The sequence below is a fragment of the Ranitomeya imitator genome, chromosome 1 (assembly GCF_032444005.1).
Source record: "Ranitomeya imitator isolate aRanImi1 chromosome 1, aRanImi1.pri, whole genome shotgun sequence".
NCBI lineage: Eukaryota > Metazoa > Chordata > Amphibia > Anura > Dendrobatidae > Ranitomeya > Ranitomeya imitator.
The window spans coordinates 665,356,603-665,424,871 of record NC_091282.1 but is presented as its reverse complement, the minus strand read 5'-3'; the positions used below and the strand labels follow the sequence as shown (position 1 = coordinate 665,424,871).

The following is a 68,269-nucleotide window of genomic DNA, read 5'->3' as shown; positions in this document are numbered from 1 at the left end:
CATCAGGCAAAGACTAAAAGAAATTCTGAAGAATCACATATTTGCTTGCAATTTGTTACCATCTTTTCAGTTAGCCATTAAAAGGTATCAACCACTGAGGACTCTCAATTCTAAACATTTTTCTACTGGCTAATACGGTACCAAGATATATATCTTTCATACTATGGGCATTTTGATAACGCGATGAATACAAATAAGGCTGGTTTCACATTTGCGTTTTTTGCTGCTGCGTTTTAGCGCAAAAAATTGCATGCGTTTTTTGTCCTATACTTAACATTAAAAACGCATGCGTTTTTTTGCATGCATTTTGCCGCGTTTTGCCGCCGCATGCGTCTTTTCTATGCATGCGTTGTGTTGCAGAAATGCAACATGTAGTAATTTCTAGCGGCGTTTTTTTGCGGCAAAAAAAGTATTGCTGTCTATGTAAACGCATGCATTTTTAAGCACATGCGTTTGGTTGCATTAAAAACGCATGCATTTTTATAGAAAAAAAAACAGAAAACACACTGATATGCCACCCCCCACCATAAAGGTGATAAAGGGATCCTAACCCTAAAGGGATCCTAACCCTAAAGGGATCCTAACCCTACCCCTAACCCTAACCCTAGGGATCCTAACCCTAACCCTAGGGATCCTAAGCCTAAAGGGATCCTAACCCTAAAGGGATCCTAACCCTAAACCTAAATGGATCCTAACCCTAACCCAAAAGGTTAGGGTTAGGATCTCTTTAGGGGTAGGGTTAGGGGTAGGGTTAGGATCCCTAGGGTTAGGGATATGGGTTCGGATCCCTAGGGTTAGGGGTAGGGTTAGGATTCCTTTAGGGTTAGGATCCATAGGGATCCAACCCCTAACCCTAACCCTAGCTATTTCTGTTTATAGTGGGTTTTTTACTTGATTTTGATGATTGGCAGCTGTCACACACTTCTCAGCATGCATTTCAAAAACGCAAACGCTGGCAAAAATGCATGTAAACGCGTCAAAACGCCGCATTTTTTTTTCACATGCAAAAACGCATGCGTCAAAAAAACGCAGCGTTTGCACGCGTTTACATGCGTTTTTTTCACCACATGCGTTTGCGTTTAAAACGCTGCGTTTTTAAACGCAAATGTGAAACCAGCCTTAGTGAAGCCTCTGCATTCTACAGGCTATCATTTTTTTTTACCACTAGAGGGTGACAGAGGCTTGAAAAGAAATAGTGAGCGCACCAATAATCCAAGATCGCTTCATACATTGGACACCAGTTCTGAATCACAATTTTATTTTGCTTTACAGAGTGTTGCGCTATGAATACAATTGCTATTATTTTTCAGCATTGAACATGGAGAATATTATCGAACCTGTTAACATCAGTTTTCTGGTGCAACCATATTGAATATAATTCCATTATGCTTAACTCTAAATTAACCCCTTCACCCCCGGAGCTTTTTCCGCTTTTTCATTTTCGTTTTTTGCTCCCCTCCTTCCCAGAGCCATAACTTTTTTGTTTTTCCGTCAATATGGCCATGTGAGGGCTTATTTTTTGCGGGACGAGTTGTACTTTTGAACGATACCATTGATTTTACCATGCCATGTAACAGAAAACGGGAAAAAAATTCCAAGTGTGATGAAATTGCAAAAAAAGTGCAATCTCACACTTGTTTTTTGTTTGGCTTTTTTGCTAGATTCACTAAATGCTAAAACTAACCTGCCATTATGATTCTCCAGGTCATTACGAGTTCATAGACACCAAACATGTCTAGGTTATTTTTTATCTAAGTGGTGAAAAAAAATTCCAAATTTTGCTAAAAAAAAAAAAAAAAAAAAAAAAGCGTGATTTTCAGATACCCGTAGCGTCTCCAATTTTCGTGATCTGGGGTCAGGTGAGGGCTTATTTTTTGCGTGCCGAGCTGTCGTTTTTAATGATACCATTTTGGTGTAGATACGTTCTTTTGATCGCCCGTTATTGCATTTTAATGCAATGTCGCGGCGACCAAAAAAACGTAATTGTGGCGTTTTGATTTTTTTTCTCGCTACGTCATTTAGCGGTCAGGTTAATCCTTTGTTTTTATTGATAGATCGGGCGATTCTGAACGCGGCGATACCAAATATGTGTATGTTTGATTTTTTTTTTTAATTGTTTTATTTTGATTGGGGCGAAAGGGTGGTGATTTGAACTTTTATATATTTTTTATTTTTTTTATATTTTTAATCACTTTTTTTTTTAATTTTGGCATGCTTCAATAGCCTCCATAGGAGGCTAGAAGCATGCATAACTCGATCGGCTCTGCTACATAGAGGTGAAGTACAGATCACCTCTATGTAGCAGAAATGCAGGGTTGCTTTGAACGCCGACCACAGGGTGGCGCTCAAAGCAATCGGCCATCAACAACCATAGAGGTCTCAAGGAGACCTCTGGTTGTTATGATGATGCACTGCTGACCCCCGATCATGTGACGGGGGTCCGCAGTGCGAGCACTTCCGGCCGCGCGGCCGGGAGCGCTAGTTAAATGCCGCTGTCAGCGCTTGACGGCGGCATTTAACTAGTTAATGGGCGCGGGCGGATCACGATTCCGCTCGCGCTCATTGCGCGCACATATCAGCTGTACAAAACAGCTGACATGTCGCGGCTCACCGCCGGAGCCCACCTCAAAGCAGGGGATCTGCCAGCTGACGTACTATTCCGTCAGCTGGCAGAAAGGGGTTAATCAAATGACCTCAACCAGATTGCTGCTTTATAACAAACCAAATGTGATAAGGCCCTTTAATCTTCCCATTTACAAGGGTATTCCCCATCTTCATTTATTAAATGAATGTCTATACAACACAGCCATAGAAGATTAGATTCATCTATCAATCTGCTCAGCTCCTACTACTCTCTAATAATGCTGGAGATTAGACACCATATTTTACATTTATTCCACTTGTTGGGTCCCTGATCTTTAAAGGAACATCTACACGGCACTAAAAAGCTAAGGTTTGGAGATCAGAGCGAGCCCATAGCCATATTGAGTGCACACTTGCGCTAACAATGTTAGCGCGTCTCTGGGCTCTTCCAGTGTAAGTGCGCAAATGTAGGAACAGCTATTTAGCCCGTGTCAGAATAAGAGCGATGTCAATCAAGTTCAGAGATAGTGCTGGATATGCAGATTGGATGGTGCATCAGGATATTGGACTCACCAAGAGTGCCAACTACACCACTAAATTGTATGTTACTGCCCTGATTATTATAGAGGCTCTGCCTCTGTTTAAGTACTGTATTTTCTGGCGTATAAGACTACTTTTTAACCCCTGAAAATCTTCTCAAAAGTCGGGTGTCGTCTTATACGCCAGGTGTCGTCTTATAGGGCAGGTGCAGTGTAATCGGTCGCCGCATATTGTGGGGGGAGCGACCCCAATGACGAGGTGAGGAGGCGCCTCACCAGGAAGGTGTAAGTGAAGCAGAGGCAGAGAAGGAGATAATAGGATACAAGGGCGAGCCAGATGAGTGAAAGAGGAGTGTTTTTCTAGGCACAGCACCGCTCTCTCTCTCTTATTTGCATACCCCTGGCATCCCAGACGCTGACAGTTTGCTTCACTTACACCTTCCTAGTGAGGCGCTCCCTCACCTCGTCATCGGGACCACTCCCCCCCACTATATACATCGACCGCAGATTGCTCCGCACCCACCCTATAAGACAACACCCGGCATATAAGACAACCCCCGACTTTTGAGAAGATTTTATATTTTAACTGGAAAAGTTGGGGGTCGTCTTATACGCCCAGTCGTCTTATACACCGGAAAATACGGGTAGTCCAGAACTTTTATATTCTTAAGATTGGTCATCAATAACTGATCGTTGGGGGTCAATGCAGGTTGGATATGCTCAGTTGCAGATCTACACAGCAAAGCTGTCAACGGTATAGTGGCCACGACAAGGTACTGCTCAACCGCCCCCTAATTAAAATCAATAGGAGCTGGAAGTGCAGTACCTGACCGATGACACTATACAGGTGACCGAGCTGTTTGGTTCCCCTCTGCAACTGATCACATCCGACCGCCACCAGATATTGATTACGTATCCTAAAAATCAATATAAAAGTCCTGGATAACCCCTTTAAGTGAGTGTACTGATGCGTTATTACCTTTTTATGTTGATGATCTGTACATAACCGATACGGTATACAATATGGTGCCAAATAATACACTACCTGGATGACATCACCATGAGATTTCTAAAAATCTGCCCGGACTCCGTAAGTAAATGTTTAAGGACACAGGTCTATTGCTGTTATCACGGCGTAGAAAGCAGGGTTCAGATCACTGTGTCACTCCACACTGTATCACTCCATAATACACAAATGGAGAACAACATAAAAGCCACATAAAGGTGGAGATTGACTTTTGCGGATTTTTGACACTAAGCCAAGTTATGGTGAAAATCAGTCTACGTCATTTACACAACTTCAGATGTCTCCAAGTCATCTGTAGCCATTAAGTCATTTAGCTGTAGATTGCCGATAACCACCACCTACATTATCACTGGGGTAATTGAGTGATTGCATGAGAAAAATAGGTGTATTTCTGCATTGTACGCCCCTTAGCTTGGTATACCCGTCACATATACAGCATTAGCTTAGTAAACCTGACAAGACCTGTCAGTGTCTGCTACACATATGTCTCCCTTGTATGCGTTATATCCTTGGCTGGACATTTCTTGGAGGTGTCTGGGGAGCATCTGGCATGAAAATTGGAAAAAGCTTTTTTATTTTTTACTAATATTGTCCATATTTCGGTGGGATGTAAAGATCTGAAATATTTGGCTTCGGGAACATGTCTTAACATCCCTACTTGTTTACATGTGGATGGTGTTTTATTACATTTAATGACCATTTTGTCATCTTAGTACGTCCTTGCTAGATACAGTTCCAGACATAAACACATCGGTGATAAATTAGCGATATGATTGTAAAAAAGTAGATCAGATGTGTACAACTGGCTTAAAGGCAATCTGTCAGCAGTTTTTTTGCTATGTAATCCAAGAGCTGCATGATGTAGGGGCAGTTATCGTGATCCCAGTAATCTACCACTTACTGGGCTGTCTGTTGCTGTTTCAATAAGATAAGTATTTTATACGCAGGAGATTATCATTACAGGACTATGTGTCTCGTGCCTCCTAGTCCAGCGGCTCTGAGTAGCCCCGACCCCACCACTGATTGGTAGCTTCCTGCAACATAGAGTATATGTATACTCAGAAGGCTGCCAATCAGGGGTGTGGGTGGGGCTATCCACAGCTCAACATTTAGAGCACAGCTAGATCTGCAGAAAAGAAAACAGATTGTATCAAAATGACAGCAAGCAGTCCAGTAAGTGACACATCCCTGTAATTAGGGTCTCAGCCCCACCATCATACTGCTCTCACACTACATAGAAGAATCTGGCTTGTTGTTACACAATCACACGAGCAGTCTCTTAGCTTTGTGGTTACGCTACTGTGCTGAGGTGCAAAGCTGGGCAGTCATACGGCTATACAGTGGCACAGAGCTTGCGGCTTCCACCCATTTACAGAACTATATACTTCTACATATTCATTTTTATGTAGGTGCGTGTATTTCTATACATTTTTCTTACTTTCAACTCTGAAAAAAACTCTTACTGTTTCACTTATTCATTCTCGTCTGGACTATTGTAACTCTCTACTAATTGGCCTCCTTCTTACCAAACTTTCCCCGCTCCAATCTGTCCTGAATGCTGCTGCCAGGATTATATTCCTCACCAACCGTTACACCGATGCCTCTACCTTGTGCCAGTCATTACACTGGCTACCCATCCACTCCAGAATCCAGTACAAAACTACTACCCTCATCCACAAAGCACTCCATGGCTCAGCACCACCCTACATCTCCTCTCTGGTCTCAGTCTACCACCCTACCGGTGCTCTCCATTCTGCTAATGACCTCAGGTTAGCATCCTCAATAATCAGAACCTTCCACTCCCGTCTCCAAGACATTACACGTGCTGCGCCGATTCTTTGGAATGCACTACCCAGGTTAATACGATTAATCCCCAATCCCCACAGTTTTAAGCGTGCCCTAAAAACGCATTTGTTCACATTTGTTCAGATTGGCCTACCGCCTCAATGCATTTACCTGACTATCCCTGGGTGGCCCATTAAAAAAAAACAAACAAACAAACCTTAAACCATAATCAGGTTCCTCGCAACATGTTCTCATACACTTTATGCAGTTAATAGCCTCTGTGTCTGTACTGTTACATACTTAGGCAGTTAACTGGTTCATGCAGCTTTACATGAACACCCGAGCCTTACACTATGGCTGGTCCGAATAACTAAAGCAATTGTTACCATCCACCTCTCGTGTCTCCCCTTTTTGCTCATAGTGTGTAAGCTTGCGAGCAGGGCCCTCATTCCTCTTGATATGTTTTGAACTGTGATTTCTGTTATGCTGTAATGTCTATTGTCTATACAAGTCTCCTCTATAATTTGTAAAGCGCTGCGGAATATGTTGGCGTTATATAAATAAAATTATTATTATTATTAACTGTCATTCTCAGCTCAGGAGAGTGGACGGCCCGTCCGAGGATTGCAACGCGATCCTCGGGCATAGGGCAGTCTAACTGAATCGGTGACATCTGCCAGGAGGGGTGGGCAGGATTATGAGCGGGGGAAGAGGTGGATATTCTTTTACCATTTACATATGCTTGATTTCCTGGCACGCAACAATAAATTTGCTTACAGAAACACAATGGGGCCACGTAGAGAAAATTAAAGTTACATATCTTTAAAGGGCTGCCCAAGCCCGATTTAAGGATACTATTAGGATACTACACAAAAATCACCTAACAGATTCCCTTTAAGCGTTGTCAAAGAAAAAGGTGAAGAGGATTTAGGAGGAAAAAAGGGACACGCAGGTTTAAGAATATTAGCAAGTATTTGAATAAAATCGTTAGGACCCATAGATAATTATTATTAATTAAAATATATCAATTGTAAAACACATGATTAAGTATGGAATCATCCCGACACACTTATGATTGAGACCTCATGTTGCTGTTTCTCAGAGTACATGTTCACTAGATCCAAAATGACAAGGTAATCATATGGGTAATCCTGTGAATAATGTGTACTTATGCTTTTTAGATGACAGCAATACATTTTTATGTCTCATTGCATAGACCAAGGCTTTATAGGAATATCCTTTAGCATGCTTTCACATTATGTTCCTGAACCTGTTCAGTGGCCCCATCAGGGCATACGTCTGAACCCCCTGCAAAACAGAATTCTGAGGTATGCGGCAAGGGAGTTATACGAGTGACTTTAATGGTGTTGGCAGAGCAAACGTGAGCTCTGCTGTGCATCATTTTTGAGTGTGTACACCTACTGGAGGTGGACACTCGGACATAGTAGACTGCTTCTGGGTGTTCGCCTCCAGTAGGCGTATATGCCCAAAAATGATGCACAATAGAGCGCCAGTTCGCTCTGCTGGCACCATTATAGTCTGTGGCCTAGGTCTGAATCCCATTTTACGGGGGGTTCGGGCATAAGTCTCGACAGAGCCACCAAACAAGTGCTGGAACGTAATGTGGAAGCACCCTTAGTAATGAATGATACGGCTTTGAGATATTGTTTAAAGGTATTAAACAAAGTTCCTTCTTCAAGGCATACAAAGGATCAAGTTCCCAATCAGGTGCTGCACCATACTGTCTAATTTTAGATTCTAGTACCAGCCAGAATATATGAAAACGGTGATTTCACAAGTACTTTATGTAAATTGCGTGCCTGTCGAGCGGTCATTTTAGGATTATCCCGTACCATTTCACGGATCCTTTCATTCAGAGTCAGATACATCTAATTCTCTTCCAGCATTATTCTCAAGACATCTCAGTGTGCTCCAAATTGAGTAAATATAGAAACAAATCATTTGGAGTTTTGCCCTCTGACCTAGAATAGTAAGTTTGAGATAGAAACAATATATTGCCAGGAAATGGTTTCCCAAAAAGCATGTGTGTTAACATTCTTGCCTTTCTGATAAATCCACAAGTTTAAGAAACTGATTTCAGTCTCATTGGCAGAATAAGTCAAGTAAAGTAAACGTTGTAACAGTTTGCCAAAACCATTGTAACTGTTTTAAGGTGCCTGCCAACACCATGAATACATCATATATAAATCCATGAAAATATATTTTTTTTTAAAAAAGAAAGCCACCAGCTCCCAATATTATAGGTGGGGGCACACATAAGATGGGGTGCAAATTGCACCCATCACGGTGCCTACTACCTTGAAAAAATATTTGCCCTCAAAGTAGTACAAATCCAACTGTTAAATAATAAATTCATTTTGGTTTGCATGTTCCCATCTGTACATATCCAATAATTATTAGTAGGGTCTAGTAGTCCTTTATCATTAGGGATATAAGTGTATAACGACTCCACATCAAGTCCTACCAAAAATATTTTTTCTAGAATGTGTAAATCATGTAATTTGACTTGTGCATAGCCTGTATTCAGGAGAAGAGAGTAAAACATGTTATCCATATCGTCTAGATTTATACCAGTAAAGTGGCCAACCTTTTCTTTGGGGCCAAAAACAATAGGCCATACCTGGTGGTGACTGTCTGTTTGTGAAGCTTAGGCAGCACATAAATGGTGAACATTTCAGGTTGCTGCACTTGAAGGAACTGGTGCTCATTGTAGTTAAAAAGGCCCTTATTGTATGCAAATAATAATATTTTATTCATCTTGACATCGATCTCTAAGGAATGGATGTTTCTCCAGTTGACAATACATGTCCAGATACAGCTGTCTTAAAATTTCATTGAGATCATATCCCTTCAATATTATTACCAAATTGCTCTCCTTATCACTTGATTTAATCACTAAGGCAGGGTTCACATTGCGTTAATGGCAATGCGCTGACGGCATCCATTACATAGCAGCACACTAACGCTATGTAACGGATGCATTAGCGCACCCATTGACTGCAATTATGCAGCGCATCGCTAACGCATGTCATTATTGGCAAGCGTTAGCGATGTGCCGTCATTCTGTGACAGATCCTCGGATGCAGTCTGCAGCATTTCAGGGTCCGTCACCGCTGCGCTAGCGCAATCGCATAGCGCGATCTTCTTCGGCACTTGCGTTAACGTAGTCCGTTTAACACATGCATTCAACATACTGCACTAACGCAATATGAACCCTGCCTAAGTTTTCTGCATCTTGTAGCTCTCTGAAGGCTATCTGCTCATCCATGAGACAGGTTGTCTCTTAGATAAATCATAGACGTGTAAATCTTGGAAAATACCCTCAACAAAAACCCTCACATATTCATATGAGTAGAGATGGGGCATAGTCATATTTTTAGGTTTATTGTCTATAATTAGTGGTCTAATGGAGTGGTAATTTAAAAAACAAACTGAAAAAACATTACTAACCTGAAGATATGGGGTTAATCTGCAAATTAATAGCTTTATTAAAGGGAACCTGTCACCCCCAAAATCAAAGATGAGCTAAGCCCACCAGCACCAGGGGCTTATCTATAGCATTCTGGAATGCTGTAGATAAGCCCCCGATGTATCCTGGAAGATGAGCAAAAGAGGTTAGATTACACTCACCTGGGGGGGTGGTCCGATCCGATGGGCATCGCGGTCCGGGTCCTCCCATCTTCTTACGATGACGTCCTCTTCCTGTCTTTACGCCGCAGCTCCTGCGCAGGCATACTTTGTCTGCCCTTGTGGGGGCAGAGCCAAGTACTGCAGTGCGCAGGCGCCGGGAAAGGTCAGAGAGGCCCGGCGCCTGCGCACTGCAGTACTTTGCTCTGCCCTCAACAGAGCAGACAAAGTACGCCTGCGCCGGAGCCGCAGCGCGAAGACCAGATGAGGACGTCATCGTAAGAAGATGGGAGGCACAGACCCGACCACGACGCGCATCGGATGGGACCGCCCCTGGGTGAGTATAATATAACCTTTTTTTCTCATCTTTCAGGATACATCGGGGGCTTATCTACAGCATTCCAGGATGCTGTAGATAAGCCCCTGAAGCTGGTGGGCTTGGCTCATCTTCGATTTTGGGGGTGACAGGTTCCCTTTAACCTGCCTGGCTACTGCACTTAGCCGAACACTGTGGGGAGCAAATGACCTTTATTACCCTCGGCAGCTTTCCGGTTTCAGTCATGGTGGCAGCGTCGGCCATTGCACGGACTGACTCTGGCTCTGCATTGGGGCTGGCTGTGAGTCAGGGCCGATGGTGGTTACAGCAGCCGTTCTGTATTTTGACAGCAATGACTGAATCAGCAGCGCCACGCCATGACCGAAACCAAAACAGTAAATTTTCTCTCCCCACTGTTTGGGTAAGTGCCGCAGGTTAGTAACACAATTAACCTGCAGATTAACCCTGCAGGTTTATAGTGTTTTCTTTTTTTTCCTGGTGTCAGTTTCTCTAAATTAGTGATGAGCGAACATGCTGGGATAAGGTGTTATCTGACAATGCTTGTGTACTAACCGACTTTCTTTGGTGTGCTTGAAAAATATGTCCGAGTCCCCGCGGCTGCATGTCTCGCTGCTGTTCAACAGCGGCAATCCCTACATGTGTTGCGGCTGTTGAACAGCCTTGGGACATGCAGCGGCGGGGACTCAAACAGAGAATTCGAGAACGCCAAAGACACTATATTAGCACCCGTGCATGCTCAAATAACACCTTATGCCAGCAGGTTCATGCAACACCAATATTTCTCCTTAAATAGTAGCTAGATTCACACTACTGTCAGGCCACAGCATCTCACCTTACTGTTTAAAGTCTCTCTTTCTGTCTCAGGCCACTGGTGGTGGAAAGGCAAGCAGCCTGGTGCGGTGAAATACTGCATGTCTCCCAGAGCTCCACAATTTAGATAAGTGCCTTCCTCCAATTCTGAAGTTTATAACAGGTAGTCTTTAGGGAGCAGTCCGCTATTTTCCGAGTCCCTTTACACTTACTGTTCCTCACAACAGGCTTTACTCTTGCGGCAGCCTGGAGCAGGTCCCGTGACCGCTTCTCTCATTCGCAGACTTTACCTGGCTACCATCTACTTCTTCTGACCACAAAGCTCTGTAGTGCCCTCACTATATACTGACATCTTAGATGGGTTGTTTGATGGCATCTGTCCATATGCCCTACCAGGGTGTATGGTCATAATAGATGGCACTTCCATGGAAGTCCCTATATATAGGGATGGACAAGAATAGATACGTCTAATGGTCCATGTATTATGGGGATTAATTCTATTGGATATCTGCCATGTAATACTACATTTCCCTGCCGAAGTATTTTGCCATTTAAGGCTTTTAAAAACAGCTGATTCCTGGGGGGTTAAAAGGTGTCAGTGGAAAACACTGATAGGTGAATAAACCTTTATGCAGAAATTCTAAGACAGAAGCCTGACAAAACCAACAAAAGGGAAGCCTCAATGTATTTTTTCCACATACAATAAAACCGAATGGCACATAGATAGAAAAATGGACACATGGAACACAAATTTCTCTCTTGTTCAATCCCCATTGCAAGTTAGATTTATTAGCAAAATTTACTAGCTTTTTTGGAGATTTCAACACAACCAACATATCAAGTGTTTTCTTGAAATTCAACACAAAATGCCATATTTGTTGACTAATGCAGACTTATTCAACCCCCTACAATACACTCACTCATAAGAACAAAGATTTGCAAATCAGATGTCTCCTGTGTGATGGAACTAATCAATTGCATCAGGCACGCTTGAAATAAAGCACATCAAACACCTGAACTGGCTGCGGGTCTGTTGACTTTGATGTTTGTTTGCATGTAAGAAAGATGGTGAAGACTGGAAAGTTGCCCAAAAAGTTAACAGATGATTGCCTTCCGCAAACTTGGGAAAGGAAACAAAAAGGTAGTAAAGGCAATGAATGCTCCTAAAGGTAAATAGGTAAATTTGTAAGCATACCTCATAAGTTCAAAGTTACAAGAACAGTGACTAGAATACTTGGATGTACAGTACAGACCAAAAGTTTGGACACACCTTCTCATTTTAAGGTTTTTCTGTATTTTAATGACTATGGAAATTGTACATTCACACTGAAGGCATCAAAACTATGAATTTACACATGTGGAATTACATACTTAACAAAAAAGTGTGAAACAACTGAAATTATGTCTTATATTCTAGGTTCTTCAAAGTAGCCACCTTTTGCTTTGATGACTGCTTTGCACACTCTTGACATTCTCTTGATGAGCTTCAAGGGGTAGTCACTAGAAATGGTTTTCACTTCACAGGTGTGCCCTGTCAGGTTAATAAGTGGGATTTCTTGCCTTATAAATGGTGTTGGGACCATCAGTTGTGTTGTGCAGAAGTCTGGTGGATACACAGCTGATAGTCCTTCTGAATGGACTGTTAGCTGCTTTTTTCTTGCCATAATACAAATTCTAAGTGAAGAAAAATGAGTGGCCATCATTACTTTAAGAAATGATGGTCAGTCAGTCTGAAAATTTGGGAAAACTTTTAAAGTGTCCCCAAGTGCAGTGGCAAAAACCATCAAGTGCTACAAAGAAATTGGCTCACATGAGGACCACCCCAGGAAAGGAAGACCAAGAGTCACCTCTGCTTCTGAGGATGTTTCTCTGAGTCACCAGCCTCAGAAATCGCAGGTTAACAGCAGCTCAGATTAGAGACCAGATCAATGCCACACAGTTCTAGCGGCAGACACATCTCTACAACAACTGTTAAGAGGAGACTTTGTGCAGCAGGCCTTCATGGTAAAATAGCTGCTAGGAAACCACTGCTAAGGACAGGCAACAAGCAGAAGAGACTTGTTTGAGCTAAAGAACATAAGGAATGGACATTAGACCAGTGGAAATCTGTGCTTTGGTCTGATGAGTCCAGATTTGAGATCTTTGGTTCCAACCACCGTGTCTTTGTACGACTCAGAAAAGGTGAACGGATGGACTCTACATGCCTGGTTCCCACCATGAAGCATGAAGGAAGAGGTGTGGTGGTGTGGGGATGCTTTGCTGGTGACACTGTTGGGGATTTATTCAAAGTTGAAGGCATACTGAACCAGCATGGCTACCACAGCATCTTGCAGCTGCATGCTATTCCATCCGGTTTGCGTTTAGTTGGACCATCATTTATTTTTCAACAGGACAATTACCCCAAACACACCTCCAGACTGTGTAAGGGCTATTTGACCAAGAAGGAGAGTGATGTGGTGCTACGCCAGATGACCTGGCCTCCACAGTCACCAGACCTGAACCCAATCGAGATGGTTTGGGGTGAGCTGGACCGCAGAGTGAAGGCAAAAGGGCCAACAAGTGCTAAGCATCTCTTGGAACTCCTTCAAGATTGTTGGAAGACCATTCCCGGTGACTACCTCTTGAAGCTCATCAAGAGAATGCCAAGAGTATGTAAAGCAGTCATCAAAGCAAAAAGTGGCTACTTTGAAGAACCTAGAATATAAGACATAATTTCAGTTGTTTCACACTTTTTTGTTAAGTATATAATTCCACATGTGTTAATTCATAGTTTTGATGCCTTCAGTGTGAATTTACAATTTTTATAGTCATGAAAATACAGAAAAATCTTTAAATGAGGTGTCCAAACTTTTGGTCTGTACTGTAAGTCAACATATAGTCATCGTACTAAATACAGGCAATCCAATATATACCACCACACCAGCTCAGTGAAAAATAAGTCACTGAAAAAGAATTATGAGAATCCAGGCAATGTCTTTATAACAATATACAGGTTTCCGTCCATAAGTGGGTATGAGGCCACCCTGGTACTCTAACAATAAACATACACATAATTGAAATGGTCCAGCATATGAATAAGTAGTTGAGGTATTACCTTTAGTAGATTTAGCTGTGGCAAGAGACAGAGACCATCAAAATGCCCCTCCACCCCGACGCACGTTTTGTTCCTGCTCTGATGCACGTTTTGTTCCTGTTTCTTCAAAGGGCGTAACAGGGTGGGGAGACATCACTGGCTTAAAAACAGAGGCCAGCCATTGGGAAGAGACTACGGCATAATGGGTATTGATGGCGCATGACATTCGAGCCGCGCCGCACATCACAATTACTTCTTGTCTGCGCACAGATGGAACGCAGAGGTTCCGGTCATGCCCCAAAAATACACCTTCATGTACTTTTATTTTCACTTACTAAGCCCCTTTCGCATTTTATGTATTTCACTTATGGTTCAGATATTCCGATATATCGGGTGACCTTGTGTTGTTCAATTTTTTACACTCATTTAAATACATCAACAAAAGAAACATAACATACAGTTTGGACATTCATGTTTTCTTTCTTCAGTGACTTATTTTTTCATTGAGCTGGTGTGGTGGTACTACTTGGAAGTGGAAGAAAGAGGAAGCCTTGAGTGACTGCAAAAGACCTGCAGCCAGATTTGGTGGCAGCCGGCATGGAGGTTTCATACTTTGCACGGTAATGTGTTTACAAAACACTAAAGGTCTCCATGCTGGAACTCCAAGATACACACCTTTATTGACTAAAAAATACAAATAAAGACAGCTCTAATATGTCCAAAATCAAACAAATAAACCACAAACGTTTTGGGATTCTGTTCTGTGGAGTTTTGAAACAAAGCTAAAACATTTGGGACTATGGATCAGCAGTATGTCTGGAGAAGAATGAGGCATAAGCTGAAAAAGAACACAGGGCGGTGGCCCTGGTGATCTCTCCAGGGAAGAATGGTGGTGATCTGGTGATGTCTAGAGTGAATCAGGTCGTGGCTTGCTGATGTCTACTGTGAAGCATGGTGGATGCCTGATGGTGTCTACAGTGAAGCATGTTGGTGACTTGGTGATGTCTACAGTGAAGCATGGTGGTGGCCAGGTGATGTGTACAGTGAAACATTGTGTTGGCCTGGTGAGGTCTACAGTGAAACATGGAGGTGGCCTGGTGATGTGTACAGTGAAGCTACGTGCTAGCTTGGTGATGTCTACAGTGAAGCATGGGGGTGGACTGGTGATGTATACAGTGGTGCATGGTGGTGGCTAAGTGAATTCTACAGTGAAGCATAAAGGCGGTTCCGTGATGCCTACAGTGAAGCATGCCAATGGGTTGATTATAGCTACAGTGAGACATAGCGGTGGCTTGGTGATGCCTACACAGAAGTATGGAGGTGGCTCAGTGATGCCTATACTGAAGCATGGTAGTGGCTCATTGATTCTCTGGGCCTTCTTTGCTTCCTCTGGCACTGGAAATCTGCACCATGTGGAGGTTAAGAAGGCTCCAACCATTTTAGGAAGTCCGAGGAGAAAATGTCACGCTGTCTGCCAACAACCTGAAGCTTTGGCGTTATTGGACCTTCCAACAATACAATGATTCCAGTCATATCTTACAGTCCAACAAAATCCTAGAAAATTCTGGAGTGGCCATGGTAGTGCCCTGACTTGCACCCCATAAAAAAACTTTTTTGTGGTATTTAAAGCAAGCAAACCCAAGAACATGGCCATTATCCATGAGGAATGGACTAAGATTTCTCATGAACTCTGCCAGAAGCTAGTGCCTGGCTATGTATCATAAAAGCAAGAGGGGCTCTAGTCCTGAAGGGGGTGAAAAATTTGGAGACTGCAATAGTCAGTAAGTATCATTTTGGGCGAATTTGGAGAAACCACTTGCTACCTTTATTGTGGTGACCTATATTTATTGTTCTTGTTTTAATGGCTAATTGCAAAACAGCAGAAAGTATGTAAATTTTGCTAATAAAGAAAATTTACAATGGGGGTTGTATCATTTTGAGCGTAATTTTATAGGAAGAAAAAAATGAAACAGTGTCTCAAACATGAAGAACGGCATCCGTGATGTATCTGATCTTGCAACCTTTAAGAGTTAACCTCGCTGCTCAAAGCCGTGTGCAAAGTGCTTTACACTCCCATCTCTGCCCCTCCCAATGCTGAATTAATACTTGAGCTGAGCTGCCGTGCAGTCAGTCTGCATTTGACCACAGCATCAGCATCAACATGCCCAAGTGCCCCAAGTGTCAGAAAGAGGTGTACTTCGGTAAGTATGGCGCCACTCTAAAGAAACTAAAGAAGAAAAGTCAACTTTTATATTAACCGGTAACTTTTGCTCAGTGCAAGGAAACAGGCTGTTTTGGAAATTTTTGAAATAGTCACTTCTTCCAATATTTTCTCTTTAACCTACTTTATTACAGCGCTCGTGAAACCTTAAAATTTACGCCTCCAGTGACTGTTGGAAGCCGAGCTATGGGGAAGGTGCGGTGCATGTGTAGGTCAGATATCAAGCCGAGGTGGTTATTGAAAAGCGAATTTAATGTTACAGAATAAATAACATACTGTAACCATCTTTGAGGACATTTATTCTTTTTTTTTTTTTTTAACTTAAATGCACGTATTTAGGGCAAAAAAAAATTAATTTTTGCAATTGTGTTTAATTAACATTTACTGTTTATTTCCTCTTTCAACTTTCACGTCATGGAGCTGAGAGGAGCTCAAAAAAAGACTGATAAAAGAGTTACAAACGCTCTCTTTAGTGCCAACTCACTGGCTGTTTCTTAGTTAACTTTTTCAAGCCAGCAATAGACCGTGAAACTCAAAGGCTATAGAAGGCAAAAATAATTAAATCCAGTTGAAATATATATATATATATATATATATATATATATATATATATATATATATATATATATATATATTTAGCCAACAATATATGCATTAAAGTAAGAAAAAAAAAAAAGAAAATAGTCCCCAAAGTTTAACCAAGGAGTTTAAAATTATAAGAATAGAAATTAGCAAACTTTTTCTATGATCACAGCTCGAACCCAATCAAGTGAATAAATTTTGAGCTGCAATACCAGGCTCAGCCACTAGGAGAGGGGGGCGCTATTTCTAAAAAAAAAAATCCTAATTTTATACTTTAACCTAATGGTAGGGTTAGGCATGTTAGTGTATGTGTGATGTGCACAGTATTAAGCAGTTCTCTAGCTCTCTAAAGCTGCTATATTGCTACATGATTCTGTAAATGGGAGATGAGAATGAGAATGCAGAAGGTTTACCTGTAGTGCTACGACATCCCACAAGTCAGTCCGGTACTACTGTATGGACATTGTGGTTGCTGCTTTGATATATGCACTGCAATTGATACTGTTATACTATATATACAATATGGCCAGTGCTATTGTATATCTACTACACTGTATGTAATCCAATGTAGCGCCTCAATAAGGTATTATTGTATGGACATTATGTCTCGTAATGCCATACACGTTCCACAACGGATACTGTTTTACTATATGTACAATATGGTCAGTGCTATTATATAAGTATTTCATCTGATACAGTATAATGCCTCAATCTGATATTATTGTGGCTGGTAGTTTTATACATGCACCACTATTGATACTGTTATACTGTATCTGCAGTATGCAGGGCACTAATGTATATGTACTTCATCTAATACAGTGCAATCTGTAACTATTATATGGACATTGTGGCTGGTACTATCCAGTTACACTACTAAAGATACTGTTATACTGTATCTGCAATATGGCGCGTACTATTGTATAAGTACTGTATCTAATACAGTATAGTGCCTCAGTCTGGTACAATTGTATGCACATTATGTCTGATCCTATCATAGATCTACCACAATTGATGCTGTTATACTATATATGCAATATGGTCGGTATTATTGTATATGTATTTCATCTAATACAGTATAGTGCCTCAACCTGGTATGACTGTATACACATTGTGGCCCGTGCTATCATATATGCACAAGAATTGAAACTGTTATGCAATATATGAAATATGGTGGTTACTATTATATATGTACTATATCTAATACAGTATAGTGTCTCAATCTGGTATTACTGGATGCACATTATGGCCGGTACTATCACAAATGCATAACAAATGATACTATGGCTGGTACTATTATATGGACGTTAAAGCAGTACTATCATATATGCCCCACAATTGATACTGTTATACAGTATGGCCGGTACTATTGTATGGACATTATGGGCAGTAGTATTATACAGTATATGCACCTCAATTGATACTGTTATACTGTACATATAGTATGGCCGGTACTATTGTATGGATGTTATGGGCGGTACTATTATATGCCCCACAATTGATAATGTTACACTGTACATATAGTATGGCCGGTACTATTGTATGGAAGTTATTGGCGTTACTATCATATATGCCCCACAATTGATGCTGTTATACTGTACATATAGTATGGCTGGTACTATTGTTATGGTTGTTATGGGTGGTACTAGAATATATGCCCCGCAATTGATGCTGTTATACTGTATATAGAGTATGGCTGGTACTATTGTATGGATGTTATGGGCGGTACTATTATATATGCACCACAATTGATAATGTTACACTGTACATATAATATGGCCGGTACTATTGTGTGGAAGTTATGGGCGGTACTATCATATATGCCCCACAATTGATGCTGTTATACTGTATATATAGTATGGCTGGTACTATTCTATGGTTGTTCTGGGCAGTACTAGAACATATGCCCCACAATTGATGCTGTTATACTGTATATAGAGTATGGCCGGCACTATTGTATGGTCACTGTAACTCTAGGTCTTATACTATATGAATTGTTCCAAATGTCAATCACAGGTCTGCGGCTGACAAGCTCAGCTCCCGTATGTCTGTAAAAATGTCTCTTTGGAATTGACTTCCCATGCCATCCCTCTGATTTTCATGTCAATTACAATTTTTATAGAAATCCAGAGAATTAGACATGTCATTCCGCTGTTATTTTAGCCTGTGTTATCGTTTCCTCTGCTTCTCATTCCTGTGCCTTCTGGATATTATATTCATTGCTTGTTAACTAATCATCTCGACGAGGTATTTCGCAAGTTCAAAGGACGTTTCTCAAACCTCACCCTGTATGAGTTGTGTGCATACTTGTATGACACTAGGAAAACGAGCAGAGGACTGAGGAGATTCGGACATAGATCATCTGGGAAGGTGGAAAATTCCACCTGCATAATAAAGAGAATGTGCCATACTGATCAATTCTGAATTAGGTGTTTTGTTTTTTGTTTTTTTAAGTCACGTAAGGACACTTGTACCATATTTCTCCTTTTCTTAGTTTCTGACTTGAGTATTCGCGCTCAATATTTTTAAAAATAACATATATATCAGCTCCTGTCTGAGCGCTGTATGAACACTGATGTCAGCTCCTGTCTGAGCGCTGTCTGAGCACTTGTGAACTCCTGTCTGAGCACTTATGTCATCTCCTGTCTGAGCACTGTCTGAGCACTTATGTCTACTCCTGTCTGAGCACTTATGTCAGCTCCTGTGTGAGCATTTATGTCTGCTCCTGTCTGAGCACTTATGTCAGCTCCTGTCTGAGCACTTATGTCATCTCCTGTCTGAGCACTGTCTGAGCACTTATGTCTATTCCTGTCTGAGCACTTATGTCAGCTCCTGTCTGAGCACTTATGTCATCTCCTGTCTGAGCACTGTCTGAGCACTTATGTCTATTCCTGTCTGAGCACTTATGTCAGCTCCTGTCTGAGCACTTATGTCTACTCCTGTCTGAGCATTTATGTCAGCTCCTGTCTGAGCATTTATGTCAGCTCCTTTCTGACTACTGGCTGAGCACTTATGTCAGCTCCTGCCTGAGCGCTGCCTGAGCACTTATGTCAGCTCCTGTCTGAGCACTTATGTCATCTCCTGTCTGAGCACTTATGTCTACTCCTGTCTGAGCACTTATGTCAGCTCCTGTCTGAGCGCTGTCTGAGCATTTGTCAGCTCCTTTCTGACCATTGGCTGAGCACTTATGTCAGCTCCTGCCTGAGCGCTGCCTGAGCACTTATGTCTGCTCCTGTCTGAGCACTGTCTGAGCACTTATGTCAGCTCCTGTCTGAGCACTTATGTTATCTCCTGTCTGAGCACTGTGTGAGCACTTATGTCTATGCCTGTCTCAGCATTTATGTCTGCTCCTGTCTGAGCACTTATGTCATCTCCTGTCTGAGCACTGTCTGAGCACTTATGTCTACTTCTGTCTGAGCACTTATGTCAGCTCCTGTCTGAGCATTTATGTCAGCTCCTTTCTGACTACTGGCTGAGCACTTATGTCAGCTCCTGCCTGAGCGCTGCCTGAGCACTTATGTCTGCTCCTGTCTGAGCACTGTCTGAGCACTTATGTCAGCTCCTGTCTGAGCACTTATGTCATCTCCTGTCTGAGCACTGTGTGAGCACTTATGTCTATGCCTGTCTCAGCATTTATGTCTGCTCCTGTCTGAGCACTTATGTCAGCTCCTGTCTGAGCACTTATGTCAGCTCCTGTCTGAGCACTTATGTCATCTCCTGTCTGAGCACTGTCTGAGCACTTATGTCTACTCCTGTATGAGCACTTATGTCAGCTCCTGTCTGAGCATTTATGTCCGCTCCTTTCTGACTACTGGCTGAGCACTTATGTCAGCTCCTGCCTGAGCGCTGCCTGAGCACTTATGTCTGCTCCTGTCTGAGCACTGTCTGAGCACTTATGTCAGCTCCTGTCTGAGCACTTATGTCATCTCCTGTCTGAGCACTTATGTCTACTCCTGTCTGAGCACTTATGTCAGCTCCTGTCTGAGCGCTGTCTGAGCATTTGTCAGCTCCTTTCTGACCACTGGCTGAGCACTTATGTCAGCTCCTGCCTGAGCGCTGCCTGAGCACTTATGTCTGCTCCTGTCTGAGCACTGTCTGAGCACTTATGTCAGCTCCTGTCTGAGCACTTATGTCATCTCCTGTCTGAGCACTGTGTGAGCACTTATGTCTATGCCTGTCTCAGCATTTATGTCTGCTCCTGTCTGAGCACTTATGTCAGCTCCTGTCTGAGCACTTATGTCATCTCCTGTCTGAGCACTTATGTCTACTCCTGTCTGAGCACTTATGTCAGCTCCTGTCTGAGCACTTATGTCATCTCCTGTCTGAGCACTGTCTGAGCACTTATGTCTACTCCTGTCTGAGCACTTATGTCAGCTCCTGTCTGAGCGCTGTCTGAGCACTTATGTCAGTGAGTTAGGGTATCCCCAAATCCCAACCAAAAACATATAAGAAAGGGGTTTTCCAGGGCAACATTATTTTCTCTAAATCATTTTATATCCTAATGTTATATTTTTTGGTCATATCTGTTCTCACTACAGACATCTTCTGGTGACATTACACACAACGCATACATGGTTGATACAATGCACGTAAACCGTGAGAAAGAGCAATTCTAACGGCCCATGAACATGACGTGATTCACGGTAACACAACTATGGGAGGGGCAAAAATCATGTGCATGATGTACAGCACATGTTCAGGCACATCTCCGGAAGAGGGGAACGAATTATCACATGACCCATAGCGTGAACAGATTGTATACCATAAAAGAACTCGTACAAAGTAGACTAATGTTGACCAAACCCAACGATGTCAGCAGGTTCGGCCGAATGGGGGTCCTCGACTCATCTGTTGGTGAAGATAAGGATCCGGGGTGTCCAATTTCAGACTGTCGATGCTTTTATTCTGTAACAGATAAGCAGCCACCATAAGAATCCAACAGTGACTCTCATAGTGAACACGGGCGCTCCTGTACACAGGAGCTGGCAGAAGTAGGTGCTGGACAAACAGCAATCTAGAGTGCATGAGGACCTTCAGACCAAAATAATAGGTCTGGACAACCTGTTTAACTGTACATCTTACATTATGTAATTGGAAATAATATCTACATTGATCCTGATTGTTTCCCCTTCTGGCCCATGTGATCTAGAGATGCCCTCTGTCAATGTCTTGGAGTGTAGGCAGTAGCCAAATGAACCAATGGGCTTCTATGGCCTTGTTGTATTACCTGAGGGAGCCTGAAGGTCATATTTTGTCTGTTGAGGCCGTATCAATGACACACGATGATAGAAATGAGGTTTACACCCACCACACCCATCACCCAATCCCTTCAATCACGGCTGTAATGCACAAAAGGTGCTATAAAATTCACCTTTGGGTTCCTTCACACAGACTTTTTTTGTCTGGAGATATATTTTAAAAATCCTATTGGAAGGCCTATATGAAAAATGTATGACAAAAAATAATAAACACCGCTGGGGAAATGATACAAAAGAGGTGCTGTTTTCTTCAAAATGTTGTGTAAAATAGGTCTTAGGCTTATGTCATGTTACTGTAATACTTTTTGGATTAGTATTAGGTTAGGGCCATACACTGGAATTGTGGCTGATCCCAGATGCCTCCCTGCCAGTCACATCTAAGGATTGTGAATGTGTTAGGCAGAAATGCATCAGAATTAAGGCCCCCATTAGACTAATATGTCAGCTGAACCCCTCCTCACCTCTCCTAAGATATCGCCAGGTTTGGCTGAAACTCTAATGTGTATGAAGGCGCCGGCCCAATGGTGGTCGGGAGAGATGTGTATCATGCTTGTCTGATTTCAGACTGCTGGTCGCATTGTTCTCCTGAAGATGAGCTGCTGGTCTCGACCCAGTTGGCGGCTTTCTCATAGAAAACACAGAGGCTCTCAGTCGAGCATGCGCTCCTCTGTTTGGGAAAGCCGGTTGTCAGCCAAACAATCAGCTGAAGCATCATTCAGATGACAGCCATCTAATGTGTATGGCCGGCTTTATATTTATCCCAACTGTTGGGTAGAGGGGGCAATAACTATTGCTGGTTGTATGGAAATGGTGCAACATTGTCTAGACCAAACATTACTGGCACCTGGCATGGTTTTACAGACCCAACGTTCTAGAAAACTAAATATATAGGACTGTATTATAGAATTAGCATGTTCTTGTGAGTTGTATGAAGCATATTTAGGCTGTTACGTAGACCGGGAAGTCTTTATTCATAAATAGATGTGGTATTGAAATCCTTGACTCTTCATCATCCCAGAACACAGTTTGCTTCTTTTCATTTACAGTGAGTGCAACATCCCAATCATCTCTGATCTTGTAGAGTTGATCTTTCCTGATTACAGCCTCCTTCGCTTGTTCTTGCGAAAGCATTAGCCAAGGTTATGATGGAACATGTGGAAGACGTTAGATGGACCTTGGGTTCAATTGAGAGTTTTGCAAAATCATTTTTCATATCCAGGCAATTAACTTTCGGAGCCGGATGGATCACTCCGGAGACAAGTACAATTGGCTTTTATTAACCTCGTCAGAAGGGCCTTAGAATTTTGAGGTCCTGAAACTATTTTGCATTTCCCTTGGCAAGTTAAGTCTTAGGATTTGTTGACCTGATGTTGGTACAACAGTCAATATCTAGTTACTAAAAGATGTGCTTGCTCCATACATGCAATTTTCAGCACCTGCAGACTTGGCTGAGGTCTCTCCATGGGGTTTTTATGCTTTTTTTCATAGTTGGTCTCAGAGGTAGCAAAATCTCCTTTATAATACAGTAGAACCCCTGTCCTTTGCCATTCTAGATAAAAAAATAATAGAAATAACATGGCAATGTGTCCTGACCACACATCTCCATTTACATATGAGCTCTAATTATAATGCAGACGTCCCAATGGGACAGCTCTTACCACACACCGTTTATAATCTAACCTAGAGCAGAACATATAATATAGTCATGTAGAACCATGAAAAACTTTTTAGATAGGATCCAAACAAAGCTCCTTAAACTAAGACCCCCACCGCTCTGAAGTGCGCAGTTCCTGCATGAGTTGGGTGTACAGAGCAGTGTCTGAGACAGTAGGAAGTCTGTCTGTCTGGACTCATAAATGAGGATCCATTTCAGTTTCATTGACTTGCACCTTTTTTGTCCACCGGCGCTGGTGAGAACCTCAAAAAACGCTAAAAAAAACCTACCATGAACAACAAAGTGAATTTCCCATATAAGTGAATTGGAAGATTTTGAAATTGCTTTTGAAGAGGATTTTGGTGCAAATCAAAAACACCTTCAAAAACTCTGTGTGAACACTGCCTAAGGATATGTTCAACACAGACTTTGTTCTGAGTTTTTGGAGCACAAACTGAGCAGAGGACTCTCCAAATCCTCCTCAAAATGTGGAGCTTCCACTCCAAAAACTGTAAAAAGACTATAAACATATCATTGGGCTAAATGCACACAGGGTGGAAAATACGTTGTGGATTTTACCACAAAACTGCAGCTATGTGCTTGTTCAGACAATTATTATATATTATATAGACATATGGTGCCTGAGTAAAAATCGTAAAAGCATAAGTTCATGTGGGGATTCCCTAGCAACCAGGCAACCCCCACATGTACTTATGCTGGCTAACAGATATAAATCATCCAGCTGCAGAAAACTAAATCTCCAAGCACTAAAAAATACTCGGAGGACCCCTGGGCGTGCTCAAGAAATCTCGAGTAACGAGTATATTCACTCATCACTAGTAACCAGTGGCGTATCTAGGGGGGGGCAGCCGGGGCATTTGCCCCGGGCGCAGCCGGCAGGGGGGCGCAGTCGGGCCGCCTAATTCGGCGGTCCGCAGTGTCTCCCCCGGTGGCTGCATTCTGCTGCCCCCCCGCACTGGGAGTCAGCTGTTCTCTGTGCCGACTGTCAAGCTGACAGCCGGCACAGAGAAGCTGCAGAGTGCCGGCTCCCAGTGTGTGCAGAGGGGGAGGGGAGCCCCTGCACAGTGGCTGTGGCAGGCAGGGAGAAATCCCTACACCTCCACTGCCCAGCCGCATGATCTGTCTTCTTCCTGCTTCCTCTCACACAGACGCGCCGCTGGATGACGTCATCATTCAGCGGCCGGCTGTGTCAGAGGAAGGCGATGGAGCTGCTGCGCAGAGCACGAGGAGAGGTGAGAGGAGTGTGTGTATGTGTGTGTGTATGTGAGTGTGTGTATGTGTGTGAATGTATGTGTGTGTGAATGTGTATGTGTGTGTGTGTGTGTGTATGTGAGTGTGTGCGTATGTGTGTGTCTCAGTATTGTGTGTGTGTGTGTATATCGCGCTTCAGGGGAATGTGCAGAGAAGTGAATGGTGTGTGTGTGGGGGGGGGAGGAGAGGTCAATGATGGGGCTGACGGGGGGCATATGCCCTTGGAGGGGGGGGGGGGCGCCAAAATGAATTCTTGCCCCGGGTGCCAGAAACGCTAGATACACCTCTGCTAGTAACTATCTAATGTCGGCGGCCATTTTGCCCTGTTAAATGTAAAGATCCCATGGTAACATGAATCAGCAGCAGTAATTGCCTTAGATGGCGACACAATAGTCACATGCAGAACTCACACTGAATGTTTTGCAGTCACAACAAAGCTAGGGGAAACATCTCAGCAGGATTTACTCACCGCTAAAGATAGCCTAAATTACAAGTCATCCATTAAATTACACAGTGCTGGAGCACCCTGGGGTCACACGTCGCTGAGCTCCTTTAATCTTAAAAACAAGTCTTCGGAAATATGTGGCAGCGCAGGACTATCTGTATGACAGCTGTGATTATCATGGATTCTTAGGGAATGTGCACACTGAGTATTTTTTGCTGAGTTGTGGGAGTGGAAACTGGGCAGAAACTCTAAGGCCGGTTTCACATTTGTGGTTGTTTCTGCAGCTTTTCGGACGCATACATCCGCATGCGTCTTGGTGTTTTATCTTTAACATTGTAGACGCAGGTGCATGCGTTTGCATGTGTTTGCCTGCATTCGCTTACGCATGCGTCTTTTCGCTGTGTGCGGCGGGGCGCGGCTAGCGCACCATGTTACAATATTTTGAGGCGGCAAATTTCCGTTAAATATGCGCAGGCATGCACATGAGTGCGTTAAAAAAACGCATTACTGCCTATGGGAACGCATGCGTAGGCATATATTTGCGTACGCATGCGCTTGCTGCAGTTGCGGACAAGACGCTGCGGACTCAACTACAACTGTGAAACTAGCCTAAGATGTTGAGGAGTTTTGAATTTTTGAGAATTCAGAGAGTTTCCGCTCCAAAAATTTTAGTGCGTGTATAGCCTTAGGCTATGTGCAGAGTCTTTTTGCTGAGTTTTTGGAGCAGAAACTGAGTGTAAACTTAAAGTTTTTGAGAACTTTGGAGGAGGATTTGCAAAATTTCTGCTCCAAATACTCCACATAGCCATAGGGAGTCTTTCACTAGTATTTTTCAGTTTTTCCGATACTAACAGAGTGCATACATGTTAGATTAGCTGTCTGTTCTGACTTCGCCAAACATATGGATGTTAAACTCCGGGAGAGTGGAGAGCAGGTGCATTTACAGTGACTGACCATGGATGTTATACTGCATGCAAGCCAGTCAGTCGGTGGACGTTTAATGGCCTGTTTAGACAAGCTGGCGGCTCTTCTATGTTCACAGAATGATTGTTAGTATGATCGTTCTGTGCGCACAGAATATTCTCAGCAGCACTAGCCTTTACACAGGACAATGTGCTGCCGAGAATGATGATTTTTAAGCGAGATTCAATGAACAAGCTCAGTTATTCATCTACCATGTATTAGGGCATAGGTGGGGAATCTTTTTTCTGCCAAGGGCCATTTGGATATTTATACCATTCTTCGGGGGCTGTACAAACTCCGCCCACAAAGTACTTCCTGATTATGGCACTGGTGTCAGGATGTAATCTTTTATTGAATGCCCTTCAGTGTTCAGTAGTGAACACTGCATGTGTGTGCTAACAGAGCAAGAAGAAATTAATGAGCTGGTTGTAATCAAAATACACCTCCCTGCCTAAGAATGTGGTCCCTGAGAATCTGATCGGAGGACTGATAAAAGGTCATCGAGGGCCGTAAATGGCCCTAGGTCCTGAGGTTCCCCACCCCTGTATTAGGGCCTAAAAGACATTTAAAAAAAGCTATAAGATTCTTTTGTTCTTCCCAGAGATAAGCTGCTCAGTCAAAGGTGTTTGTGCAGAACACATGAACGCTCAGCCAGTCAGAGTGAGCATGTGTATGATTGAGTTAATTGGTTAAATATACTAAAAAGGTGAATTTGCAAAAACCAGTTCCCCTTTTCTGGGTTCTGAAACTGGAAGTAGATTTGAAGGGTCAGGAAATGTGAATATGCACAGCAGCCAAGCTGTTCTGCTATGTGATGCAACCTGGAAATGTTGGTGTTTTCTAGCATCATCCAACAGATTAGATCATTGTTATATTGATTGTGTAACATGGTACTCACCAGATCGCTCAGCTTTGAGGCTACAATGAGGAGTAACCCAATCATGACAATTTTAAAGAGTAGCGTAATTTTTTTAGTGATATTTTTTAATATGTTTTAGGCACTTTTATTCTGTGCAGATTAGCAGTGATCCAGGTCCTGAGGTCATTACTAGTCGCTCAAAAGACATCTTAGATGCTTGAGGGAGCGCAGACAGCGGACTATGACTTTCTATTGCTTTTGTACTCCTGATGTAAGCGTACTCAGGCAGGAACTGTGTGCTCTGTCTCCTGGGAGGTGTTTTGAGTGATATGTGATTGTCTCAATACAGCACACAGGAATGGATTCCTACTCTTTATTCCTTACTGTACTAATTTCTTCAGTAATGAGCAATGTAAATGTGAATCCAGCTCTGAAGTGGGGCTAAAAGACTTATTAGAAAGCTCAGCGCAATCTTTCTGTGTCTCGCTCTCCTCCCTCATCCACTCTCCATAGAGTATAACAGAAGGTACAACCTGACACCGCACGGAGCTGGCAGTCTGTCTTGACTTGAGCAAGATGTAGTTGAGACTTTTTTTTAATTTTTTTCAAGGTGGATGGTGAGTTCAAGAGGCAGAGGGAGTGGAAGAAGTGGCTCATAAGTGGAGAAAGAATTTTGCGATTAGATATATTACAAAGTTTCTTATATTCCATGGGACTATTGATTTGCGTAAAGTCTGTCAACAGCTTACAGTTCCAATTTAAGTTGCTATTGGAGATTTCCCAAATAACACCCAAAATACTACCCGTGGGTGTTATCATCCTGACTGAATTCCTGCAGATACATTATCAAATGTGTAGATTTAATAACATAATTGTATGAGGCTCATAAAACCCTAGGCTTTATTGGAGTTCATTGTCCAAGGTTCATGACCAGTGTCCTCATCTCCTGACTTGCTTAAAGAAGTATTCCCATCTTAGGCTACTTTCACACTAGCGTCATTTTGGAGAAAAAACGCATCCTGCAAAGTTGCCCACAGGATGCATTTTTCTCCATAGACTTTCATTAGCGACGCATTGCGACGGATTGCCACACGTCGCATCCATCGTGCGACGGATGCGTCGTGTTTTGGCGGACCGTCTGCACAAAAAAAGCTACATGTAACTTTTTTGTGCGTCGTGTCCGCCATTTCCGACCGCGCATGCGCGGCCGGAACTCCGCCCCCTCCTCCCCGGACCTTACAATGGGGCAGCGGATGCGTTGTAAAACTGCATCCGCTGCCCCCGTTGTGCTTTTACTTCACAGCATGCGTCGGTATGTCGGCCCGACACACTGCGACGGGCCTGTACCGACGTTAGTGTGAAAGTAGCCTAAGACATTTATGGCGTATCCATAGGTGCTTGCTGCTTTGCTATTTGCGTTATTTACTGAAAGTGAACGATGAGAGATGCGCATGCGAGTCCAACACTTCAATAATGGTGATGCGAGATGGGACCTGTTTTTTTTTTTTACATACCCATGACTGGGTATTGTCAGATAGAGCTTGTAAAAACAAGCACTATTGCAATGTACTGCTTATTAAAATTTGTAGCCGTTCTTGAGATATTGATACATATCTTACAGCTCATTGCCTAGGAGACCGACCACTGCTGCTGTCTAGCTTGTAAGCACTGCGATGAAGCTGACTGAGATTAGGAGGTTGTGGTGCGCTCTAGCGATCCTGGTCAGCATGAAAACAGTGCTTACAGGCGCAATAGAAAAGAGGTGGTAATCACTGTGCATGTTCTTCTATCCAGCAGTGGAGGTCCGTTTCCAAGGCAACGAGCTGTAAACAAAAGAAAAGAGTTAATATCTCAAGAACTGTTGAAAATTTTGATAAGCAGTAAATTGCAAAATTACTTGTATTTACAAGGACTATCCGACTATATTCATCTATGAAGATGAGAATAATCCTTAAAGGGAACCTGTCACCTGAATTTGGCGGGACCTGTTTTCGGTCATATGGGCGGAGTTTTTGGAAGCTGAAAAGAAATCCAGCTTCCAAAAATGTCAAGATTTATTAAGGATAAAATCCAAAGTCCAATGATATGGTTCACAGGAGAATGAGTAGCAGCAGGCTACGCGTTTCGAACAATGAGTTCTTTTTCAAAGCAAAGCAAAGTGCTTTGAAAAAGAACTCATTGTTCGAAACGCGTAGCCTGCTGCTACTCATTCTCCTGTGAACCATGTCATTGGACTTTGGATTTTATCCTCAATAAATCTTGATATTTTTGGAAGCTGGATTTCTTTTCCTGTTTGCCTTATGAATTGCCTACTTTGGACACATTATATGAAGAGAGCAATCTTGGAGAAGGACATAGGAAGAACAAGGCGAAGAGGAAGACCGGTAACCCGATGGCTTGATACAATCAAGAAAATGGCAGAGAGGATCCTGGTGGACCTATGTAGGTTTGCACAAGATCGATCTCCCTATCGATCATTCATCCATCAAGTCACCATGGCTCGAGATCGAGCTGAAGGCCGTTAAATAAATTTAAATTAATTAAATAAAATGGGCTTCCTGTAGTCTACTAGCATATAAGCTAAAAACGTTGACTGTCTTCCTGAGTTTGAGGACGTTGGAGACTCTTCACCACTGAACATTGCAGGATTGCATCACAGTTTGGGATGCATTATTTCTTTTTATCTTTTTTTTGGTGGGTTTACAGGAACCAAAAAAAGGCAGTGAATACGCTTAAGACCTTTTTCAAACCATTGTAAAGCTGGGTGTCCAGCAGACAACTAGCTGCTGTAAACAGCCGCAAAAAAAACCCTGCTCTTTAGATCTTTAATAGATCTTTCTATGTACATAGACTGTAACTTTTCTCGGCAGCACATGTCCTGTTTAGACAGGGCCACATGTTACTGAGAGCCATGCTTTTTTAACCAAGCCAAAAGATCATTATTCGTCAGGTGATCGGCAACTGGTTTGCATGGCACAATTTTCTGGAAACTAAAGTTCCTGGTAATGGTCTTTCCTGATAATCATGCAGTGTAAGTGCATGGGAAGAAGGGGGGAATCTGTCAGTTTACACCCCACCAACTAGTTTTGAAGGACAGGCCATCAAAGTAAAAGAAACAGCCACTTTTAGGTGTTACATAGGCCAATCCTTCTTTACATTTACATGGAAGGATGCTGGTGATTATTTTTAGCAGAGTATTATCCGTAAGTCAAGGCTTGTACAGCTGGCAAACAACAACCGGTAGACATCAGCTGCTGAACAATAGCCCGAAATACCATCCTGTTTCCATTGACCTTAATGCCTCCAAAAACAGTATTTCCTGATATTTTGCAGTTTTGGTGGAGAGGCCAGAATTTAGTTAGGAAGCAAGTAGCCCTTAATTCCGTACAGGCCGCCTTTGTTATAATTTAGTTGGGTATTTGCTATTGAATGTCCCGCATTTGTGTTTCTTCATTAGTATTTGCATTGCATAGCGTGCTGTTGATCTAAGGAGGATTGCTAACACCTTGATAAAAAGTAGCTTTTTGGGCCAAAGCAAATAATACAAAATACACGATGGCTGAATGAGAACCTATTTATGAGAATGACAAACTTGATCCGAAGTTAATCTCTTAATCACAAATATTATAATATTGAGGCACTTGAGAATCACTCATCATCACCTCTTATGAAAACTCGGAAATGGAAGTTAGGGAATTGCACAAATCTCCTCCTTTATTCTTAGTCTGCATGCTGATCAGGAACCATTTATAATGAAACGACTGGTGAGAGTAGGCACGTTACAGCCACTGCAAAGGACAAGAAGTATTATCTGCTGCTATTCAAATAGATGGCCGGCCATGCAAAACATAGGGGGCCAAGTCCACCAGAGTTAAGGAACTATCACTATTTCAGCCATTTGCCTTAATACGGATTATGGCAATGGGCTGCCATTGTGAGACAACACCTCTGAAGGAGAAACAAAGCATTACCTAGCAATTTCGGTATATTAAAGGGAACCTGTCACCCCCAAAATTGTGGGTGAGGTAAGCCCACCGGCATCAGGGGCTTATCTACAGAATTCTGGAATGCTGTAGATAAGCCCCCAATGAATCCTAAAAGATGACAAAAAGACGTTAGATTATACTCACCCAGGGGCGTTCCCGCTGTTGGTCCGGGTCCTGCACCTCCCATCTTCATTAGATGAGGTCCTCTTCTGGTCTTCACGATGCGGCTCCAGCGCAGGCATACTTTGTCTGCCCTGTTGAGGGCAGAGCAAAGTACTGCAGTGCGCAGGTGCTGGGCCTCTCTGACCTTTACCGGCACCTGTGCACTGCAGTACTTTGCTCTGCCCCCAGAAGGGCAGACAAAGTACGCCTGCGCTGGAGCCGCAGCGTGAAGACCAGAAGAGGACCTCATCTGATGAAGATGGGAGGTGCAGGACCCGGACCAACAGCAGAAACGCCCCTGGGTGAGTATAATCTAACGTCTTTTTCTCATCTTTTAGGATACATCGGGGGCTTATCTACAGCATTCCAGAATGCTCTGCAGTGTGTTTTGTCTTTCTTTTCCCCTTAATCTCTGGGTGGTTCAGGACACAGGTGTAGATATGGACATTCAAGGTCTGTCCTCTTGTGTGGATCATCTCACTGCAAGGGTACAAAGCATTCAAGATTTTGTAGTTCGGAATCCGATGTTAGAACCTAGAATTCCTATTCCTGATTTGTTTTCTGGGGATAGATCTAGGTTTCTGAATTTCAAAAATAATTGTAAACTGTTTCTTGCTTTGAAACCCCGCTCCTCTGGTGATCCCGTTCAACAAGTGAAAATTATTATATCTTTCTTGCGTGGATCAGGCAGAGAAAATCTTGCTGGCTTTGTGTCAGGGTCAGGATGAAGCGGAGGTATATTGTCAGAAGTTTAGAAAGTGGTCTGTGCTTATTCAGTGGAATGAGTGTGCCCTGGCGGCAATTTTCAGAAAGGGTCTTTCGGAAACCCTTAAGGATACTATGGTGGGATTTCCCACACCTGCTGGTCTGAATGAGTCTATGTCCTTGGCCATTCAGATCGATCGGCGTTTGCGTGAGCGCAAAGCTGTGCACCATTTGGCGGTACTCTCTGAGCATAGGCCTGAGCCCATGCAATGCGATAGGACTTTGACCAGAGCTGAACGGCAGGAACACAGACGTTAGAATGGGCTGTGTTTTTACTGTGGTGACTAGTGTTGAGCGATACCGTCCGATACTTGAAAGTATCGGTATCGGATAGTATCGGCCGATACCCGAAAAATATCGGATATCGCCGATACCGATATCCGATACCAATACAAGTCAATGGGACATCAAGTATCGGAAGGTATTCTCATGGTTCCCAGGGTCTGAAGGAGAGGAAACTCTCCTTCAGACCCTGGGATCCATAGGGATGTGTAAAATAAAGAATTAAAATAAAAAATATTGATATATTTACCTCTCCGGCGGCCCCTGAACTCAGCGCGGGTAACCGGCAGGCTTCTTTGTTCAAAATCAGCGCTTTTAGCACCTGAGAATCACGTCCCGGCTTCTGATTGGTCGCGGGCCGCCCATGTGACCGCCAAGCGACCAATCACAAGCCGCGACGTCACCGCAAGCTATTAGCGCGCTCATTTTTGAAAAATGAGCGCGTTAATGACTTTCAAAGACGTAGCGGCTTGTGATTGGTCGCGGCCACGCGACCAATCACAAGCCGCGACGTCACCGCTAGCTATTAACGCGCTCATTTTTAAAAATGAGCGCGTTAATGACTTTCAAAGACGTAGCGGCTTGTGATTGGTCGCGGCCACGCGACCAATCACAAGCCGCGACGTCACCGCAAGCTATTAACGCGACCAATCACAAGCCGCTACGTCTTTGAAAGTCATTAACGCGCTCATTTTTAAAAATGAGCGCGTTAATAGCTTGCGGTGACGTCGCGGCTTGTGATTGGTCGCGGCCCCGCGACCAATCACAAGCCGCTACGTCTTTGAAAGCCATTAACGCGCTCATTTTTAAAAATGAGCGCGTTAATAGCTTGCGGTGACGTCGCGGCTTGTGATTGGTCACGTGGCCGCGACCAATCACAAGCCGCTACGTCTTTGAAAGTCATTAACGCGCTCATTTTTCAAAAATGAGCGCGCTAATAGCTTGCAGTGACGTCGCGGCTTGTGATTGGTCGCGTGGCGGTCACATGGGCGGCCCGCGACCAATCAGAAGCCGGGACGTGATTCTCAGGTCCTAAAAGCGCTGATTTTGAACAAGGAAGCCTGCCGGTTACCCGCGCTGAGTCCAGGGGCCGCCGGAGAGGTAAATATATCAATATTTTTTATTTTAATTCTTTATTTTACACATCTCTATGTATCCGATACCGATACCCGATACCACAAAAGTATCGGATCTCGGTATCGGAATTCCGATACCGCAAGTATCGGCCGATACCCGATACTTGCGGTATCGGAATGCTCAACACTAGTGGTGACTCCACTCATGCTATTTCCAATTGTCCTAAGCGCACTAAGTGGTTCGCTAGGTCTGCCACCATTGGTACTGTACAGTCTAAATTTCTTTTGTTCGTTACTCTGATTTGCTCTTTGTCGTCCTATTCTGTTATGGCATTTGTGGATTCAGGCGCTGCCCTGAATTTGATGGACTTAGAGTTTGCCAGGCGCTGTGGTTTTTTCTTGGAGCCCTTGCAGTATCCTATTCCTTTGAGAGAAATTGATGCTACGCCTTTGGCCAAGAATAAGCCTCAGTACTGGACTCATTTGACCATGTGCATGGCTCCTGCACATCAGGAGGATATTCGCTTTTTGGTGTTGCATAATCTGCATGATGTGGTCGTTTTGGGGTTGCCATGGCTACAGGTCCACAACCCAGTATTGGATTGGAAATCAATGTCTGTGTCCAGCTGGGGTTGTCAAGGGGTACATGGTGATGTTCCATTGCTGTCAATTTCGTCTTCCACTCCTTCTGAAGTCCCTGAGTTTTTGTCGGATTACCAGGATGTATTTGATAAGCCCAAATCTGGTGCCCTACCTCCTCATAGGGATTGTGATTGTGCTATTGATTTGATTCCTGGTAGTAAGTTTCCTAAGGGCCGACTGTTCAATTTATCTGTGCCAGAACACGCCGCTATGCGGAATTATATAAAGGAGTCCTTGGAGAAAGGGCATATTCGCCCGTCGTCATCACCGTTGGGAGCAGGGTTCTTTTTTGTGGCCAAGAAGGATGGTTCTTTGAGACCTTGTATTGATTACTGCCTTCTTAATAAGATCACGGTCAAATTTCAGTACCCTTTGCCGCTACTGTCTGATTTGTTTGCTCGGATTAAGGGGGCTAGTTGGTTCACCAAGATAGATCTCCGAGGGGCGTATAATCTTGTGCATATTAAACAGGGCGATGAATGGAAAACAGCATTTAATACGCCCGAGGGCCATTTTGAGTACCTGGTGATGCCATTCGGACTTTCTAATGCTCCATCTGTGTTTCAGTCCTTTATGCATGACATCTTCCGAAAGTACCTGGATAGATTCATGATTGTATATTTGGATGATATTTTGGTCTTTTCGGATGATTGGGAGTCTCATGTGAAGCAGGTCAGAATGGTGTTCCAGGTCCTTCGTGCGAATTCCTTGTTTGTGAAGGGGTCTAAATGTCTCTTTGGGGTTCAGAAGGTTTCATTTTTGGGTTTCATTTTTTCCCCTTCTACTATCGAGTTGGACCCTGTTAAAGTTCAGGCCATTTATGATTGGACTCAGCCTACATCTGTGAAGAGCCTGCAGAAGTTCCTGGGCTTTGCTAATTTTTACCGTCGCTTCATCGCTAATTTTTCTAGTGTTGTTAAACCGTTGACTGATTTGACCAAGAAAGGTGCTGATGTGGTCAATTGGTCATCTGCGGCCGTTGAGGCCTTTCAGGAGTTGAAGCGTCGTTTTTCTACTGCCCCTGTGTTGTGTCAGCCAGATGTTTCGCTCCCGTTTCAGGTCGAGGTTGATGCTTCTAAGATTGGAGCAGGGGCTGTTTTGTCTCAAAGAAGTTCTGATGGCTCGGTGATGAAACCATGTGCTTTCTTTTCTAGAAAGTTCTCGCCTGCTGAGCGCAATTATGATGTTGGCAATCGAGAGTTGTTGGCTATGAAGTGGGCATTCGAGGAGTGGCGACATTGGCTTGAAGGAGCCAAGCATCGCGTGGTGGTCTTGACGGATCACAAGAATTTGACTTATCTCGAGTCTGCCAAACGGTTGAATCCTAGACAGGCTCGATGGTCGCTGTTTTTCTCCCGTTTCGATTTTGTGGTTTCATACCTTCCGGGCTCTAAGAATGTGAAGGCTGATGCCATTTCAAGGAGCTTTGTGCCTGACTCTCCGGATGTTCCTGAGCCGGCTGGTATTCTCAAAGAGGGGGTAATTTTGTCTGCCATCTCCCCTGATTTGCAGCGGGTGCTGCAGAAGTTTCAGGTTGATAGACCTGACCGTTGTCCAGCGGAGAAACTGTTTGTCCCTGATAGATGGACTAGTAGAGTTATCTCTGAGGTTCATTGTTCGGTGTTAGCTGGTCATCCTGGAATCTTTGGTACCAGAGATTTGGTGGCTAGATCCTTTTGGTGGCCTTCCTTGTCACGGGATGTGCGTTCTTTTGTGCAGTCCTGTGGGATTTGTGCTCGGGCTAAGCCCTGCTGTTCTCGTGCCAGTGGGTTGCTTTTGCCCTTGCCGGTCCCGAAGAGGCCCTGGACGCATATTTCCATGGATTTTATTTCAGATCTCCCTGTCTCTCAAAGGATGTCGGTCATCTGGGTGGTTTGTGATCGCTTCTCTAAGATGGTCCATTTGGTACCCTTGTCTAAGTTGCCTTCCTCCTCCGATTTGGTGCCATTGTTTTTCCAGCATGTGGTTTGTTTGCATGGCATTCCGGAGAACATCGTCTCGGACAGAGGTTCCCAGTTTGTTTCAAGGTTTTGGCGGTCCTTTTGTGCTAAGATGGGCATTGATTTGTCTTTTTCTTCGGCCTTCCATCCTCAGACAAATGGCCAAACCGAACGAACCAATCAGACTTTGGAGACATATCTGAGATGTTTTGTTTCTGCTGATCAGGATGATTGGGTGTCCTTCTTGCCTTTGGCTGAGTTCGCCCTTAATAATCGGGCCAGCTCGGCTACTTTGGTTTCGCCTTTTTTTTGTAATTCTGGTTTCCATCCTCGTTTTTCTTCAGGGCTGGTTGAGCCTTCGGACTGTCCTGGTGTAGAATCTGTGGTGGACAGGTTGCAGCAAATTTGGACTCACGTAGTGGACAATTTGACATTGTCCCAGGAGAAGGCTCAGCGTTTCGCTAACTGCCGTCGCTGTGTTGGTCCCCGACTTCGTGCTGGGGATTTGGTTTGTTTGTCGTCTCGTTATGTTCCTATGAAGGTTTCCTCTCCTAAATGTAAGCCTCGTTTCATTGGCCCTTATAAGATTTCTGAAGTTCTCAATCTTGTGTCATTTCGTTTGGCCCTTCCAGCTTCTTTTGCCATCCATAATGTGTTCCATAGGTCGTTGTTGCGGAGATATGTGGCGCCTATGGTTCCCTCCGTTGACCCTCCTGCCCCGGTGTTGGTCGAGGGGGAGTTGGAGTATGTGGTGGAGAAGATTTTGGATTCTCGTATTTCGAGACGGAAACTCCAGTACCTGGTCAAGTGGAAGGGTTATAGTCAGGAAGATAATTCCTGGGTTGTTGCCTCTGATGTTCATGCTGCCGATCTGGTTCGTGCCTTTCATTTGGCTCGTCCTGATCGGCCTGGGGGTTCTGGTGAGGGTTCGGTGACCCCTCCTCAAGGGGGGGTACTGTTGTGAATTCTGTTATCAAACTCCCTCCTGTGGTCATGAATGGTACTTCGGCGAGTTGTCCATGGACTCCCTCTGGTGGCTGTGAGTGGAGTTGCTGGTTCTGAGGTTCCTTCCACAGGTGACCTAGGTTATTCTTAGGCTGGCTTCCCTATTTAACTCCACTCAGATCGTTACTCCATGCCAGCTGTCAATGTTCCTGTACTGGTTCAGTTCGCTCTTGGATCTTTCTGGTGACCTGTCTCTTCCTGCAAGAAGCTAAGTCCCCGATTGTTATTTTCTGCTCATTGTTTCCTTGTCCAGCTTGCTTTCATGATTTTGTCTTGCTAGCTGGAAGCTCTGGGATGCAGAGTGGCACCTCCGCACCGTGAGTCGGTGCGGGGGTCTTTTTGCACACTCTGCGTGGTCTTTTGTAGTTTTTTGTGCTGACCGCAAAGATACCTTTCCTATCCTCTGTCTATTTAGTTAGTCTGGCCTCCCTTTGCTAAAACCTGTTTCATTTCTGTGTTTGTGACTTTCATCTTTACTCACAGTTAATATTTGTGGGGGGCTGCCTTTTCCTTTGGGGAAATTTCTCTGAGGCAAGGTAGGCTTTATTTTCTATCTCTAGGGCTAGCTAGTTCTTAGGCTGTGACGAGGCATCTAGGCCATGTCAGGTACGCTCCACGGCTATTTCTAGTATGTGTGATAGGATTAGGGATTGCGGTCAGCAGAGTTCCCACTTCCCAGAGCTTGTCCTGTATCGGTTTAACTCCTAACCACCAGGTCATAACAGTCAGAGGGTGCTTAAGTCCGCTTGCCGAAACCACATGGGCAAGGGTTCATCCCATCAAACACCCACACTCCTTTTACAGTGGGCATAATACTACTCGGACAACGCAGGGTGAGGGTAAAACAGTTTTGCAATGCTTTATTGAACCACAAAACAGGCAAATAGCACATCGAACAGTCCCAGCAAGACCCAAGATGGTGCAAATTACAGAGTCTCACCCTTCCGCTGACCCGCTGGGATAAGAGCAGCTGTGATTTCAGAGCTTCCAGGGCCGTCTACCCACACCTCTGGCACACACAGAGAGGAGGTAATGACAAGCTTAGGAAGCTGACAGTCCATTTAGGTACAAGGCCAGGTGACCAGAGAGTTAATACCTGGCTTCTAACATCTCCATAGAGCCAGGTGACCGGTGGGTCCCAATCCTGACCACCCCAAACGTATCCATGGGTTCAGTGATGGTCAATGGAGCAGACCTGTATTCTTTCAGCTGGAGTCATGGTCCTATAATCTGGCTTCCTGTAGAATGTAAAATCTGTGTTCCTCATGATGGCGTCATGAACTGGAAGCATATCCCCTTTATATAGCTCACAATTGTTGTCGGTCAAGTCAACATCCATTGGTCAAGAGGAAGATGTGATGAGATTAACTCGCTTTGTTTGAATAATCAATTTGCATAGTTTTTACTCCTCTGTTTGCAAGTCAGCAAGCCACAGGACCAACACAGATTGGTCACTCAACATATTAAGCGAACATCCATTGTTCAATGGACCTGCATCACTGTCTTGCAAAAATAGCAGACAATAAACTGTAGGAACTGATATTAGGTAAATAACAACCATTCATCAATTTACAAATATCAGTTTAACCTACAAGAAAAGTCAACATTTCAGACTCTTGACCAAGGGAAGAAAGAAACACATAAATTCAAAAGTCAACATATAGATAACAGTCTAAGCCTCCTGGCTTACTGAAAATAAACATCTCGATAATTAAGATAACATGCTGTGTTGTCACATAAAGACTTTCCAATTTTACTTGCTGTATCCTTATTTCCGCTTGTGCACCTTGCTTCCATGTCCCGCAGGGACGAGATCCCACGTTACGCTTCATGGAACCTGCAGAGATACCTTCAAGGGTGTTCTGAATTTTTTATTCTAGTGTATGACGTAGCACCAATTAGATCAATGGAGATCCATTAGTGGCCATGCCATGAGTGCAATCTGTGCAGCCGTGCAAGGGCCCAAGAGGGAAGGGAGCTGCTATTACCTCCAATGCAGGTGGAATTGTGCATTGGACTGCAAAGGGCCCATATATCATTCTTGTACAGAGGCCCTTTTCTGTGTGTGCCTGCAGTGTGGAGATCCATGGTATCAGTTTCCTACATTCTGCAAACTGCATCAAAGAATGCACAGTTCTTACAAGAGGCACAACTATGCAGCCAATCCCAACTGACAATCTTCGGAAGCACAAACATGAGAGCAGTGTGCTCCTGAAGAAAGAAGATTAGATCAGCTCTTGTACTATAGTGTCATGAATTTCTCCACCACTGAGAGCTTTACCCATTGTGGCTTGTGGTTTTAGCTAATAGAAGAGGTCAGATGTGGTCACCATCTCTCGAGAGATTCTCGACTCTATAGTTAATGGTTTCTGTCTCTTCTTGTCCTGGGTATTTTGAGTTCAGCCGATAAAATGTGTAAAAAGGGTAAATGTTTTTTTTTTAAGTAGGGAATGAACTGCAAAGTATCCCCATCAATCAGGAAAAAAAGAGCACAAGCACTCAGCCAAACGCTGCTCTCAAGGTTAATGGACTGGTCTATGATCCTCTCTTCAGCCTTGAAGAGCAGAGCTTCTGCCATTTTATTTGAGCGATTGGTAGAGTGTGAATTGTTGCAAAAGTGCAGTTACACTTCTTGTAGATGGGACAATGGCACAAGTTCAGGGTTGGTAACGGGACCTATATGGCCATCATGAATGAACAGTCTTCACAGTCTTGTGCCATCTACCTTGACATCACCGCTTATCCGAGTGATTGACTGCAGTGGTCACATGCGCTGAAATCATGATGTCACTGCTGCAGTCTGATAACAAAGTTTGAGACACCAGGACTGAAAAAAGGGGGGGGGGGCAGTAAGTAAAACTGTTTGCTTAATATCAATGAAAGCTATTGGGGTCAATAATGTACTTCTTGGTTAACTCCTTTATTTTAGTTTTTTGATTTATGAAACCAGAATTCCCCTTGGGGTACCAGTGGTACTAATCTGACTAATCTGAAATAGGCGTTAACATGGTGTTGATGTTTTCCAATCACATTGAGAACCTGATGACAGGTCTGAGCCGGGCTGAGAGGAAATGCATCTTCTAAAGAATATTAACAATGACTAGAATAACATATGGCAAATGCAAGATACATTGGATTGGATTGTAGTATATTGCCCCCAAACAGTTTCCATGCCGGAAGATAATGTAATGGAAATTAAATGGATTCTTGTGAGTCATTCTGCTATTTTCTCTCATCCTGGTTATCCAGAGTATAAAAGTGCATGGGCAAATAATGGGCCCCTAACGAGCATAGCTCAATGATATGGCCAGTCAATCATTTGCTTCCATTTATGTGGACCTATAATTAGTTGTATGACAATGGTTCATAAGACCCTTTGTACCCATACAGTTGTGACAGCACCTCACTGTCTACGAGAGTTGGCCCTACTTATGGACATGATGGGTGTCTCTCTGCTTCCAGAAATAGATTGCCTATGCCGGGTCAAGAATGGCACTAGCTTCCAGATCAGTGAGCTTCACAGGATCCCGGACTTGAGGGCTCATGTTCCCACAGACCACCATTGTTCTACCACTGGAGTAATCTGTGAATAGAAACCCCAGTCTTGATATTAGCAGAGGTTTAGTTTGCCAGGCTGGGATCAGTGGAGAGAGTTGAGAATGTGATCGAACTTGACTATCTAGAGCAGGGGTGGGGAATCTTTTTCTGCGAAGGGCCATTTGGATATTTATACCATCCTTCGGGGGCCGTTCAAACTCCACCCACAAAGTCCATCCTGACTCTGTCACTGGTGTCAGGACGTAATCTTTCATTGCATGCCCTTCAGTGTTCAGTAGTGAACACTGCATGTGTCTGCTAACAGAGCAAGAAGAAATTAACAAGCTGGTTGTAATCAAAATACACCTCCCTGCCAAAGTATGTGGTCCCTGAGAATCTGCTCCGGGGCCTGAGAAAAGGTCATCGAGGGCTGTAAATGGCCCTGGGGCCTGAGGTTCCCCACCCCTGATCTAAAGGAAGTAAAAGTCCTAACCAGGTTTCCATAAGGGAAAGTGGGCGCAGGGTTGGTTGTCTCAGGCTCCAGTGTACTGCTGAAGATTTGAGGCAGTTCATGTGCTCTAGACTTTTGGCCAGGTGCCCCGGATTCCAGAGTGAGCATCACTTGGAAAAGTATCAGCGTCAATATGACAGTTGGATCCTGTCGAGCAACAGGTCAAAGATTTACCGCAGCCAACAAAGATGTCAGCGTTTCAGCACAGGTTGCTTGATGGCGTCATGACATTGGGTGGCCTGTGCTCCTCTCCCTCTGTGCTGACAAGAGTAGGACTGATGAGTATAAGCTGGAGGAGGGGTGACATTATTGCTTTTCAGTTAGGGGGCACAATATTTGCCTTGCACTGGACATTGGCAACGAACGCTACACCACTGCATGGGACATTTCTTCTTGTTATCCTCCATATAACCATATACAGAGCTGACATAATAATTTAGACATCCGTCTGGTGGTGGGGGTTAAAGTGACCCTGTAAACCTAGCCAGACAGACAACTGTTCTGTAATTCACCATGAAAAGGATCATGTGTGCATGAAATATGCTTTCATTCAGGCCAGAAGTGTGCAGAGACATAATCCGGTCTATGTAGTATCTCTGCGGTTACGTGTAGAGACTAGTAATGGATAATGATGATTTGTTCTCAGCGACAGGAAGCTACAAAACCACACAACGTCATGTCAACGTGTCTGTTACACCAAAGTCTCCCCATCTCTAGTGCTCCAGTGATCACTTTTCTGGCGGTTGCCGCCATATGGGTTATTTATGACCCTACCATGCTGGAAATGTAGCTCTGTTCCAACAATGCATTCCTCTCCAAGTTTACAGATATTTCTAGTGTGTTTTTCTTGCTTTTGTGTATCAGCACGTTATAACAGGAGGACGTTAGTCTACTCCATGGTTAGATACAGACTTGTGGTGTATTTTGCAGTCATGCAATGTAAGCAGCGAATTCCTAAGATGCCTTTTTTGCTTTGTTGCAGCTGAACGGGTGACATCTCTTAATAAAGACTGGCACAGGCCATGCCTACGATGCGAGAAGTGCAACAAGACTCTGACTCCTGGGAGTCATGCTGAGGTACAGCACACTATAACATTTTATGGGATTGGAATTTGGACCCCCGTTAATATTGTGATCTGTTTTAGTGTTATCCTCCCCCCAAAAATAAGTTACCCCTCAGCCGTCGGATTGAGGACAACTTGCCAGTCGCGTGATATCTAACCTAGGTTCCCCAGCTATCCCAAAATCAGGTCTCTGGATAGTTTCAGCAGCACAACATGATTTAGTTCCTGTGAAACTGCAATAAAGTCAGTATCGGATTCTTTAAATTTCCATGTGAAAATACCCTTTCATTGTAAGACCCGCCACTTCAGGGCTCTGGAATACCTAAAATAGGCTGAATATCAAATAATATATTTTAGCACTTGTTTATTACTTTTATCACATGTACTAATTTGCACAATTTCTCTTTCAGCACGAAGGAAAACCCTATTGCAACCAGCCATGTTATAGTGCCTTATTTGGACCAAAAGGTGAGAATTTCAGTATATAGTTGTGAATACTTGTAGAGATGAGTGAAACTTTAGAAATTCAAGCTCGCCTGCTTTGCCAAATCTTCCGTTTTGTAGAAAATCATTTTGACACAAATGAAAAGTACTTTGAAGACTCTAATTTCCCTGAAAAGATTAGGTTTCCTAGAAAGGCATTTCAGTGTTTTTATGTTTTTTTCCCTATCTCTATTACTGACCTCCAAATAATGTCTGCTGCATTTCCTGCCTCAGCTTTTAAACAGGCTAGAGAGTCAATGGTGATTTACTATGCTAGACCATGTAGTGATTTAACTGGCTAAGTCAGCCCAACCACATTCCTGGCTTATGTAATCTTCTGCATTGTGTAAAAAAATGGCGGCCATTTTAGTTTATTTGAGCAAAGCGAACCTTGATTTAAAATTCCTAAAAAATTGACACAAACTTCCATCCAATCGATTTGTTCATCTCTAATTCCTGTATGTTTATACGTGGCAGTAAATATATATTTGTTGTTCAGGATTTGGACGCGGGGGAACAGAAAGTCACTCCTTCAAATGAAGACGTAAGTACACTTTTTGAACTTAGAATTACAATATATAATGGAAAATAGCATAGTCTGAATTCCTGCTCATCTTGTGCTTAAGAGTCCAGTGGGTGGTCCTGATCACTGACACCTACCTCCACCACTACAGATTGCTATATATGGCAACCTGTTTACTGCAAGCGGCACATCTGCTGATAGATTTGCAGAATTTTCTTGTACTGAGAATTTGCTACATTGTATAAGTGAAAATAAGAGTAATTAACCTAGAGACTAGGTCTAGGCGCACAGAGGATGGCTCCATCATTTTTTGAACCTTTGCTTTCAATTTTTCCTCCTTGCTTTCTTAGCGCTATAACTTTTTATTTTTATGGTCGATAGAGTTTATGAGGTCTTGATTTTTGCAGTATGAACTTCTGTTTTAACCATTGTAATTTAGAAGTCCATATGACTTTTTGAGCTCTTTTTATGCTTTTTTAGGGTGGCGAAAAACAAAAAACAGCAATTTTGCCAAAATGCCTTTTTTGGTGTTTACAATATGGGGTAAATATTTTGATATTTTATTCTTTAAGATAGTTTTGCACATGTTGATAAAAAAAAAACTATTATTTTTAGATTTTGTTTATGGCCCAGGTATAATTTATTTTTCAAGTATTTTTCATTCTTTTTATTTCTTTTTTTTTATTCTTATTTGCTCCATCGGAAGGGAAACCTCCCCCCAGGTTTCCAACCTCCTAAATCCTGAGGTCACAATTGACAGTGGCATCTAAATGGTTAAAGTGCTCAGTTAGACTCAGGTGCCAATGGTATAACACAGCCAGCACCTGCAATGTTTGGAGACAGTTTAGCAGAACAGAAGAAAATTCAGCAAAAAATGGACAATGAAGATACAGATTAGATATTAGAAAAAACTTTTTTGACAGTGAGAGTGATCAATGAGTGGAACAGGCCGCCACGAGAGGTGGTGAGTTCTCACTCAATGGAAGTCTTCAAACAAAGGCTGGACAGACATCTGTCTGGGATGGTTTAATGAATCCTGCATTGAGCAGGGGTTGGACACGATGACCCTGGAGGTCCCTTCCAACTTTTACATTCTAGGATTCTTTAACTACCCTGGATTGCTAGGTGCTGGTGCTGACCATGGAGGATGGACTAAACTAGACACATTGCAATAAACTATCAGCAGTAACTTGCAGGTATTTTCGGTTTTTAGCCTATACATGAAAACCACACATGTCCCCAATCTTTGACAGTAAGCAGAAAATACTTCTTAGAACTCTGATAAGCCGTGACGACACAATCTCATTTATACTGACATATCGCTTTTTCTTTAGGTCTGAGAATGCGGAATATCGAGAGAAATTCTCCTACTTGCAATGAATCGTTCCTGCCTCCTATTGATAGGCCAGTACTCATATATAAGTGTATCCGTCAGTAATAACGATCCGGGACCTGGGCCACCACTTGATCTACCTGTATGAAGCATCAGTCATGTGACGTCCGCTTCTTATCACTAATACCACTAAACGTGTAGATGATGAGTATTGTAATCATACATTTTGATATAGATATAAAATATTATGCAAGTGGATGTGATAATTCATGAATAAATATACTTTACCATTATGTTGTGTGAGGGTCTCCTTATATACCGGTTATATGATACATGTGTTCCATATGTATCTAGTATTTGGGGAATTCGGAAACTTTCCCAAGAACGGAGGCACTTGCAAAAACTAAAACTAGCTCCTTCCCTCTTGGAAATAATTAGCGTCTTCCTGTACCCATCGACCCCTATGAATCCTAAATAGGAAATGAACTTGTTGTGAACCTTGAGATGTTTGGGATTCCAGTACTTCAGTGGAGCCGGTAAGAAGCAGTCCAATATGTATGGGAACTGTCCCACTTGTCATGCAGTGCAGCCTACCATTTACTTTTTCATAATTAATTGATGTGTATATGTCCAAACAGGGGTAGCTAGGGGTTCAGGGGAGGACGGCATGTTCATGCGTTGTAAGTATTTGAGCACTGCTGCAAAGTTTATCTTATGTTACAAAACGCTCGCTCCCTAACGTAATACAGGTCAGACAGTCTATTTAATGCTGGCAACTAATGGGTGGAGAGGCTATTCCTTAAATATACTTGAATTCATTTCATATTTACTTTTATTTATACCTTTGTGGTAGATCAGCTCACTCAGCGGTACACGGAGGTTAAAATGGGAACACTGTCTCTTTAATTCTTCCAGCATAAACCAACATGAAATGAAAATAACACAGCCCTTCCGGCAAAACAGGATAGACAAAATGATCCACACAAACCATATATATGATATACGGTTTTTGTTCTGAGGAAGAAGTCTGGAATGACTTTGAAATGCATTGACTGATAAATCTGAAATAAAAAATCCTTTATTATTATACTTCCATTTGGATCTTTATCGCCTACCAGCAGAACAAATAAACCACATTTTGCTCCTTTTTTTTACCCCCTCTATCCTGGTTGGAAGACCTGTTGTTCTGCAGCAGCTGTTTTCATGCGTATTTATGGTTTTGTGTCACACAACTTTATCAGGTTAGCATAATTCTAATTTGATGATTAAGGAAGCTTAGTCTCCAGAAACGCGTTGAGATTCTTACCCATATGGTTTGTGCTGAAGTTTGTATCCTCCATGTTTAAGTTTGTGAATAAAGAAAACTTTTTTTCACGGATTCGCTGAAGCTGGATATTTTCTTCTTTTGGATAATTTTAATTTACATAATTGTTATTCTCAGATAAGACGCTATTTGTGCTTTTTTTTGCTCCTAATTTCTACTTCTTCTGGAACCAGGGCAGCAATTAATCCAGGAGACATGAGGTTCATAAAAACAACCAAACTTTTACTTGGTGAATTGCAGTATTTACAGGCAGATGCAGTGGATAAGGCCCAATGGGTTGTTATATTTCCCACAGGTACCAGGTACAACTTCAGCCCTGGTTCTCGGTATAGGTTGATTGTCTCTCTCACTGTCTTCTCTAGCCCTAGGGAGTCTTCACCACTAGCAGTATATTTGGATTGCAATACCTTTCACCCAATGTAGTCTGAGACCATCACACTGACTGGACCTACTATTAACTCTCAGTTCCCTCTAACAAACTGGGCTGGCTATTATAATTAACCATGTCTCAACTAACTGAAGCCCCAGTGGGTGTAATCCTTTCATAACATACTTTAAATGCATTTAACCCTTGGAGTGTCAGGGAGCAATCCATCAGCCCCATAGAGGCATATGGGACTTCTCTAATGGAGAACAGTAGGTATGGTAATAGGCAGTCCCGGTCCAGGCCATCCTTCTCCATGACCTTCTTAAGCATAGACTTCAAGGTCTTGATGAACCTTTCCACGAGGCCGTCCATCTGCAGATGGCACACAGATGTCCTGAGTTGGGTAATCTGGAGGGCCTTACATAACTCTCTCATTAACTTGGACATGAACGGTGTTCCTTGGTTTGTCAGTATCTTCCTGGGCATGTCTGTCCAATAGACACCCCAACATATCAGACTCTCACCTACCATCAAAACCTTCAAAAAAGAACCTGAAGACCTATCTCTTCCAGCAAGCCTATAACCTGCAGTAACCACCGATCGACCAAACCGCTGCATGACCAGCTCTACCCTCGCCTACTGTATTCTCACCCATCCCTTGTAGATTGTGAGCCCTAGCGGGCAGGGTCCTCTCTCCTCCTGTACCAGTTATGACTTGTATTGTTTAAGATTATTGTACTTGTTTTTATTATGTATACTCCTCCTTACATGTAAAGCGCCATGGAATAAATGGCGCTATAACAATAAATAATAATAATAATAATAATGACTAGTTCTCAGGCTATACTCCTGGAGGACCAAGATTTATTAGTGGCCTCTGGCGGACTTAACTGGGGGCTATTAGGAAAAATCTCCTTTCTATGGAATGAAATGGCCAGACATGACTGAGATCGAATCAACACCCAGGTTTCTTTATCATATATGATGAGACAGCTAAAAAATCACCTCAGAAAGGATAAAGCAGAGTGTCTGACTCATCCGGGGTTACATCTAGTTTTCTAATCAACATTGAAGGACGTCGATATATGAGTTACATACATTTGAAACATTTCCATTACTACAAGATAAGAGAAACCTTTTCTCACAGGTTAATTATATTTTTTAATGAGTACATTGTTTTTAATAACCATCCACATGTCTTGGGAGTAGGAATCACTCCCTGGCCTTGAGTATCCCACAGAAAACGCTCTGGAAGAATACATTGCCACATAAAAATGTCAGCAAAAATAATGAATATAGTCTTTATAGAAGATTCTTATATTATGTTAAGCTATCAAGGATTCATACAAGATTAGGATTTCTATAACAAGGGCCCTACAAGGTCCATGGCAATCCGGTCAAATGGGACCTCTATAATGGGTAAAGGAACAAGGGGACTGCGGAAGTGGGAAACTGGAGCAGTTAACTGACATGTAGGACAGCATCGACAATAAGTAACAATCTCCTGATGACATGCAGGCCATTAGAACCTTTGAAGGACCAACTCTTGTGTTTTATCTATGCCAAGATGCCCCCCCAAGACAATGATCTAGGTCTTGTAGCCTACATCTATAGGTCCCAGAACTAACAGATGCTCTAAAACTTCCCCTCACTGTTTAGTGACCCGAAAAGGTAGCTTCTCATTACCTGCAAAATAAGGGAACCTGGTGTCTGCCCCTAGCTCTTAGGTTACCCCATTTAACACAGTCACAGTGTCACATGCCCCTTTTAACGTCAGATCCTCCATTTGAACAGTCCCAAAATGCCCCCCCCCCATAAACTTCCAACTCAGTAATCTCATCCTCATGGGTCACTTTGTTATCCTCGTCGCCACCAAGGACACGCAGTGTGAACTCACGCTCCTATTGCAATGGGGATTCTTCCTGGGTGAATCGACTCCTGTATCAGTTAATAAGCACTCCCACCTATCCCCACAATTCCGAGAACATGCTAAAGTCCCACCCGATTATTATGGTGTGTAACAAGTTTTGACTATCTCGACCTCATTGGACTCAGTGCCACAGTTCATTTGTATAGTCACTCTGGCGATGGAGTAGACCTTGGCCTCCGCGTGAATACAACGGACGCCCACAGTTTTTCCGTGGACCAACTGGTGGGGAAGTGTGGCCCTTACCAGAGTCACCCAACTTGAGTTTAAGAGTCCCGACACCAGTACGCCACTTATTGTCACTGGGCATGACTGTGTGACCTCCACAGGCTGATAGTCCAAACTGCAGAGGGATAGATATAGTACGAACAGTGCCTGCCTAGGCTGCAGTCCATCTGCTCAGAGGACATATAACAATGTGTCCAGAACCGTGGCGTCTCCAGCAGACCAGGTCTTTATCAGCAGCCATTGGCAACACCTTAGCGACTCTTGGGATCTTGGACTTCCCCGAGTGGTGGCTCTACTACTCCTATTTTGGGACTCAGGCTCCTGCTGGGTACCCCTGTACGGAGATGCACCACTTCCCTGCTACCTTAAAGACCTCTAGACTACATTGTACCTTTCTAAGAGGCCTACCAGTGCTTCTGCATTTCGGAAGTCTCCCTGGGCAACCCAGGTCTGCACTGGCCTAGGAAAGGAGTCAATAAATCTATCTATAACAACCCGCTCAACCATCTGGGATGGAGCGGAGGACTCTGACTGCAACCTTTTAAGTCCCAAATGCAGTAAGTCAAATATTTGAGAGAGAGGTGGTTTGTGTTAGGAGTCGAGTTCCCGCCGCTGCACAGGGGGAATCTCGAACCATGTCTGCTGCGGTCTCCCATTCTGCATCGGCCGCAGAGGAGCCTGCTCAGTGGACACGTCGGTCCCAGTGTCTCACGGAATCTGATACTGTGCAAAGGGTTACAGCTGCCTCTCCAGGCTCTACTATTGTACCCTGCACTGGTCTGCGGTGAGCAGGTGTTTCTGGGACTAAGTCCTGCTTTGCACACACTGAGCATGCCCAGGGTAAGATCTCTCAGTGGAGATCAACGGTCACATGCTCAGGTACTGCAGCAACTTCCATTGGTCCTCCAGGAAGGTCCTGTACCTGATCAAGTTCTGTGGCAGCCTTCCATTGGTCCTTTCTTGGAAGGTCCTGTAGGTGCTGCAGCTATAAAGGGTTCTCATGACCGCACGGCCATGCGCTAGTTTCAAATATGTACGAGCTCAGCACCAGTGTGGTCATGTGTGTGGTCAGGGACCCGGCTGAAATAAGCCCCTAGAATGCTGGCACCTCCGGCGAGGAGTTTTGTATATGCAGTCAGGAACCCGGCTGGAATAAGCCCCTAGAATGCTGGCGCCTCCGGCGAGAAGTTTCTTATGAGTGAATTCAGGGCTGGCTAATAGCCATTAGAATTCCGGCTCCACCGGAGAGGAGCAGCGTGTTTGGTTTGGACTGCATGACCACTGTCAGCTCTACACAGTAGCTGTGTCCCCTGTGAGCTAAACAGGGCACAGCGTTCTCTTTACTACGGGCTCTGTGAAGTAACAGAGTTTGTTTATACTATTTTGCTTTGCCGCCTTGCTTAGCAGCAGGTTCTTTCCTGCACGGTGGATCCCGGGTTGCGAACGCACCAGGCTCATTCAATAAATATATTCGGTGCGTTCCGCCAACCCTAACAGTTTGTCACCATAATACACTCAGTGCTTGTGCTCATAGTGACCTATGAGTGTGCCAATATCTCAGTTTTTAATTTGGCATATTCTCAGGCATCTTGTAAGGCCAAGTCATAATAAGCCTTCAGGAGCTCGTCAGTTAGATATGGGGCGAGCACCTCTGCCCACTGCTCTGGGGCCAGTTTCTCCCACTTTGCAACCCGTTTGTAAAAAGTCAAAAATGCCTCTACATCATCGCACGGTGTCATTTTCTCCATCACTCTTCTTACCACCTTCCAGACCTATGTGCCGTCACCTGGACTTAGGGAATGGGCTTTCGGCCTCCCACAAACCGCCTCAGCAAGCAACTAAATCTGCTGCTGCTGTTGTCTGAACTGGTCTTGTTGGTACTGCTGCTGTTGTTGGAGCTGCTGCTATTGTTGCATCTGTTGCATAAGGCTTCTTTCACTCTTCCGTCGTTTGGCCAACGTCGCAATGCGTCGTTTTGGATAAAAAATGCATCCTGCAAAGTTGCCCACAGGATGCGTTTTTTCTCCATAGACTTGCATTAGCGACGTATTGCGACATATGGCCATACGTTGCATGCGTCGTCCATTGGATGCATCGGGTTTTGGCGGACCGTCGTCTCGGAAAAACGTTAAATGAAACGTTTTTCCGTACGTCGCATCCAGTGTTTCACACTGCGCATGCCCAGCAGGAAATATCGCTTTCACGATCTTTCCTGCTCGGGAACGCAGACGGAAATGTAAAAGCAAACACTTCCGTCGGTATGTCACGCCGACGCTTCGTGACGGCCCCTGTTATGACCTGGTGGTCAGGACAATAATGGACCTGGTGGTTAAGAGCACACGGAATGACCTGATAGTTACTGATAATAAGGACGAGCTCTGGGACATGGGAACTCTGCTGACCGCAATCCCTAAACCTATCAAACACACTAGAAATAGCCGTGGATTGCGCCTAACGCTCCCTATGCAACTCGGCACAGCCTAAGAAACTAGCTAGCCCTGAAGATAGAAAAATAAAGCCTACCTTGCCTCAGAGAAATTCCCCAAAGGAAAAGGCAGCCCCCCACATATAATGACTGTGAGTAAAGATGAAAATACAAACACAGAGATGAAATAGATTTAGCAAAGTGAGGCCCGACTTACTGAACAGACCGAGGATAGGAAAGGTTACTTTGCGGTCAGCACAAAAACCTACAAAAAGACCACGCAGAGGGTGCAAAAAGACCCTCCGCACCGACTCACGGTGCGCAGGCGCTCCCTCTGCGTCCCAGAGCTTCCAGCAAGCAAGACAACAAATTAAATAGCAAGCTGGACAGAAAAATAGCAAACCAAAGAAATACAAGCTGGAACTTAGCTTCTGATGGGAAGACAGGTCACAAGAACGATCCAGGAGTGAACAGACCAATACTGGAACATTGACAGGTGGCATGGAGCAAAGATCTAAGTGGAGTTAAATAGAGCAGCAGCTGACGAATTAACCTCGTCACCTGTGAAACTCAGAAACACCCACCAGAGGAAGTCCATGGACAGAACCAGCAGAAGTACCATTCATGACCACAGGAGGGAGCCCGACAACAGAATTCACAACAGTACCCCCCCTTGAGGAGGGGTCACCGAACTCTCACCAGAGCCCCCAGGCCGACCAGGATGAGCCAAATGAAAGGCACGAACCAGATCGGCAGCATGAACATCAGAGGCAAAAACCCAGGATTTATCTTCCTGACCATAACCCTTCCACTTGACCAGGTACTGGAGTTTCCGTCTCGAAACACGAGAATCCAAAATCTTCTCCACCACATACTCCAACTCCCCCTCAACTAACACCGGGGCAAGAGGATCAACGGATGGAACCACAGGCGCCACGTATCTCCGCAATAACGACCTATGGAACACATTATGGATGGCAAAAGAAGCAGGAAGGGCCAAACGAAATGACACAGGATTGATAACCTCAGAAATTTTATACGGACCAATGAAACGAGGCTTAAACTTAGGAGAGGAAACCTTCATAGGAACATAACGAGACGACAACCAAACCAAATCCCCAACACGAAGTCGGGGACCCACACAGCGCCGGCGGTTAGCGAAACGTTGAGCCTTCTCCTGGGACAATGTCAAATTGTCCACCACATGAGTCCAAATCTGCTGCAACCTATCCACCACAGTATCTACACCAGGACAGTCTGAAGACTCAACCTGCCCTGAAGAGAAACGAGGATGGAAACCAGAATTGCAGAAAAACGGCGAAACCAAAGTAGCCGAGCTGGCCCGATTATTAAGGGCGAACTCAGCCAAAGGCAAAAAGGACACCCAATCATCCTGATCAGCAGAAGCAAAACATCTCGGATATGTTTCCAAGGTCTGATTGGTTCGTTCAGTCTGGCCATTTGTCTGAGGATGGAAAGCCGAGGAAAAAGACAAATCAATGCCCATCCTAGCACAAAAGGCTCGCCAAAACCTCGAAACAAACTGGGAACCTCTGTCAGAAACGATGTTCTCTGAAATGCCATGTAAACGATCCACATGCTGGAAAAACAATGGCACCAAATCAGAGGAGGAAGGCAATTTAGACAAGGGCACCAAATGGACCATCTTAGAGAAGCGATCACAAACCACCCAAATGACCGACATTCTTTGAGAGATGGGGAGATCCGAAATAAAATCCATAGAGATATGTGTCCAAGGCCTCTTCGGGACCGGCAAGGGCAAAAGCAACCCACTGGCACGAGAACAGCAGGGCTTAGCCCGAGCACAAATCCCACAGGACTGCACAAAAGAACGCACATCCCGCGACAGAGACGGCCACCAAAAGGATCTAGCCACCAAATCTCTGGTACCAAAGATTCCAGGATGACCAGCCAACACCGAACAATGAACCTCAGAGATAACTTTATTCGTCCACCTATCAGGGACAAACAGTTTCTCCGCTGGGCAACGGTCAGGTCTATTAGCCTGAAATTTTTGCAGCACCCGCCGCAAATCAGGGGAGATGGCAGACAAAATTACCCCCTCTTTGAGAATACCCACCGGCTCAGACAAACCCGGAGAATCGGGCACAAAACTCCTAGACAGGGCATCCGCCTTCACATTTTTAGAGCCCGGAAGGTACGAAACCACAAAGTCAAAACGGGAGAAAAACAGCGACCAACGAGCCTGTCTAGGATTCAACCGTTTGGCAGACTCGAGATAAGTCAAGTTCTTGTGATCAGTCAAGACCACCACGCGATGCTTAGCTCCGTCAAGCCAATGATGCCACTCCTCGAATGCCCACTTCATGGCTAGCAACTCTCGATTGCCAACATCATAATTTCGCTCAGCAGGCGAAAATTTCCTGGAAAAGATGGCGCATGGTTTCATCACCGAGCAATCAGAACTTCTCTGCGACAAAACAGCCCCTGCTCCAATTTCAGAAGCATCAACCTCGACCTGGAACGGAAGCGAAACATCTGGTTGGCACAACACAGGGGCAGAAGAAAAACGACGCTTCAGCTCCTGAAAAGCTTCCACAGCAGCAGAAGACCAATTGACCACATCAGCACCCTTCTTGGTTAAATCAGTCAACGGTTTAGCAATACTAGAAAAATTATTGATGAAGCGACGATAAAAATTAGCAAAGCCCAGGAACTTCTGCAGACTCTTCAGAGATGTTGGCTGAGTCCAATCATAAATGGCCTGAACTTTAACAGGGTCCATCTCGATAGTAGAAGGAGAAAAAATGAACCCCAAAAATGAAACCTTCTGAACACCAAAGAGACACTTTGACCCCTTCACAAACAAAGAATTCGCACGCAGGACCTGGAACACCATTCTGACCTGCTTCACATGAGACTCCCAATCATCCGAGAAGACCAAAATATCATCCAAGTATACAATCAGGAGTTTATCCAGGTACTCTCGGAAGATGTCATGCATAAAGGACTGAAACACTGATGGAGCATTAGAAAGCCCGAATGGCATAACCAGGTACTCAAAATGGCCTTCGGGCGTATTAAATGCTGTTTTCCATTCATTGCTCCGTTTAATACGCACAAGATTATATGCACCACGAAGATCTATCTTGGTGAACCAACTAGCCCCCTTAATCCGAGCAAACAAATCAGACAGCAGCGGCAAGGGGTACTGAAATTTGACCGTATTTTTATTTAGAAGACGGTAATCAATACAAGGTCTCAGCGAACCATCCTTCTTGGCCACAAAAAAGAATCCCGCTCCCAATGGCGACGATGACGGGCGAATATGACCCTTCTCCAAATACTCCTTCACGTAACTCCGCATAGCGGCGTGCTCAGGTGCAGATAAATTAAACAGTCGACCCTTAGGAAACTTACTACCAGGAATCAAATCGATAGCACAATCACAATCCCTATGCGGAGGTAGGGCATTGGACTTGGGCTCATCGAATACATCCCGGTAATCCGACAAGAACTCTGGGACCTCAGAAGGGGTGGATGATGAGATAGACAGAAATGGAACATCACCATGTACCCCCTGACAACCCCAGCTGGACACAGACATTGATTTCCAATCTAATACTGGGTTATGGACTTGTAGCCATGGCAACCCCAACACGACCACATCATGCAGATTATGCAACACCAGAAAGCGAATATCCTCCTGGTGCGCAGGAGCCATGCACATGGTCAGCTGGGTCCAATACTGAGGCTTATTCTTGGCCAAAGGCGTAGCATCAATTCCTCTCAATGGAATAGGACACTGCAAGGGCTCCAAGACAAACCCACAGCGCCTAGCAAACTCCAAGTCCATCAAATTCAGGGCAGCGCCTGAATCCACAAATGCCATGACAGAATAGGAAGACAAAGAGCAGATCAAAGTAACGGACAAAAGAAATTTTGACTGTACCGTACCAATGGTGGCAGACCTAGTGAACCGCTTAGTGCGCTTAGGACAATCGGAGATAGCATGAGTGGAATCACCACAGTAGAAACACAGCCCATTCTGACGTCTGTGTTCTTGCCTTTCAGCTCTGGTCAAAGTCCTATCGCACTGCATAGGCTCAGGTTTATGCTCAGATAATACCGCCAAATGGTGCACAGATTTACGCTCACGCAAGCGTCAACCGATCTGAATGGCCAAAGACATAGACTCATTCAGACCAGCAGGCATAGGAAATCCCACCATGACATCCTTAAGGGCTACAGAGAGACCCTTTCTGAAAATAGCTGCCAGCGCACATTCATTCCATTGAGTGAGCACGGACCACCTTCTAAACTTCTGACAATAAATCTCTATCTCATCCTGACCCTGACACAGAGCCAGCAAATTTTTCTCTGCCTGATCCACTGAATTAGGTTCATCGTACAGCAATCCGAGCGCCAGAAAAAACGCATCAATATTACATAATGCAGGATCTCCTGGCGCAAGGGAAAATGCCCAGTCTTGAGGGTCGCCACGTAATAAAGAAATAATGATCTTAACTTGTTGAACTGGGTCACCAGAGGAGCGGGGTTTCAAAGCCAGAAATAGTTTACAATTATTTTTAAAATTCAAAAACTTAGCTCTATCTCCAGAAAATAACTCAGGAATAGGAATTTTAGGTTCTAACATAGGATTCTGAACCACTAAATCTTGAATATTTTGTACATTTATAGCGAGATTATCCATCAAAGAGAACAGACCCTGAATCTCCATGTCCACACCTGTGTTCTGAACCACCCTGATGTAAAGGGGAAAAGAAAGACAGAACACAGTGCAAAGAAAAAAAAAATGGTCTCAGAACTTCTCTTTTCCCTCTATTGAGAAGCATTAGTACTTTAGGCCTCCAGTACTGTTATGAACAGGTGATTCAGAACCACAATGGACCTTGAAGTTCAGAGCACACAAAGTGACCTGACAATTACCAAAAACATAGGACGAGCTCTGAGACGTGGGAACTCTGCTGACCGCAATCCCTAATCCTATCCAACCACACTAAAGGTAGCCGTGGAGCGCTCCTGACCAGTCCTATGCGCCTCGAGCACAGCCTGAGAAACTAGCTAGCCCTAAGAAAGAAAAATAAGCCTACCTTGCCTCAGAGAAGTACCCCAAAGGAAAAGGCAGCCCCCACATATAATGACTGTGAGTTGAGATGAAAATACAAACGCAGAGATAAAATAGATTTAGCAAAGTGAGGCCCAACTTACTGAACAGACCGAAGAAAGGAAAGATTGCTTTGCGGTCAACACAAAACCCTACAAACAACCACGCAGAGGGGGCAAAAAGACCCTCCGCACCGACTAACGGTACGGAGGTGCTCCCTCTGCGTCCCAGAGCTTCCAGCAAGCAAGAAAAACCAATATAGCAAGCTGGACAGAAAAAATAGCAAACAAAAATAACACAAGCAAAACTTAGCTTATGCAGGATAGACAGGCCACAGGAACGATCCAGGAGAAAGCAAGACCAATACTAGAACATTGACTGGAGGCCAGGATCAAAGCACTAGGTGGAGTTAAATAGAGCAGCACCTAACAACTTAACCTCATCACCTGAGGAAGGAAACTCAGAAGCCGCAGTACCACTCTCATCCACCAAAGGAAGCTCATAGACAGAACCAGCCGAAGTACCACTCACGACCACAGGAGGGAGCTTGGCCACAGAATTCACAACAGGAAAGCCGAGGAAAAAGACAAATCAATGCCCATCCTAGCACAAAAGGATCGCCAAAACCTTGAAACAAATTGGGAACCTCTGTCACAAGCGATATTCTCCGGGATACCATGTAAACGAACCACATGCTGGAAAAATAATGGCACCAAATCAGAGGAGGAAGGCAATTTAGACAAAGGTACCATTTGGACCATCTTAGAAAAGCGATCACAAACCACCCAAATGACCGACATCTTTTGAGAGACGGGGAGATCCGAAATAAAATCCAAAGAAATATGCGTCCAGGGCCTCTTCGGGACCGGCAAGGGCAAAAGCAACCCACTCGCACGAGAACAGCAAGGCTTAGCCCGAGCACAAGTCCCACAGGACTGCACAAAAGAACGCACATCCCGTGACAAAGACGGCCACCAGAAGGATCTAGCCACCAAATCTCTGGTACCAAAGATTCCAGGATGCCCCGCCAACACTGAACAATGAATCTCAGAGATAACTCTACTAGTCCATCTATCAGGGACAAACAGTTTCTCCGCTGGGCAACGGTCAGGTCTATCAGCCTGAAATTTTTGCAGCACCCGCCGCAAATCAGGGGAGATGGCAGACAAAATTACCCCCTCTTTGGAATACCCGCCGGCTCAGGAACACCCGGAGAGTCAGGCATAAAACTCCTTGACAGGGCATAAGCCTTCACATTCTTAGAGCCCGGAAGGTACGAAACCACAAAATGAAAACGGGAGAAAAATGATGACCATCGAGCCTGTCTCGGATTCAACCGTTTGGCAGACTCAAGATAAGTCAAATTCTTGTGATCTGTCAAGACCACCACGCGATGCTTGGCTACTTCCAGCCAATGACGCCACTCCTCGAATGCCCACTTCATGGCCAACAATTCACGATTACCAACATCATAGTTACGCTCAGCAGGCGAAAACTTTCTAGAAAAGAAAGCACATGGCTTCATCACCGAGCCCTCAGAACTTCTTTGCGACAAAACAGCCCCTGCTCCAATCTCAGAAGCATCAACCTCAACCTGAAACGGAAGCGAAACATCTGGCTGGCACAACACAGGGGCAGAAGAAAAACGACGCTTCAACTCCTGAAAAGCCTCTACAGCCGCAGAAGACCAATTGACCACATCAGCACCCTTCTTGGTCAAATCAGTCAACGGTTTAGCAACAGTAGAAAAAATAGCGATGAAGCGACGATAAAAATTAGCAAAGCCCAGGAACTTTTGCAGGCTCTTCACAGATGTCGGCTGAGTCCAATCGTAAATGGCCTGGACTTTAACAGGGTCCATCTCGATAGTAGAATGGGAAAAAATGAACCCCAAAAATGAAACCTTCTGAACTCCAAAGAGACACTTTGACCCCTTCACAAACAAGGAATTCGCACGAAGGACCTGGAACACCATTCTGACCTGCTTCACATGAGACTCCCAATCATCCGAAAAGACCAAAATATCATCCAAATACACAATCAGGAATTTATCCAGGTACTCTCGGAAGATGTCATGCATAAAGGACTGAAATACTGATGGAGCATTGGAAAGCCCGAATGGCATAACCAGGTACTCAAAATGGCCCTCGGGCGTATTAAATGCTGTTTTCCATTCATCGCCTTGTTTAATACGCACAAGATTATACGCCCCTCGAAGATCTATCTTGGTGAACCAACTAGCCCCTTTAATACGAGCAAACAAATCAGACAGCAACGGCAAAGGATACTGAAATTTGACTGTAATTTTATTAAGAAGGCGGTAATCAATACAAGGTCTCAAAGAACCATCCTTCTTGGCCACAAAAAAGAACCCTGCTCCTAACGGTGATGACGACGGGCGAATATGGCCTTTCTCCAAGGATTCCTTTATATAACTCCGCATAGCGGCGTGTTCTGGCACAGATAAATTGAACAATCGGCCCTTAGGAAACTTACTACCAGGAATCAAATTAATTGCACAATCGCAATCCCTGTGAGGAGGTAGGGCACTGGCTTTGGGCTCATCAAATACATCCCGATAATCCGACAAAAACTCTGGAACTTCAGAAGGAGTGGAAGACGAAATAGACAAAAATGGAACATGACCATGTACCCCCTGGCAACCCCAGCTGGACACAGACATAGATTTCCAGTCCAATACTGGATTATGAACCTGTAGCCATGGCAACCCCAAAACGACCACATCATGCAGATTATGCAACACCAGAAAGCGGATATCCTCCTGATGTGCAGGAGCCATGCACATGGTCAATTGGGTCCAATACTGAGGCTTATTCTTGGCCAAAGGCGTAGCATCAATTCCTCTCAATGGAATAGGATACTGCAAGGGCTCCAAGAAAAAACCACAGCGCCTAGCATACTCCAAGTCCATCAAATTCAGGGCAGCGCCTGAATCCACAAATGCCATAACAGAATAGGATGACAAAGAGCAAATCAGAGTAACAGACAATAGAAATTTAGACTGTACCGTACCAATGGTGGCAGACCTAGCGAACCGCTTAGTGCACTTAGGACAATCGGAGATAGCATGAGTGGAATCACCACAGTAAAAACATAGTCCATTCCGACGTCTGTGTTCTTGCCGTTCAGCTCTGGTCAAAGTCCTATCACATTGCATAGGCTCAGGCCCATGCTCAGATAGTACCGCCAAATGGTGCACAACTTTACGCTCACGCAAGCGTCGATCGATCTGGATGGCCAAAGACATAGACTCATTCAGACCAGCAGGCATGGGAAACCCCACCATGACATCCTTAAGGGCTTCAGAGAGACCCTTTCTGAAGATTGCTGCCAGGGCACATTCATTCCACTGAGTGAGCACAGACCACTTTCTAAACTTCTGACAATATATCTCCGCTTCATCCTGACCCTGACACAGAGCCAGCAAGATTTTCTCTGCCTGATCCACTGAATTAGGTTCATCATAAAGCAATCCAAGCACCAGGAAAAACGCATCAACATCACGCAATGCCGGATCTCCTGGCGCAAGGGAAAATGCCCAGTCTTGAGGGTCACCATGTAACAAAGAAATAATGATCTTTACTTGTTGAACAGGGTCACCTGAGGAGCGAGGTTTCAAGGCAAGAAACAATTTACAATTATTTTTGAAATTCAAGAACTTAGATCTATCACCAAAAAACAAATCAGGAATTGGAATCCTAGGCTCTGACATCGGATTCTGAACCACAAAATCTTGAATGTTTTGTATCCTTGTAGTGAGATTATCCATCCAAGAGGACAGACCTTGAATGTCCATGTTTACACCAGTGTCCTGAACCACCCAGAGGTAAAGGGGAAAATAGAGACAAAACACACTGCAAAGAAAAAAAAATGGTCTCAGAACTTCTCTTATCCCTCTATTGAGATGCATTAGTACTTTGGGCCACCTGTACTGTTATGACCTGGTGGTCAGGACAATAATGGACCTGGTGGTTAAGAGCACACGGAATGACCTGATAGTTACTGATAATAAGGACGAGTTCTGGGACGTGGGAACTCTGCTGACCGCAATCCCTAAACCTATCAAACACACTAGAAATAGCCGTGGATTGCGCCTAACGCTCCCTATGCAACTCGGCACAGCCTAAGAAACTAGCTAGCCCTGAAGATAGAAAAATAAAGCCTACCTTGCCTCAGAGAAATTCCCCAAAGGAAAAGGCAGCCCCCCACATATAATGACTGTGAGTAAAGATGAAAATACAAACACAGAGATGAAATAGATTTAGCAAAGTGAGGCCCGACTTACTGAACAGACCGAGGATAGGAAAGGTTACTTTGCGGTCAGCACAAAAGCCTACAAAAAGACCACGCAGAGGGTGCAAAAAGACCCTCCGCACCGACTCACGGCGCTCCCTCTGCGTCCCAGAGCTTCCAGCAAGCAAGACAACAAATTAAATAGCAAGCTGGACAGAAAAATAGCAAACCAAAGAAATACAAGCTGGAACTTAGCTTCTGATGGGAAGACAGGTCACAAGAACGATCCAGGAGTGAACAGACCAATACTGGAACATTGATAGGTGGCATGGAGCAAAGATCTAAGTGGAGTTAAATAGAGCAGCAGCTAACGAATTAACCTCGTCACCTGTGAAACTCAGAAACACCCACCAGAGGAAGTCCATGGACAGAACCAGCAGAAGTACCATTCATGACCACAGGAGGGAGCCCGACAACAGAATTCACAACAGGCCCTGTACCGACGGAAGTGTGAAAGAAGCCTAAGCAGCTTACTTGTCTCTTGATGGGTCTGCAGTTTCTGCTGCTGTGCTTTCACAAGATGCTTAATCAGATCCTCCATGCTGTCTCTTGTCTCCTGGCTTATGGCCGCCTTTTCCCAGGACATGCAATTTGTCCACAGCTAGGTGTTCCTGAAACGTTGCCTGCATTTGAAACACCATCTGTTGTAGATTAGCTAACTTAGCGCTACACAGAGGTAGAAATGGGAGACTGTCTCTTTAAATCTTACATTGGTTTATTATACAGGCAGCATAAACCAACGTGAAGTGAAAATAAACACAGCCCTTTGGGCAAAACAGGAAAAACAAAATCGTATACGGTCTATAAATTGCGGGGATTTGCAGGCTCCAGAGAAATTAGCATCCACAGGTTCAGTTTTGCTGCACACAAAACACTGGAGTTCCTCTCTCCAGCCCTACTGAACATTGACGGCCTTTGGAGGCCAACTATTTAAGCCCCAGACTACACTCCCACCCTCTCAATGGTTGTCCACAAAAACCCAGCCCTTCAACAAAATTGTTACTTAACCTTCTCTCCAGCACCTTGCCAGTGACTTTGTCACACCTTTTAATTCTATTGGTTTTATTAAGAACCATGACCAGAGTTTACATACATTCTTAGTGATGGTCGAGGAATTTTTATATTAGTATTGGTATTTTACTGGAGTTTGGTGTTTTGAACTATTTAAACATGAAGTGAAGTAATAGGATCAGACCAGTAGAAGGAACCATAATGGCGAAAAGCTGACCTCACCACTATTTTGCGCGTTGAGAAAGGTTTTTATCTTGCAAGTTTTGTGGTAAACAAATTTCCACAATGAATCACTGTCAGCAGGATGTTTCCCTCTAATGTCTTGTTTTGAGATAGGTGAGATGGAAAGAACGTAAAATTAGTTGGTGGCATGGATTAATGAACAATCCCTGTTTTCTGTCTGCTCTTGAGTAAAAGTGTGAATGAGATTATACAAGTCTCAGGAGGCAGCAGTTTCCTCTAAAGATCTTACTTTAATGTACGCAGGATGGCAGGTGGACCATTATAACCTCTGTGGCCAGTAGCGTCCCCTTCTTCCCCGTTGAAGCATGTAAGCGTGCCTTAGACTACATCAGACGTTCCTTTGCGGGGACATTCTTTTGCAGTCATGTACTTAGTGGGCTTTGGGAATACTGCCCCCGATGATCTATGGGCCCCATCATACAGCTGTGCCCAGTGCGGCTGCTGCCCTCCTTGCTAGTAACGCTATTGGACCATATTGTACAAATATAGGGCCGTATTTTCATAAGCTATAATAGATTTTGAGTTCCCCATGTAATGGTGTCCCTCTGTTCTCCATGTTTGTTTAAAATGTTCCTTTCTGATAATTGTATTCAAAAAGACAACTGTACCTTATGGGACTGCCTATTTCAGAGGACACAAAGTCATTTTATGTGTAAGTGTGTGTGTAGCCCACTCACCAGCTCCATCTATCCCTCAAGATAGCTGGACCATCATTGTAAATACATCATTGTAAATACACACCCGTACTTTGTATTTCCCCACCTCATTGTAGATTGTAAGCTCCCAGGAGTAGGGTCGTCTTATTTTGCTTTAATTATTGTATTGTTAACATTGTTACTTATGACTGTTGTGTTTGAAACTGTTAAATTATAAAGTGCTGTGGAATATGTTGGCGCTATATATATAAAGATTATTATTATTATTATTATTATTAGACCCATAAAGGCCTTCGGCCACCGGGTGCCCTTCCATAGTGAAAGAACTGGAAATCTAAGCCAGTTGTTTGCTATTTAGGGTTTGTGTATGTTTAGTTACAATTTTCAACTTAGCGTTCGCCACAACATAATCACAAGGAACGATATTTTATTTATAGAAATTCTGCAATCCATTGGTTCAAGAACATCTGTAAATGATTTCTTCTACAGAAGTCCTTATATGGGGAGAGAGAAGAAAAACAAAAAAAGCAATCATAACTTTCCATGTAAAAAAAAGCCATATCTCACTGGAAATGCGGCGATGCGCGCATTTCCGGCCGGATGGCCGGAAGCGGTAGTTAGATGCTATTGTCAGTGTTTGACAGCGGCATTTAACTAGTTAATAGCGGCGGGTGGATCGCGATTCCACTCGCCGCTATTGTGCGCATATGTCGGCTGTACAAAACAGCTGACATGTCGCGGCTTTGATGTAGGCTCACCGCTGTAGCCCACATCAAAGCAGGGGATCTGACCTCAGTCGTACTATCCCGTCCGAGGTCAGAAAGGGGTTAAGGGGACTCTTCGTAACTCCTGGATCTAGACTAAAGAGAGAAAGGGCTCAAACTTTGAAAGATACTCTTGTTTTAGTGGGTACCAAGGAAGCAGCTAATAAAACGGCATCCAATGATATACTTAAAGCAGATAATTCGTCTCTAAGACAATAAGCTCTATCTATTTTGGAACAAAAGACTCTATGTATGAGAGACAAGATCCGTAAAAATTACTTTGAATTCGGGTATAAATGTGGACGCTTATGGGCGAGGTTGCTTCATCCTAGGCATGCACAGACCCCAATTCTTAATATAAATTCATCATCTGGAACTTTAGTTCATTCCACATATGAAATTTTGGAGGAGTTTAAAACATATTATGCTAGTCTATATAATCTACCCCAACAAAATAATGCGTCTTCTCCAGTTACAAAACAGAATCTAGTGGAATACTCACAGAGATACTCTCCAGGTGCTCTTCAAGAGGAGGTGACGCATTCTTTAGAACAAGACTTCTCCGATGCAGAATTGAAAGAGGCTATTCAGAATTTGAAGGTAGGAAAAAGTCCAGGGCCGGATGGGTTTACACCCGGTTTTTTATAAAACCTGTCAGGAATTATGCTCCCCGTTAATGTTAAAAGCTTTCAATGATATATCACAGACTTGTTATGTCCCGCTTCATTCTACACAAGTGTATATTACAGTGATACCTAAGGAGGGCAAAGACCCCTCAGTATGTTCTAGTTTCTGCCCAATATCGTTGATTAATGTAGATAATAAGCTATATTCTAAAATGATAGCTCTAAGATTAACTCCCCATATTCCAAGCATGATCCATAGAGAGCAGATGGGGTTTGTGCCGGGTAGGGAAGCAAGGGACAATAGTATAAAAACCATGTCGCTGATCTCGAGGTCCCGAATTAAGAAGATCCCATTGTGCCGAGAAGGCATTTGACAGGGTAAATTGGGGCTTCTTGGAAGCCACATTAGAGGCGATTGGTATGCAGCAAAGAATGAGAAATTGGATCATGGCCTTATATTATGATCCTTCTGCTAGGGTAAGGATAAATGGGTGCATGTCAGCTCCGTTTTCATTAACCCCTTCAAGACCCAGCCTATTTTGACCTTAACCCCTTCATGACCCAGCCTATTTTGACCTTAAAGACCTTGCCGTTTTTTGCAATTCTGACCAGTGTCCCTTTATGAGGTAATAACTCAGGAACGCTTCAACGGATCCTAGCGGTTCTGAGATTGTTTTTTCGTGACATATTGGGCTTCATGTTAGTGGTAAATTTAGGTCAATAAATTCTGCATTTATTTGTGATAAACACGGAAATTTGGCGAAAATTTTGAAAATTTCGCAATTTTCACATTTTGAATTTTTATTCTGTTAAACCAGAGAGATATGTGACACAAAATAGTTAATAAATAACATTTCCCACACGTTTACTTTACATCAGCACAATTTTGGAAACAAAATTTTTTTTTGTTAGGAAGTTATAAGGGTTAAAATTTGACCAGCGATTTGTCATTTTTACAACGAAATTTACAAAACCATTTTTTTTAGGGACCACCTCACATTTGAAGTCAGTTTGAGGGGTCTATATGGCTGAAAATACCCAAAAGTGACACCATTCTAAAAACTGCACCCCTCAAGGTACTCAAAACCACATTCAAGAAGTTTATTAACCCTTCAGGTGCTTCACAGCAGCAGAAGCAACATGGAAGGAAAAAATGAACATTTAACTTTTTAGTCACAAAAATTATCTTTTAGCAACAATTTTTTTATTTTCCCAATGGTAAAAGGAGAAACTGAACCACGAAAGTTGTTGTCCAATTTGTCCTGAGTACGCTGATACCTCATATGTGGGGGTAAACCACTGTTTGGGCGCACGGCAGGGCTTGGAAGGGAAGGAGCGCCATTTGACTTTTTGAATCAAAAATTGGCTCCACTCTTTAGCGGACACCATGTCACGTTTGGAGAGCCCCCGTGTGCCTAAAAATTGGAGCTTCCCCACAAATGACCCCATTTTGGAAACTAGACGCCCCAAGGAACTTATCTAGATGCATAGTGAGCACTTTGAACCCCCAGGTGCTTCACAAATTGATCCGTAAAAATGAAAAAGTACTTTTTTTTCACAAAAAAATTCTTTTAGCCTCAATTTTTTCATTTTCACATGGGCAACAGGATAAAATGGATCCTAAAATGTGTTGGGCAATTTCTCCTGAGTACACCAATACCTCACATGTGGGGGTAAACCACTGTTTGGGCACATGGTAAGGCTCGGAAGGGAAGGAGCGCCATTTGACTTTTTGAATGAAAAATTATTTCCATCGTTAGCGGACACCATGTCGCGTTTGGATAGCTCCTGTGTGCCTAAACATTGGCGCTCCCCCACAAGTGACCCCATTTTGGAAACTAGACCCCCCAAGGAACTTATTTAGATGCCTAGTGAGCACTTTAAACCCTCAGGTGCTTCACAAATTGATCTGTAAAAATGAAAAAGTACTTTTTTTTCACAAAAAAATTATTTTCGCCTCAATTTTTTCATTTTCACATGGGCAGTAGGATAAAATGGATCATAAAATTTGTTGGGCAATTTCTCCCGAGTACGCCGATACCTCATATGTGGGGGTAAACCACTGTTTGGGCACACGGCAGGGCTCGGAAGGGAAGGCGCGCCATTTGACTTTTTGAATGGAAAATTAGCTCCAATTGTTAGCGGACACCATGTCGCGTTTGGAGAGCCCCCTGTGTGCCTAAACATTGGAGCTCCCCCACAAGTGACCCCATTTTGGAAACTAGACCCCCCAAGGAACTTATCTAGATGCATATTGAGCACTTTAAACCCCCAGGTGCTTCACAGAAGTTTATAACGCAGAGCCATGAAAATAAAAAATAATTTTTCTTTCCTCAAAAATGATTTTTTAGCCTGGAATTTCCTATTTTGCCAAGGATAATGGGAGAAAATGGACCCCAAATATTGTTGTCCAGTTTGTCCTGAGTACGCTGATACCCCATATGTGGGGGTAAACCACTGTTTGGGCGCATGGCAGGGCTCGGAAGGGATGGCACGCCATTTGGCTTTTTAAATGGAAAATTAGCTCCAATCATTAGCGGACACCATGTCACGTTTGGAGAGCCCCTGTGTGCTTAAACATTGGAGATCCCCCAGAAATGACACCATTTTGGAAACTAGACCCCCAAAGGAACTAATCTAGATGTGTGGTGAGGACTTTGAACCCCCAAGTGCTTCACAGAAGTTTATAACGCAGAGCCATGAAAATAAAAAAAAAAATTATTTTCTCAAAAATGATCTTTTAGCCTGCAATTTTTTATTTTCCCAAGGGTAACAGGAGAAATTTGACCCCAAAAGTTGTTGTCCAGTTTCTCCTGAGTACGCTGATACCCCATATGTGGGGGTAAATCACTGTTTGGGCACATGCCGGGGCTCGGAAGTGAAGTAGTGACGTTTTGAAATGCAGACTTTGATGGAATGCTCTGTGGGCGTCACGTTGCGTTTGCAGAGCCCCTGATGTGGCTTAACAGTAGAAACCCCCCACAAGTGACCCCATTTTGGAAACTAGACCCCCAAAGGAACTTATCTAGATGTGTGGTGAGCACTTTGAACCCCCAAGTGCTTCATAGAAGTTTATAATGCAGAGCCGTGAAAATAATAAATACGTTTTCTTTCCTCAAAAATAATTATTTAGCCCAGAATTTTTTAATTTTCCCAAGGGTAACAGGAGAAATTTGACCCCAAAAGTTGTTGTCCAGTTTCTCCTGAGTACGGTGATACCCCATATGTGGGGGTAAACTACTGTTTGGGCACATGCCGGGGCTTGGAATTGAAGTAGTGACGTTTTGAAATGCAGACTTTGATGGAATGCTCTGCGGGCGTCACGTTGCGTTTGCAGAGCCCCTGATGTGCCTAAACAGTAGAAACCCCCCACAAGTGACCCCATTTTGGAAACTAGACCCTGAAAGGAACTTATCTAGATGTGTGGTGAGCACTTTGAACCCCCAAGTGCTTCATAGAAGTTTATAATGCAGAGCCGTGAAAATAATAAATACGTTTTCTTTCCTCAAAAATAATTATTTAGCCCAGAATTTTTTATTTTCCCAAGGGTTACAGGAGAAATTGGACCCCAAAAGTTGTTGTCCAGTTTCTCCTGAGTACGCTGATACCCCATATGTGGGGGTAAACCACTGTTTGGGCACACGTCGGGGCTCAGAAGGGAAGTAGTGACTTTTGAAATGCAGACTTTGATGGAATGGTCTGCGGGTGTCACGTTGCGTTTGCAGAGCCCCTGGTGTGCCTAAACAGTAGAGACCCCCCACAAGTGACCCCATTTTAGAAACTAGACCCCCCAAGGAACTTATCTAGATATGTGGTGAGCACTTTGAACCCCCAAGTGCTTCACAGACGTTTACAACGCAGAGCCGTGAAAATAAAAAATCATTTTTCTTTCCTCAAAAATTATGTTTTAGCAAGCATTTTTTTAGATTCACAAGGGTAACAGGAGAAATTGGACCCCAGTAATTGTTGCGCAGTTTGTCCTGAGTATGCTGGTACCCCATATGTGGGGGTAAACCACTGTTTGGGCACACGTCAGGGCTCGGAAGTGAGGGAGCACCATTTGACTTTTTGAATACGAGATTGGCTGGAATCAATGGTGGCGCCATGTTGCGTTTGGAGACCCCTGATGTGCCTAAACAGTGGTAACCCCTCAATTCTAACTCCAACACTAACCCCAACACACCCCTAACCCTAATCCCAACTGTAGCCATAATCCTAATCACAACCCTAACCCCAACACACCCCTAACCCCAACACACCCCTAACCCTAACCACAACCCTAATTCCAACCCTAACCCTAAGGCTATGTGCCCACGTTGCGGATTCGTGTGAGATATTTCCGCACCATTTTTGAAAAATCTGCGGGTAAAAGGCACTGTGTTTTATCTGCGGATTTTCCGCGGATTTCCAGTGTTTTTTGTGCGGATTTCACCTGCGGATTCCTATTGAGGAACAGGTGTAAAACGCTGCGGAATCCGCACAAAGAATTGACATGCTGCGGAAAATACAACGCAGCGTTCCCGCGCGGTATTTTCCGCACCATGGGCACAGCGGATTTGGTTTTTCATATGTTTACATGGTACTGTAAACCTGATGGAACACTGCTGCGGATCCGCAGCCAAATCCGCACCGTGTGCACATAGCCTAATTCTAAAGGTATGTGCACACGCTGCGGATCCGCAGCAGTTTCCCATGAGTGTACAGTTCAATGTAAACCTATGGGAAACAAAAATCGCTGTACACATGCTGCGGAAAAACTGCACGGAAACGCAGCGGTTTACATTCCGCAGCATGTCACTTCTTTGTGCGGATTCCGCAGCGGTTTTACAACTGCTCCAATAGAAAATCGCAATTGTAAAACCGCAGTGAAATGCGCAGAAAAAAACGCGGTAAATCCGCCATAAATCCGCAG

The 68,269-nt window shown here is 43.8% G+C and overlaps 1 protein-coding gene across 2 annotated transcripts; it reads left to right on the top strand.

Annotated features, from left to right (window-relative positions):
- The first annotated feature begins 15,861 nt into the window (after positions 1-15,861).
- On the top strand, positions 15,862-44,655 carry CRIP1 (cysteine rich protein 1). 2 transcript variants are annotated; one of them, XR_011313913.1, is made up of 6 exons: positions 15,862-16,003; positions 41,942-42,036; positions 42,434-42,491; positions 43,006-43,050; positions 43,510-43,572; positions 44,364-44,655. XR_011313913.1 is itself a non-coding variant. In XM_069729048.1 (5 exons), the coding sequence occupies exons 1-4, from the start codon at positions 15,964-15,966 to the stop codon at positions 43,044-43,046; spliced, it is 234 nt and encodes a 77-aa protein (XP_069585149.1). In that variant the 5' UTR covers positions 15,862-15,963; the 3' UTR covers positions 43,047-43,050; positions 44,364-44,655. The 2 variants fall into 2 exon arrangements, 1 of the variants encoding a protein (XP_069585149.1); XM_069729048.1 differs by lacking the exon at positions 43,510-43,572.
- Positions 44,656-68,269: the final 23,614 nt, after the last annotated feature.

Excerpts from the sequence above, each read along its gene's own strand:
- CRIP1 (XM_069729048.1), top strand. The coding sequence starts at position 15,964 with ATGCCCAAGTGCCCCAAGTGTCAGAAAGAGGTGTACTTCG. Across the intron at positions 42,037-42,433 it reads CTCCTGGGAGTCATGCTGAG|CACGAAGGAAAACCCTATTG; the intron begins GTACAGCACACT and ends TTTCTCTTTCAG. Across the intron at positions 42,492-43,005 it reads TGCCTTATTTGGACCAAAAG|GATTTGGACGCGGGGGAACA; the intron begins GTGAGAATTTCA and ends TTTGTTGTTCAG.